The sequence below is a fragment of the Malania oleifera genome, chromosome 10 (genome assembly GCF_029873635.1).
Source record: "Malania oleifera isolate guangnan ecotype guangnan chromosome 10, ASM2987363v1, whole genome shotgun sequence".
In the NCBI taxonomy this organism is placed as follows: Eukaryota; Viridiplantae; Streptophyta; class Magnoliopsida; order Santalales; family Ximeniaceae; genus Malania; species Malania oleifera.
Window position 1 is genome coordinate 29,547,593 of NC_080426.1, and position 72,089 is coordinate 29,619,681.

The following is a 72,089-nucleotide window of genomic DNA, read 5'->3' on the forward strand; positions in this document are numbered from 1 at the left end:
AAAGCACTGTCAGCTGATCTTGTGATATTAGACATGCACGAGTTTGATATAATTCTGGGTATGGATTGGTTGGTAGTTAATCATGCTAGTATTGTTTGTCATTTGAAAGTAGTGATTTTCAGACCTGTAGGTGAGCAGGAATATAGATTTCTTGGTTCACGTGTACGTTCTTCACCACAGCTTGCGTTAGCTATTCAAGTGAAGAGACTGATTCAAGATGGCTGCCAGGGATTTGTTGCTTACATAAAAGAGTTGCCAAAAGAAGAACTGGAACAAGTCAATATTCTTGTAATTAGAGAATTTTCAGACGTATTTCCATAAGAATTACCTGGTTTGCCGCCAGACTATGAAGTTGAATTTACTATGGATCTTTCTTCTACCGGGGTTAGCACCAGTATCTAAAGCACCTTACCGAATGGCTCTAGCCAAATTAAAGGAACTAAAAGATCAACTGCATGAATTGTTGGATAAAAGGTTTATTAGGCTTAGTGTTTCGCCCTGGGGAGCACCAGTTCTATTTGCAAAGAAGAAGGATGGGACCTTGAGGTTGTATATAAATTACAGAGAGATAAATAAACTAACAGTTAAAAATAAATATCCTCTTCCCAGAATTAATGATTTGTTTGATCAGCTCTAGGGGACCCAGGTCTATTCTAAAATTGACCTTCGTTCAGGTTATCATCAGGTGAAAGTTAGGGTAGAAGATATTTCAAATACAGCATTTTGAACGAGATATGGGCATTACGAGTTCCTAATAATGCCATTTGGGTTGAATAACGCACCAGCAGTATTTATGGATTTAATGAATCGAGTGTTCCGTCAATACTTAGACCAGTTTCTAGTGGTATTCATTAATGTTATACTGGTCTACTCAAGGAGTTTTGAGGAACACGAGCATCATTAAGGCTGGTATTACAAACACTGAGAGAGAGAAAGCTATACACGAAGTTCAAGAAATGTGAATTATGGCTGAGACAAGTTTCTTTTCTCAGCAATGTGATCTCCGAGGCTGGTATATCAGTTGATCCGAGTAAGATAGAGGCAGTAGTGAATTGGGTAAGGCCAGGGAATGTCCAAGAAGTTAGAAGTTTTTTGGGTTTGGCAGGCTACTATCGATGTTTTGTTGATGGTTTCTTTAGTTTATCAGGTCCGCTGACGTGACTTATGAGGAAATATATAAGGTTTGAATGGACTGATGACTGTGAGCAGAGCTTTCGGGAGTTGAAACGGAGGTTGATACTGCCCCAGTATTGGTTATCCCATCAGGAGAAGATGGGTTTGTGATATACAGTGATGCATCTTTGAAGGGTATTGGATGTGTGTTAATGCAGCATGGAAGAGTTATTGTCTATGCATCTAGATAGCTTAAAGAATATGAAAAGAACTATCCTATGCATGATTTGGAATTAGCTGCAGTGGTTTATGCTTTAAAAATTTGGAGGCATTATCTATATGGTAGGAAGTGCGAAATCTTCACGGATCACAAAAGTTTAAAATATTTCTTCACCCAAAAAGAACTAAATACGAGGCAAAGAAGGTAGCTAGAACTGATTAAAGACTATGACTGCACTATCAATTACCACCGAGGAAAAGCGAATGTGGTAGCAGATGCTCTGAATAGGAAATTAGTGAGACCAGTACTGGCAGCTATAGAGATTCAGCACCCGATCCTGACGGATTTGGCGAGACTTGGCGTAGAGTTTGTAAAGGATAATCCACAAGCATTTATCGCTAGTTTGGTTGTGCAACCTACACTATATGAGAAGATTAAGGCCGCTCAGGGTGATGATGCAGAGTTAGTAGAGGTAATAGCCAGAGTACGGGATGGTCAGGGAGAAAAGTTTAGTATCTCTAATGACGAAGCTTTGAGGTTTCGCACCAGATTGTGTGTACCGACAGATGGTGATATTAGAAGAACGATTTTAGAAGAGGCTCATAGATCACTATACACAGTCCATCTTGGCAGTACTAAAATGTATAGGGATCTACGAGAGTATTTTTGGTGGAGTGAGATGAAAAGGGAAATTTCTGAATTTGTATAGCAGTGTTTGACGTGCCAGCAGGTTAAGCCTGAGCACCAGAGACTAGCAGGGCAGTTGCAGCCACTCTTTATTCCAAAGTGGATGTGGGATTACGTCTCTATGGATTTTATTACTAGGTTACCACCAGTACGATAGGGATTGAATGTTATTTGGGTGATCGTTGATCATCTAACGAAGACCGCTCATTTCATCCCCATTAAAGTCGACTATTCCATGGACATATTGGCAGAGATATATGTTTAGGAAATAATTCGTGTCCATGGTGTACCGGTATCCATAGTATCAGACTGAGATCCTCGGTTTACTTCATGATTTTGGAAAAGCTTTCAGGAGGCTATGGGTACACAATTAGCATTCAGAACTGCTTTTCACCCTCAAACAGATGGTCAGGCTGAGAGGACAATCCAAACATTAGAAGATATGCTTTGGGCGTGCGTGCTAGATTTTGGGGGTAGCTATACCCAGTTTATGCCGCTAGTTGAGTTTGCTTATAATAACAGCTATTAGGCTAGCATCGACATGACACCTTATGAGGCACTATATGGTAGAAGGTGTCGTTCTCCTTTTTTCTGGGATGAAGTAGGCGAGAGGCGAGTTTTGGGTCCAGAGATAGTACAGCAGGCATATGATAAGGTCTGACTAATTGAAAAAAGAATCAGTATCACGCAGAGTTGGCAGAAAAGTTACGCAGACACTCGCCGCCGAGAATTAGAATTTGATGTGGGGGATCGAGTATTCTTGAAGGTAGCTCCTCTGAGAGGAATTATGAGATTTGGAAAGAATGGCAAGTTGAGCCCTAGGTTTGTTGGTCCTTTTAATATACTAGAAAGAGTGGGGTCAGTTGCCTACAGGCTAGCTCTGCCACCTGCCTTGTCTAGGATACACGACGTATTCCATGTTGTTATGCTAAGGAAATACGTCCTAGACCCGTCCCACATAATCAGTTATGCATAAATAGGGCTTAAAGATTCATTATTCTATGAGGAAGCACCAGTACAGATCTTAGACTGAAAGACACAAGCATTGCACACCAAAGAAATTCATTTGGTGAAAGTTTTGTGGAGAAATCATACTATAGAGGAAGCTTATTGGGAGTTCAAGGAACAGATAAGACAGAAATACCCGCAATTGTTCCAAGAGATTTAGTTATAACCCAGTAAAATGTAAATAGTTAGGTAATGTTTCTTTTGCAGGTACATGTATTGATTTAGTTAGTAAGTAGTCATTTAGTTTTATATGTGTAATCTCCCAGAACATAGAATGTAACCACGGTATTCCTCTGCCATAAGTGAGGGTAAGTAATAAAATAAGTAGACAATTTTCTTTAGAGAATGGTGTATGGAACAAATAGTAAATTTTAAAGACAAAATTTTATAAGGAGGGGAGAATGTAGAGACCCAGATAATTTTCATAATTTAATAATAGGAGAAGGAGGGAAAAAGGAATTAAAAACTGGAAAAATTAAACAGAGTCTTGTCGACGAACAAAGGGGATTCGTCGATGAGCACACATGAGGTGATCGTCGACGGGGACGTGTCTGATCGACGAGAAGATACCGAAATGATATATTTCAACTTTGAATTTTGTCGACGAGAATAAGCATTCATCAACGAATATCCTTCTTGACCTCGTCGATGAAGTGACGTGGCTCGTCGACGAAGGCCAGTGTATAAATAGCCTAAACTTCATTTTTCAGCTGGAAAATCACACACAAAATCCTCTCTCTCTCTCTCTCTCTCTCATGTTCCTCTCTCTCACCTTCTCTTTAAGTTTTCGGACCGGATTCTTGTCAGTTTGACGATTCGAGACCACCACGATACTCCTGGGGAAGTTCTCTACAAGTCTACTGGAGTGGATCATTGGTGAGGCTGCCTTGGATTTCATCCCAAATTCAAGGTAAGACCTTTTATTCAATATTTGGCTTTACCATATTTTTAAGAAATGTAGTACATAGATAAATACTGAAGTTTTGTTTTGGGGGATGTTGTTTTCAGGGTGTTGAGCGGGGAACCTTGCTGGTGCAGAACTAGTTATACTAGAAGCTTTTCAGTAGTCAGGTAAAAGAAATATGCTATGCTAGGGATTTCATAATGTATGTCAGAAGATTATGTTTATGTATATATATCAATTTATTGATCAATTTTCCAGAACATTATTGTTATTAGTATTATAGTAGAATTACAAAAATTGAGCATGAGATTTTGATTACTCAAATGTGTGGCATGAGTTTACTATAGACTAGTATAGTGATTAAGCAACTTTACAGATAACTAGTTATACAGATATTAGCAGAAAGTATTATTTATAGTGGTTCTCAGAATGACATGATTTTTAAAACCATAACACTCAGACAGATATTTCAGATAGATATTATTGATATTTCAGTCAGATATTTCAAATATTTCAGTTCAAATTTATAGTGTTATGGTTATTTTGAAATCATGTTAAAACAACAAGATAAGTATATATATAATAGTATTACACAGTATCAGTTCCTTGAGGAAATTTCAGACAGATACAGACAGCAGAGCACGGTGCTGTTGCTAGTTCAGATAGAGTGCAACCACATAACTCAGATAGTATGTGGATTCCATCTAACCGCACTAGGAGAGATTACAGCCTCCCTAGCAAGCTGGGTTGAGGTGGCCGGTTAGACGAGATAGATTTGGAGATTGCCCGGAGAGATTGCAGTGGGCTAGATTGGCGGATGATAGAGATATAGATTGACTTTTCTGGTAGGTCAACCAAAGTAAGTCCAGCCTACGGGCCGCAAAACCCTGTCATAAGGGGTTAAATCATACCATACAGATCATAGGGTATTATCTCACCAGTTCCTATATACAAATATATCACACGGCAGCAGTTATATTATAATATTAGCAGTATGTATGAATAGAAAACTTAGATACATAGTTGTATTTTAAATTATATTACGAGAGTTTTGTACAGCATACCAGCATATTTATTTTACAGTATCAGTATTATATCTGTATATTAAATGTGTAACTCAGCCGTCACACACTAGTAATAACATATTTCCTTTTACTGAGCGTTGTCTCATTTTAATGACTTATTATTTTTCAGGAGATCCAGATAGGCGAGCGGATCAAGCTCGCGGGTAGAGGGCTGTTGATGCTGCCCTTACGGGAAGAGTAGGTGTTTCTATGGTGCCAGTGGTTTGGGGTAGATTCCAGGTTTTGATAATGTCACTGAGCATTTTGTGATATATATGTATGTTGGGATTTATAGTTTCCTGGTATTGTATATTGATGTATACAGTTTCTTGTGTACCGCTGCTTAGGAATGTATGATGTACAGAATTTCCACGGTGCCTTTCGGGCCTGAGATGTTTTCGGTAGTGTTACAGACAGATTTGCTATATGAAAAAAAATTATAATAATAAAATAAATAATGATATAAGTAGCAGGTTGTTACACGAACCCGTGAAATAAAAGAAAAAAAAATGAATAAAAGAAAAGAGAAATAAATGAAAAGGAAAAGAAAAGAAAAGAAAAGAAAAAGGAAAGAAGGAAATGGTTTGGAGGCAAGCCAAACCATCGACTGTTTCGGGAGGTTCAGAAAAACCATCAACGGTTTCAACTACCGAGAGCTTGAATAATAGAACCAGGGCCAAACCGTCGACGGTTTCACCCAACTCAGGAAAACCATCAATAGTTTTGTGCGGGGGCAGCTTGCCTATAAATAGAAGTTCACTTATTTTTTTTTAGAAAATTTATTTGCTCTCTCTTTCTAAAAGCTAGGGTTTTGGTTTCTCTCATCCCGCACGTGTCTCCCTCTCTCTCCTAAGGCCATCCGAAGTCCGCCCTCGCCCTCCGATTGTCTCCCCCTCCATCTTGGCTTGCCGACCTTCTCTCTACAGCAAGTTTATGGAAGCTAGGGTTTCGTTCTCTGATCGTTTTAGGCATATCTTTAGGAACAAGTAAGGTTAATATATTATGTCAGCTTGTTTTTTAAATTGAACGGATTAAATTGCCATATATCGATATATGAATATTATGATAGTTGTATTTGTGAAAATCAACCGATTGAAGTTGAGTATAAGTAAAGAAATGGGATTGTATTAGTTAATTTCGAAAGATGAACCGTTTAAACGGAACATGTGATTGCAGAAATACTACGTGTGATTTTCAGAATGAATTAGGAATATATAAAAATTAGAAATATGGTTTATTAACGCAAATTAAGAATGATCAAAGTGAGTAGGGGTTCATTATCTTGTTTTCTGGTAAAATGTGTATTTTAAGTTAACTTAAATTGTGGAGATGAATCTGCTCTTATTTTCAGGAATACTTATTTGAGTATACTATGTATGATAATCTTTCCCAAACAATTTATTGAAGTAAGATATGACATCCAAACTGTGTGGCATGAGATTAATTGCTGGTATTGAACTTATTGGGATTCTTATGATGTTGTACTGGAAGCGTATGGTGATATACTGATTTTACTGGAATGGTTGAAAGGATCCATGAATATTAAAATGATAAAGGATACGATGGCGTACGGGCCATGAAAATGATCAGTGATAAATGAAATAATTAATGATTACGGTGAAAGTTCGGTACCGAGGCTACTAGAAGAAGTATAGTGCAGCCACACTATAGGGTGAAAGTATGGTATGGGATAGTCGACTTGGCCAGAGAAGAGTAGTGTTCCCTCCCTATATATGGGTCAGAATGGGATTTTATCCTCTCGTATACAGGTCAGCATGAGGAATTACCCTCTCGTATGTGGGTCAGTATGGGATTATTCCTCTCGTATACGGATCAACATAGGGTTGGCAAGTCATACTTACAAACAAGACTTTGTTGATTTAACTTTGGGTTGATCACCCAGGCTAAGGCCAGCGTTCGGGCCGCACAACTCGATCATGCAAGGTGAATTCATGATATTGCATGATTGTCAGACAGAACAGTTCTCCTATGTATAATGATAGAACTGTGTTATGAATGGATTGAAAGTGTATGATAGAACTATGTTATGAATGAAATGAAATTATGTTTACCTATTTATATAGGCTTGAGTTATAGTTTCAAATGTAGTGTTTATTAAACTTAAAGTAAAGGTTATACTTTGTCTGCACGAAAACTCATGTTAAGCACACACTGATGATAATATATTCTTTCTTACTAAGAGGTGTCTCACCCCAATGAACATTTAAATTTCAGGACTTGTAGAGGACCGAGCTTAGAGAGCTTGGGGAAGGGTTTAGTTATTGTAATTACTGTAAGTGGTTGTAAGATAGGTAACCTTTATGTTTTATTTTGAGTCTTTGGTTTGTAATAACATTATTTTGAGATACTTATGTGGTAATGGTATAAAACTCTGGTAATGTATTTGAGGTATTTTAAATTATTTTCGTTGCATGTATGATACTTGTGGTATTAGAGATTATAGTATAGGAAAATAAACCCTGGACCCAATATGGCAGGTTCAGGGCATCACAATTGATATCGAACTTTAGGATAAAGATTCTATAGACTTTATGAATGATCATTACTAGAGCATAGGTAGGAATGATGATGAGGGTATGAACGGGTAGACTAGGCGTTGGTTGTTGTTTCGCTGCTTGGAACCAGAAATCTATCGACGGCTTCCGTGGTTTTTATGAATCAGTCAACAGTTTTTGAAAATTCACGGCATGTAATGACCCCGAAAAATGCATATATGAGTAAAGCATAATAATAATAATAATAATAATAATAATAAATAAATAAATAAATAAATAAATAAATAAAAATAATCATTAAGTTAATATCAATACGAATGTGTTTCTTTGTCAGGATCTTTAATTCTATATTTGATGCCTAAGAAAGACTTTGTCTCAGCGAATGCTCAAAGACCATTGCGACTCAGTCGCTCCTTGGAGGTTGACCTAATTAAAATGAATTTTATAAGATAAACAAGGTAGACACTGTTTGTATACATAAATAAATACATATACACAAAATAATGTTTTGACTGACATAATTTGTATAAAAAATAATAATAATAATAATAATAATAATAATAATAATAATAATATAGGTATCCTATGCGGGATCCACAAGACGGTGTGAGGCCCACATGAGTCTCGAAGTCGTGTGGGGTTCACATGAGTCCCAAAATTGTGCAGGGCTCATAAAATCGTGCGAGAACTATTAAAATTACGTCGGACCCACTTGAGTCTTAAAGTTGTGTGGGGCTCACATGAATTTTTGAAATTCGAATTTAATTCTTTTTTATAAAAAAAAATACTAAAATATAGCTTAAAAACAATAACAATGATAATAATAATGATTTCAAAAATATATATATAAATTAATTAATTGATTAATTAATTAAGTAAATTAATTAAAAATTTATTTGAATGGGAGTGTCGGCAAGCCATATGTACCCTCATCCCCATCCCATGCTCATTCCTTGCCAATTCCTTTATTTTAAAAAATTATAATTTCACCCCTCTCTCCACACTTATACAAATTTTATTTTCTTCTTCAAAATTTTCTTATAAATTGGAAGCGCTGAACCTTTATTTTTCACAAAAAATTTCCAATTGAAGAGAATAATTAGTGGTAGAGGGAGATTTTTTTTTAATTAAAATTCTCATTCACCCATTTTTTTCGATCTCATTTTTTAGAAATATTCGTTATAATCGTATCACAAGGTTAAGTAAGAGGTAAGTAAATTTTGATTATGTTAGATTTTTATTAAAATTTATATCCGAGTTTATCTGTAAGTAAATTTTGATTATTTTAAATTTTTATCTAAATTTTATACCCGAATTTATTTGTAAGTAAATTTTGAGTATGTTAGATTTTTATTAAAATTTATACCCGAATTTATTTGTAAGTAAATTTTGATTATGTTAGATTTTTATTTAAAATTTATACCCAAATTTATTTGTAAGTAAATTTTGATTATGTTAGTTATTTTCATAAAATTTTCCTGAGTTTATTTTTATGCATATTTAATTATACATGTTTTATCTTTAATATACTGGCGTTTATTTTTTAGTTAAAAAATGTTTTAAACCCCTTGGGTATTTTACAGCATTAATTTATATTCAAGAAAATATTTTTTTACATGAAAATTGTGTGACATGAGTTTATTTTTACGTTACATATTTTATAAAAATATAAGTAAAGATGACATGAGTTGATTTTTACGTTGCTTATTTCACGAAAATATGAGTAAAAATGAGATTTTCATGATATTATTTTAATTGTATAAATTATATAATAAGATGTTTTCAAAATTCCTTATGACTCAAACGATACAAAAAATTACGAATGCTCGATACCACAGCTTAAAGTTTAAACGGATCAGAGTACACCCACATTGTTTATATAGTGATTTTATATGACAGTGGATTTCTCCTGAGTGCACACCTGAGTCGGACCAGGGTCTAAGAAAAATTGAAGTATTATTGAAGACATGTTAATTAATTTAAATATGTTATTTATGTTTGTAGAAACACGTACCCATATTGATGATTCATAATTAAATGTTAAATCAGATGCATTAATAATTTAAAATTTTCATATTCATAATCAAATATATAAATATAATAATATCCAAGATTTATTTATTTTCGCTGTTATTATTTTCACTAAAAATTTAATAAGTAACACATTAGACCCTACTAGATTTGGAGGTGTTACACATATAAATAAATATGAACAAACGGTCTATTTTGAAATCTGAATTTACCTAAAATTCCTTTGCATGTGCAAGTTAGATATGAATATGTATCTTTACATTGCATATTTAGTTTTCATCAAAACATTCAAGCTTAATTTAGGAATATAGATTTTGACGAAATCTTTAATTTTAATTTTTTATTAGTTTATAATGAATTAAATACAATTTAAATTCAAAAAAATAAATTTCAAGTTCATCATTCAATTATTGTAGAATTCTTCTTCCAAGATAGTTAAGAAAATTAATTAGTCCTGACCAGGGAGAGTAGAGCTCCTTATACAAAAATGTACATAGGTGACTCAAAGTAACTTAATAATAAATAATAAATAAATAAATAAATAGCCTCATGGGTGGGAATCATCAGCGATAGCTCACTTACCCCCATGTCACCCCTCAAACACACAATCCCGGTTGTGACACGTGTCACCCTACGTATGGTAACACGTGTCCCACTAATTCCTACTATAAAAGCCATTTTATGTTTCCCCCCCTTTTCTCCATTTCTCTTTCTCTCTCTTCTTGTCTCTCTTCTCTCTGTTTTCTCTCCGCGCACTCTCTGCAAACCCTCTCTCTCTTTTTCTCTCCCCTCTCTTTCCTTCTTCCTCTCTTTTAATTTCCTCTCTTCCATTTCTTTTTTTTTTTCGCAAAATCTCTCTCTCTCTCTCCCACTCTCTCCCCCCCCCCCCCATTTCTCATCCTTTCTTTTCTTTATTTTTTTTTCCTTTTTTAAGTTCTTACCCTTTCTTTTTTTTTTCTTTTTTCTTTTTGCAGGTTTAAACCAAAGAAGGATCAGAGATATGAAGGGGAGTGTTCAATCCTCTGGCTGAAGATAAGTGTACCCCCTTGTCTTTTTTATTTTGGGTTTCTTTTCCTATGGATTTTCTTAGCACTTTCCACGGAGCCAAATAGACTCCTTGGCTTGCCATGGTTGGATTTAACCCTAGGTTAGGGTTAGGAGCACTGTGTAGGTTAGGGTTAAAGCTTGGGTTAGGTTAGGGCTGAGTCAAATTGTTGGGCTCGACCCATGATTGGGCCAAAAGCTAATTGGGTTTTGGGACTTGGGCTTTGGCTAGGCTGAATTAGGTTAGGGCTAAGTCAAATGGTTGGGCATGGTCCGTGATTAGGCCAAAATCGAGTTGGGTTTTGAGACTTTGGGCCTTGTGGACTGGGCATGTTAACTAGGGGTTTAGGCCTCAAGGCCTTTTTATTTGGATTTTAGGCTTTGGACTTTTTTAAATGGGATTTGGGTTTTAGACTTTGTGGACTGGGCTTGTTAACCGGGAGTTTAGGTTTTGGGGCTTTTTTAATTGGAGTTTGGGCTTTGGGCATATTTAAATAGGATTTGGGTTTTGATCGAAAATGAGATCAAGGGGTCATGGACCTAGGTCCAAATTGGACTAGGGTCTTGGGATTTTGGGCCTACGGGTTGAACCTAATTTAAGGGATTGGATTAATGGGTCGGACTCGATTTAGTGGGTCGGGTCAATGGTTTGATTTCAAAACAATTATTGCACTATTGAAATTATACCATAGAACATGAAAACAGAGCAACACATAAACATGAAACATAACCTAACCTTTGGTCTTCAACTCCTCTGGTCTTCTTGTCTAGTGTCAATCCTTTAGTTGCTCCTTGATTATGTTTGTTTCTTGGACCTCTGTTGCTAAGCCCTGAAACTCTTTCAAGTAGGTCGTTTGTGAGTTCTCCATTTTTCAACTCTTCAGCAATCCGAACTCTCGATTTGCTTTGGACTAACTCACTCTGTTCCTCTCTTAATCAAAGAGTTTTCTAGTTTCTCTTATGATTTACTATATCCTTTCAATTAGAGCTCTCTATTTCTTTCACAATTGCCTATACTCTCTAACGCGTGTCTATCCCTTGGATAGCCTTTGAATGTATGTATCTATCAAAAGACATTGAATGTTTGTCTTCGTGTGTGTCCTTGCTCCTCTGTGGAGGCCTCTATTTATAGGCTCGGCTAGCATTAAAAACCAAATCAACCAATTTAGGAAGTATATCAATCCCTCCTTATTGCCAATTTCCTAGTTGCTTGCTCTTCCATGTGTGTGCTTTCCTACTTACCAAAAAACTTCCAACATAGGCTCAGAAGCATTGAAACTTGATCTGTCTTGTTGACTTCCTTCCATGTGGGTCTCCAATAGATCAATCAAATTAGGGAGCAAATCATTCCACTTTATTGCAGATCAATCAATCTTGAGAAATAAATCAATTGGTATTTATTTCAAATCAATCAAAGTAAGAAATAAATCATTCAATCTTTATTGTGGTTAATCAAATTAAGAAACAAATCATTCTATCTTTATTGTTGATTTTCCCTAATCTTTTTTTATTTGTGTGTGTGTGTGCGCAGGTGCTAGAGACATTGGAGGATCCGAATATCCCTTTTTTTTTTTGTGTAATATCCTTTTTTTTTTGTATTTTTATGCCATATTCCTATTTTTTCCTTGTATTTTAATTTTTTAATATTTTATTCATTAAATTAAATGTACAATTGTTATATTTGGCCACTCTATAAAATGGAGTGTCTACACATATATTTATTAAATTTTACTATTTCACATATTTTTATTTCGAGCATGCATGTTGCACCATATCTTATAATTTAATAAGATTTTTCATTATATATATATGTATGTATATATATAGTTCTAGGAAAATATAAAATATAAATTTTATAAAAAAAATGTTTGGAGAGGATTTGGATTTGAATTTATATTGAATTAAATAAGACAATATTAATCTTCCCAAATCTAAATCTAAAATTGAAAATTTATTTTTTCAAATACTGAATTAAAAAATTCAAACGCTTTTCAAGATGTATAAAATTGGAAATTTATGAAGTAATTAACACAAACAGTAATAGGTCGTTGATCTCTTCAAGCAAAAAGCGGCACGTAACATGAGTGAAACACTGAAACAGCAAGAAGCACCAAAACAACTACTCAAATTAGCATGTTCGACGTGGGCCTAACTTGTGATCTCAATTATAACAATATACTATAAGTTAATTTATATAAAAATATTTAAACTTTATTATAAATTATAAAAATATTTTATGCTTTCATATAAATTCAAATTACATTTTTACTTGTAGGGTTAAAAAGACAAATTAAGTTGGTTTTAGGGTGTTGGATTATCGAATACAAATGTGTACAAATTTTCTTCTATAATTAATTTTTAAATGATCCAAATAATAACTTAAAAATAGAAGAGGTGATATATATACTGAACTTCCACAGTCAAGTTGATATGGGTTCTGCCCATCATCATTAAATACTACTATTATTAGTATTATATAATCAGCCGTCTAATTAATTAACATATTCGGTGCAAAGCCAGCAAGCTGGCTGTGCACCACAGTTTTACCGCCCCCAATTTTGCAAACGCGAATAAGCATCACATTTGAAAGAATTGAATCGGTGTGCGTGCAGTCTGCTACCTCTAACCCACTGTTAATTAATTTCCAGACCTCCATCCATCGACCCTGCTATTTAATTTAATTAATCGTTTCAATTGTCTTTCCTCATTCATGCCACAATTAACTTCTTCAATTCATCCTCGTCGATCAACATGCACCTATCGCATCAACTTTACCTCTTCTTCTTCATCTTCTTTAAGGCCGCCGAAGTGGTCCACCCGGATGCGGTCGGCCGTCCCGACGGCGTAGTTGACCTGATCGAACGCCCTGCGGTATCCCCACCCGTGCGAGACGACTTCAACCGTTGCCGGAGTTCACAATCCATCTCTGCCGTTTTGCCGGAAGGAGCTCAGGAAATTGACCTGCAAACGGCTGCACCGCCGTCGGAACCAAGTCCCGGAGCCTACCTCGAAGGCGAGAACCGGGTGAAGGATTTTATCGACACCCTCCTCCAGTACGGCGGGTACAGCGAAACGGTCGATATTCTGGTGAATTTGACGTCGTTGGGTGCCGAAATTGCAAAGCTTGTGTCGGAGGGCTGCGCGTTAACGGTTCTGGCGCCGAACGACGAAGCCATGGAGAAGCTGACAGCCGAACAGCTGAGGGACCCAGGCTCGCCGGAGCGGATAATAAACTACCATATACTGCCGGAGTACCAGACGGAGGAGAGCATGTACAACGCGGTGCGGCGATCCGGGAAGGTGTGGTACGACACAATGAATGTGCCGCACAAGGTGGCGGCGGCGGAGGCCGATGGGACGGTGAAGTTTGGGCACGGCAATGGCTCCAGTCATTTGATTGATGCCGATATATATGCGGATGGGCGAATTTCAGTTCAGGGGATTGATGGGGTGTTATTTCCGCCAGAGACGAAGACGGTGGCGCCAGCAAGGCGCATGGGAGGAAGTGTTTGATGTTTTGATCATGAGATTTGTTGAGATTTTTTTTACAAAAAAAATCACAAGAAAATTATACAATGCAGATTTGTTTGAATTAATTAATTTTTTTGTTCTTAATTGATAAATTCCAGTAAATTATGAAATTGTATATTCTGATAGATTGAATAAAGTTTATTTATTTATTTATATAGTAAGCAAAAATAGTAATTATAGTACTTATCCTACTTTCATTTTAAATTTATTTATTTATTTATTTGAGAGTTAGTAAAAACATTTCTACTGTTTGGGACCATGGGTAGGCAAAATCTAAATATTAGAAACAAAAATAAAAAATCAAGCATTAACTTAAAACTAAAAACTAACATGCTTGGTTAATATTTATAAAAATAATATAAATTAAATTTTAATTAAAAATATGCATTTTTATTTCTAAATCAAAATATTTATAAAAATATAATTAAAATAATAAAATTACAAATAATACACATTAAAAATTATTATAATAAAAATAAAATTTATTATAGTTATTTTACTTAATTTTTATACTTTTAAAATTTATTTTACAATAAAAATTTTATTGGACATGATAACTGAAAAATAGTAAAAATATTTCGTAATTGACTTTATTACTATTTTTTGAAATTTAAGTATATTTTTTAATTATATTTAAATTCACATAATTATCTAATTTTGATTTTAATTTAAAATTGTATAAAATAAATAATTTAATTCAAAAAAACTATTTCTGGATATTAAAATTTCTGACAACAGGTTGTTAAAATAGCTAAAAATCATAAAATATATCTAGTTTTCAGCTTTTTGACAAATAGCTAAAAATAAACAATAGAAATAGAAAATTGATAATAGAAATAAACACGCTTTAAATTTACTAAAATTTAAATTCAAAGTTTGAAATTACGTTATTAGACCTAATATATTTGTTTTGCATTTTATCTAACTTTATGCATGTCTAAATTAAGATGTTAAACTATAAATTTAAAAATTTACTTAAATCCACATACTATATTCAAGTTGAAATCGCAAATTGCAGAAGGCCCATACAAAAAGTAGGATACAATAATGATTTAGAAGAAATTTTGATAATCTATGTAAATGATATGATTATTATAAGAAATGATTCTGAAGAAATTTGAAACTCTAAAAGTAGTTGGCAACTGATTTTGAGATGAAAAATTTGGAAGGACTAAAATATTTTCTGAGAATTGAAGTGGCTACATCAAAGTAAGGTATAGTTCTCTCCCAGATAAAATATATACTTGATCTACTATATGAGGTAAGATTACTAGAGTGTAAACATGCAGAGACATCAATAGTCCAGAACCATAGACTTGGAGAATATCAAAATCAAGAGCCGACAAACAAAGAAAGGTACCGAAGGTTAGTTGGAAAACTTATTTATTTCTCACATACTCGCCCAGATATTACTTATGCTGTAAGTATAGTAAGTCTATTCATGCATTGTCCTAGTGAGGATCACATGGATGGAGTGATCAAGATTCTTCAATACTTAAAGTCATCTCCTGAAAAATGATTTATGTTTTCAAAGAATAATCATCTAAGGGTTGAAGGATATACTGATGCAAATTGGGCAGGGGATATCTTGGACAAAAAGTCCACTGCAAATTACTTTATGTTTGTTGGAGGGAATTTGGTTACATGGAAAAGTAAGAAACAAAAGGTAGTAATATTATCAAGTGCAAAAGCCGAATTTTGTGGAATGGCTAAGGGTCTCTATGAGCTCCTCTGGTTAAGGAGACTATTGACAGAAATAAGCTTTGCTCCTAATTCCGAGATGGATATGTTTTGTGACAATAAGACGACTATTAATATTTGTCACTACCCCACCCAGCATGATCACACAAAACATGTGGTTTCATCAAACAAAACCTTGAAGTCAAGATAATACGCTTTCCATTCGTGAAGTCTGAAGACCATTTAGCAAACATACTTACAAAGGCAGTATGCAACAAGAACTTCTACAACTCACTTGACAAGTTGGGCATAAAAGATCTGTATGCACCAACTTGAGTGAGAGTGTTGGTATGAGCTGTCATTAAATTTAGAGAGATCATAGGGATGTGCCTTGAATGTAAGTCTCTTGTTTCAAGGGTCACCTCTTATTCTAACCATAATTTTTGTATATCCAAATATAGGTATCAATACTCTTCTATATATATGTGTATCTCCATCTCTATAAACCGAGTGAAGGAAAAAAAATACAATTTTTATTTTCCAAGGTTTGACAAGATTTACATACACTTGAATGGAATGAAACACATTTATACATAAATTAGAATGAAACACATTTATACATAAATTATCTTTATGTTTGAGAGAGATCTTAAATTTGAAGAAAAAAAATATAATATAAATTTATATTAAATTTTAACAAAATCCACTCTAATTCAAATTCATTAAAATTCAAATTCAAGATTTTAACTTAATCTATGCATCTTACCTAACTTTATGCATGCCTAGATTAAGATTTTAAACTATAAATTATAAATTTACTTAAACCCACATACATCCATATTTAAGTTGAAATCGCAAATTGTAGAAGGCCCATATTCAAACCCTCTTGGACTCGTTTCCGCCTCTGAACTTCAGAATTTGCCCTTCCTTTGGAGTTATGGGATCAACTTTAAGGGGCGCAGGATTAGTTACGTAGACCGTAAAACGGACACGTGGATACCCAGTGCGTAATCCAAAAAAAAAAAAAATAATGGACACGCACCAAAAACAATGCGCAGGGCTGCAGCCCTCGGATTGCTCAGTGAATAACAAACAAAGGGCCGAATAAATGATCTGACACACTCACAGATGGCCGACTCCAACACCAGGACACCATTCAGTTCCTTCCTTTCTCCAATTCCGCCGACCTTTCTTTATTTTCTTTTAGGTAAAATCGAGCCACATCTCTTGATTTTTCAAAATATAATATTTTATTATCTGAATTTTTAAAAATTATCACAAAATCCCATAAAATTTTATTTTATTGACAAAATAAAATTTTCATTAGTTGATCATTTTAGTTAATCATTAAATTTAATGAAAAGTTAAATTTTACTCTTAATAAAATGACAATTTTACCCTTTTAATTTACTTTTGGTAAGACAAATTAAGAAAACTATATCAATTTAATAAATTAAGTTAAAAAATTGGTCAATTGATTGTAATATATTTTACATACTTAAGAGCGAACATCTAATTTTGTATTTTAATTTATAAAGAATTAATTTTTAAATTTTAATTTATCTTTTTTTAACAATATGTCTAAGTTACTTGAATTTAAAAATTTTGAAGTATGTTTTGTTTGTTTTATTATGTGTTTAATTATTAACTTTTTTTTTTTTTTATGAAAATTGCATTTAAGAAATATTTTGAAACATTATAATTATTAGGTATTTTTATGATTTATTCGTAATTTTTATTTTTCATATATTTTCTAAAAATTTGAAATAATGGTATAATTTTTTTATTATGTTGATATCAATATGTTTATCTAAAGCGATTAGACAAGATAGATCAGTTAATTTGATAACTAATTAGGTCTTTGAGTCCCTTAGTTAGGGGTTGTTTGGTATCACTATAAAAAATTAGAAAAAACGAAAACCAAAAAAATGAAAGCCAAAAATAAAAAAACATAAATTAAAAATAGAAACTTGCAAACTATTTAGTTAACATTTATAAAACGAAGACAAATTAAAAAAAAATACTCATTTCCATCTTTAAATAAAATAATACTAAAAAATTTATTATAATTATTTTACTTGATTATTCTACTTTCAAAATTTACTTTACAATAAAAAAAATTATTAGACATTATAATTAAAAAATAGTAAAAGAATTTTGTAATTTTCTTTATTACTATTATTTAAAATTTATGTACATTTTTATTTCAATTATATTTAAATTCATATGATTATTTAATTTTGATCTTAATTTCAAAGTGTGTGAAATGAATAATTTAATCTAAAAAAATTATTTTTGAATATTAAAATTTTTGGTAATAGGTTGTCAAAATAATTAAAAATCATAAAATTTGGATTTCAATTTTTTGACAATCAGTAGAAAATCGGCAACAGAGCAAAAAAATTGACAACATAAATAAAAACATTTTTATAACATGTTTTTTTATTATAGAAAAACAGGAACAGAAAATAAAAATAACAATAATACCAAATAAAACTTTTGTTTTTAAAATATTATATTTATTATTATTTTTTTAATTTAAACTATTAAATATATATCATTTTAAAATATTATTTTATTATGATTAAATTCTTTTCTTTTTTTTTACAAACTTAATGGTTGACTGATAGGGAAAGGACCACTCGGAAAAGTGAAAACTCATAAGGTTTGGTTAAATTTTATCCTCTTCAGTAGAATCTGTACGCTACTATAATAGTAAAAGTACCAATTAACAAAAGACCTCCCAAACCCAAAGCCCAAAGTGCTTTGAGCTTTCCACTTTTACTCCACACACACCCACAAAAACACACACACACGCACACTTACATTTGCCCCCCAGCCGACACCATTTTCACCAAAACCAACCTCGCTCCCCTCCCTCCCTCAAACAGGACGGAGGGGGAAAGACAAAATTATACTTAGCCAGTTATATTCAACTCTTGCTTTCTTCAACCTCTTTCTCTTCTTCGACAGAACCAATTTTCATCATTCTCTCTGCAACTGCAACACCCTCATGGCTTCCCAATTGAACCTTCTTCTTCTTCTCCTCAATTTGCTTTTCCTCTCCGCTGCAACTTCTACCCCTGTATTGCCCCATAAACAGACTCCCAGCTCCCCCCAAATCAACTCCAACTCCGTCCTCGTCGCTCTCCTCGACTCTCATTATACTGAACTCGCCGAACTCCTCGAGAAAGCCCTCCTCCTGCAAACCCTCGAAGCCGCCGTCGCCCACCGCAACCTCACCATCTTCGCCCCCACCAACGAAGCCCTCGACCGCCACCTCCATCCCGACTTCAAGCAATTCCTCCTCCAGCCCCGCAACCTCCCTTCCTTGCAGACCCTCATCCTCTTCCACATCGTCCCCGAACGGATCAGCTCCCGCGACTGGCCCCGCTACTCGTCCGAGTCGACTCAGCACAGCACGCTCACCACCGACAACGTTGAGCTCATTAGGAGCAGAGATCCCGGCGGATACATTCTCGTCAACACCGCCGAAGTGGTCCACTCTGACGACGTCGTCCGTCGCGACGGCGTGATCCACGGGATCGACCGGCTATTGGTCCCTCGGTTCGTGCAAGAGGACTTCAACCGTCGCCGGAGTTTGCAATCCATCTCCGCCGTCTTGCCGGAAGGTGCGCCGGAGGTCGACCCGCGAACGAACCGGCTGAAAAGGCCGGCTCCGAAGGGGAAACCGGGGGCGCCGCCGATTCTGCCGGTATACTACGCGATGGCTCCGGGCCCAATGATTGCGCCGGCTCCGGCACCGGGGCCGGGGAGTCCCCACCATCACTTCGACGGGGAGAGTCAGGTAAAGGACTTCATACATACCCTCTTGCATTACGGCGGGTACAACGAAATGGCCGACATTCTGGTTAATTTGACGTCGTTGGCCACCGAAATGGCCAAACTCGTTTCGGAGGGGTACGTGCTCACCGTTTTGGCGCCGAACGACGAAGCCATGGCGAAGCTGACGACGGACCAGCTGAGCGAGCCCGGTGCGCCGGAGCAGATCATCTACTACCACATCGTGCCGGAGTATCAGACGGAGGAGAGCATGTATAATGCGGTTCGGCGGTTCGGGAAGGTCCGATACGATACGTTGCACGTGCCGCATAAGGTGGTGGCGGAGGAGGCCGATGGGTCAGTAAAATTCGGGCACGGCGACGGCTCAGCCTACCTGTTCGACCCCGATATTTATACGGATGGCAGAATTTCGGTTCAGGGGATAGATGGCGTTCTGTTCCCCGACGAGCCAAGATCCGAGACGAAATTGGTGGCGCCGCCTCCCAAGTTCGTGGCAAAGCCTAGGAGAGGTACGTTTTGTCGCTCCGGAAAATATTTCAAACATGTTATGAAATTACTATTCTTAGTTTTAGAACCAAAATTAATTTATTTCTGGTTTTGGAATCTAATTACTGTGCCAAAAATGATATAATTCTTCTTTTCTTGAATGCTGAACTGCTAACTCCGAAATTTGGAGTGTATCGGAACAGGAATATAGCCGGTCCGCAATGCGCTCGACCGGAATTAGTGATTTTCTCGCCGGCACAATTGTAGCAATGTCGGTGGTGGGTGGGGTGTCGTAGCGGGGAAGTGTTGGTAGATTTTTTGTCGGTGGGTTAGGAATGATTAGGGGTATAGTGGTCCTATTACATTCTTAAGGATTAGAATTGTGTGTGTGCGCGCGCGCGCGTGTGGTCGTGATTATAATAGGGAAGAAGATATGGGGATGGAACAAAATTTTGGTTTAATCCTAATAAACTAAAAAATTAGATGCTTTGTCTTTTTTTATTTACCTATTATTCCCTTGTTATAAATTATTTATACATTCTATTTCTATATATATATATATATATATATATTCTTATGATATTTTTGATCTTTCATATTTTCATTTATTATTAATTAAATACTGATGTTATAATTAAGTATAAATATTCATATATTAAATATATATTTACATTACTTATATTAATGCTTAAGATACTAAGTCTTATTTGGATCAAGATTAATTGAATCAAAATTTAACATATGGTTAACTTGTTATGCTTAATAATATTTTCCGTCAGTAACAAAAGAGGTGTTAGTAATAATTGAGTCAAGAGTACAGAGTCATGTTGATTGACTTAAGGTAAGTTTTAATGAAAAAACTATAATGTACACAGAGTATTAACTACTAAATTTTGTATCATAAAATTTTTATGTTAAATTGTTTAATATAATCAAGTTATATTTTAGATAATTAATAATATTTTTGTATTTAAATGGCATTAAATTAAGAATTATTAATTTAATTCTATTTTTTTTAATAAGTCATTCAAAGTTTAACATATAATTATTGGTAATTTAAAATGGAACATGATCGAATCAAATAATTCCTCCACTTATGATAACTATATGATATAATTATGAGTAATCTTAATTAAAATTTAAATCTAAACCAATTATTGACTGATACATTATTTTGTTGTCTATATTTTCAATAAATTAAATATTTATAATTATTTTTAATTTCACATATTATATGCGTGGCTAATAATAATAATAATAATAATATTGTGACATGCAGCAGATTGAATTGTATGAATGGCAAAGACATTAACCTTTCCTTAGTAAAAAGGCAATGACCTCTCATGAGATTTTAAAAATTTTTAAAAATCTCTCATAAATTTTAAAAATTTCAGAAATCTCTCCTAAGTTTCTTAAAAGGACATAAACATTCTCTTCTATTTTATAAAAAAATAAATTTTTTAAGAAGCGTTTCTGTCTTTTTAACAAAGCGATATTTATGTTATATTTAAAACCCCAAGGTCTCTGTTTTTTTTTTTTATCAAATTTTAGGAAAATTAGGTGTCTTTTGCTCCTTAGAAATTAATGAATATTAGTAATTAATTGGTGGCCTGACATTTGCATATATACTATTTCCAATATTAATTATGATTATTATGGGCACGTGCCATTAATTGTTCAATTTGTTTAATGGGGGCATGCAGGAAAGTTGGCTGAAGTAGCGTGCAGGATGGTGAAGGCATTGGGGCAGGATTCCCATTTTACCGCATGCGTCTGAAAGGGTCACTCTCCCCCACACCCCACCACTCGCCTCATCCCCTCTACAAAAGCTCCAACCAAGGTAAAAGTTATTCCTACCCCGTGGCTCACCTGCCTACAATAAGCCAATTGGGTGATGGCATAATTAGGAAAAGGAAAAGCTCAATTAGCTACACAGACCATATAAAATTAATAAACCATAGTCAAGTTATGATTTAATTTTTTTCTGCTTATATCAATTCGGGTGCAGGCATGCATGCATGATGGAAAGTTAAATAATAATTAGAAGGAATTGGAGGGGTTATTAATTGCGTGGACTGTTGGTGTGTTGGTAATTTTGTGTTTGGTGGCGAAAATCCCATGATCAATGAATGGGAATGCAAGAAAAGGTGACTACCAACTGTCGTCGCTAAAAGTTGCGCACATGCTGATTGATAGATGCTGCTGCGATGGATCAGCTACGAGCATAAGATTGATTTTTTTGGGTGTGGGATTTGTGTGTAGGGGGAGTGGTAGCTGTAAGGGGGCTTGGTTTTTTTTTTTTGGGTGTGGGATTTGTGTGTAGGGGAGTGGTAGCTGTAAGGGGGCTGAGGGGTTAATGTACCATGAATGTACTTAATTAATTCCCCCAGACAATGACAATAACCCACATCCCACACGAAGAGTACTTCAAGATTTCAATGCAATTGTGAGAATAAATAATAAAACAAGAATTCTTTTGTGTTCATGCCATGCATGGAGACTTACTAATTTTTTTTTTTTTTGGAGCAAAATTGCAAGTATATATTACATGTTTTCAATCCATATTAATGATTATTTTTCTAGAGGAATTGTAGTAACTCAAAAATGGTTATATGAGATTAGTGGGGTGATTTCAAAAAATAAAAATAAAATAATAATTTAAAAAAAGAAAAAATATTAAATTAAATTTAAAAAATAATTACATTTTGATTTTAATTTTAATTATATTAATTAAATAATAATTATTATTAATTAAATATATTATTATTATTATTATTATTATCATCATCACCTTCTGCTTAAGGAGGATTTAAGAAAAAACATGCAAAGAGGAAGCTGCGCAGAGCCCCCCTAGAGTCTCTCTCGTTTCCCTATCATCTCTCTCTCTCTTTCCCACTCTCTTCAATTTCTCGACAAATTTTTACCCGATCGAAAATAAGAAAATATGGTTGGATTTCATTTTTCGCTGCCGTCATTTCTACCGGAGTAGATTGATCACAGGAGCGGCGTAGGTATATTTCTTGGAGTAAGCTAAATTTTCACTTTTACCTCAATTTCTTGTAAATCTTAAGCTCAATTGATAATCGGACACTACCACGAGAATCTATGGATAATTTTTTACAAGTCTAGTGAAATGAATTTCTCGTGGGATCGTCGTAGGCATAATCTTAAAATTGGGATAAGGGGGTTATTAAGGGGCTAATTATTATTTAATTAATGTAAATTTAGAAATGTTAGAATGTTGGGCATTTTGAGATTGAATTTGGGTTATTGAATTCAGAACTCAGGTAAGCGTCGCGAGTGTAATTTCGGGATCTTGCAGACATAATTTAAGAAACAAAGTAAGGGTGTTAAATATTAGTTTAAATGTTAATTTGGAGTATATGGAGCTTAAGGAAGGTTATATGAGTATTATTTTGGAAAATGAGTTAATTAATCTGGAAAAAATGTGAATTGCAGGATTTGAGTTTTTGGGGCTAGGGGCATAGGATCTTGGTTTTAACGAGTCTCTCAGTAAGTCAGGTAAGAGGAATAAATTGTAACAGTATTTTTATATTATTGATTGAATGAAAATGTGGAAAATAAAGTTATGATATTTTTCCTTGTGAAATTAATATATTATGAATATTAGATGAAAACTATGTGACATATGATGCATACTGAAAAATGTGAAATATAATGATGAGTAATTTCTAAGAAAATAATGAAATGAGAATTATTGATATGTTAGTGGAAAATAATGAAATATGATATTTATATGTGACTAGAAATAATTTCTATGAAAATGAGATTGTGTAAATTACTGATATGGGTATTTTGAGAAATATTAAAATATGTGAAACACGATAGATACTATTATGAGATGATGAAATGTGCGCAGAAAATGATGAGAACATTCTTATTGAAATGAATTGGGATGTACTAATATGAGATTAATGGTGTATATTGATATGAAAATATTGAAACGTGAAAATGAGAACGTGAATTCTGAAACGTATATACTGAAATGTGAAAATGGGAAATATGAATACTACAATATGGAATTGAAATGTGATGATTATATGGAGTATACTGACTGTGAATACTGGGAAAATGTGAACATTGTAAAGTGCGACTGCTGCAATGGGATCATTGAAATATGATTGATGAAATGTCAATATCACATAATGATTGCGGATATATGGTAATGATAACCCTGATGGATGGTTATAGAAACTCTAATGATGAGTTGTGATATTGAGCACGGTATGTAGTGACCCAAAGAATAATAGTATTTTAAAATGATAAGAGGGAGGAAAATTGGGAACAGGAATAGAAAGAGCCAGTAGACTTCGTTGACGAACATTTTGCATTCGTCGACGACATCGCATTTTGGAGATAATAATAATAATAATAATAATAATAATAATAATAATAATAATAATAATAATTTCAAGGAATTGCTAGTACTCGTTGACGAATACAGGGATTTGTCGATGAGCGCATAAGGAAACTCGTCGACGAATACAGGGGTTCGTCGACAAGTGCATAAGGAAATTCGACGACGAAGCTATGTCTCGTCGATGAGAAAATACCGAGCGAAAGTTTTGGGCTGCTCTGAATTTCATCGACGAATACATGGGTTCGTTTACGAATTTACTGAAGGATTCGTCGACGAATCTGGCCCTATAAGTAATGAAAAATCAAAATTTTATTCACCTTTAGCTCTCCTCTCTCTCTCCTACGGCCCCTCTCACTTCTCTCTTCGATTTCAGCCTCGCTAGTCGCTGGATCGACTATCCGAAGCCACCACGACGCTCCTGACGAAGTTCTCTGCAAGTCTGCCGGAGCGAATCGTTGGTGTAACGAAGTTGGATTTCATCCGAAATTCAGGGTAAGACCTTTTAGTCCATTTTTGGTCTTATGACAGTTATAAGAAATGATGTAGGCGAAAAAATATTGATATTTTGTTCTGGCAAACGTTATTTTCAAGGTGTTGTGTAGGAGATCCTGCAGGTGTTAGGCCAGTATACCATAGAGGCTTTTTAGTAGTCAGGTAAGAAAAATATGCTATGTTAAGTAATTTTAAAATATTATACAATTTATTAAATTATGAAAATTATGTATTAAAGTATAGTGTGGCTTGAGAATATGAATATAGTACGGAGATATGATTTTACTAATTTCAGTACCATGATTTTACGAATTTTAGTACCATAATTATACAAATTCTAGTACCATGATTATATGAATCTCAGTACCATGATTATACGAATTTCAGTATTATGATTATGCAGTTTCAGTGTTATGATTATACAGTTCTTTGTATTATGACATATGAATTATAGTACAGTTTATGCAGTATCATGGTTATTACGGTTATTTCAGAATCATGGTAAATTAGATAGTTGTATATAGAGATATATTATATAGTATCGAACCTTGTTGGACTTTGCAATTACAGAGCATGGTACCTTTGCTACAGATATTATGTTATGTTATGAGTGCAACCACCTATTTAGATAATACGTGGTAGTAGGTCGATCACCTAAGCCCTTGACGTGGATAGGCTCCCCATCAGATATGGGTTGAGGTGGGCAGATCAGACCGATGGAGTATAGTGATTTACCCTGGTCAACCAGTCAGTGTAGATCCCACTTACGGGCCGCACAACACTGTCATGAGAGGTTAAATCATGACACACAGTTATCCATAGGAAAAGTTTTCAGTTACTATTACGTATGTGCAGATTTACAGAAACATGGAACATACTTATGTACACTAGAAATATTTTGAATAGTAACCTACAATACTGTTATGTAAAGCAACATGGAAAGGGTGGTGTATTTTATTACTTGTACTGTACTTACGTATCCAATTATACATGATTATATGAAAACATATTTTCATAATATTGTAACTCATTTGCCACACACTAGTAATAGCATATTTCGTCTTATTGAGCATTGGCTCATCCTAGTGTTGAATCATTTTTCAAGTGATCTAGGTGGGCGAGCAGACAAGGCTCGCAGATAGAGGGGCTTCAGTAGTGCTTTGTCAGTTAAGTGAGTATTGTGGAGGATTTTTGTATATCCTAGCATAGTTGAGGGTATTTTGGAGAACAAATATATGTGTATATTTTGGGAATCGTGTTAGTACTCTGGTATTGTATGATATTGTATATATGGTTATGTTTATTTGATTACTGCTTCTTGCTGCTTAGGTTTATGGTTGAGTTTACCCCAGTATGGTATCAGAGCATGTAGAATGTCATAGTATATATATATATATAAAACATAGAAATTAAGTAGGTCGTTACACTGTACCGTTACTAGTGGTGTAGTGCAACCACACAGACTTTTGGAGTGTGTGGCGTGACAATCGATTGAGTTGTTTAGTAGAGTTGTTGCGCCCCCTGAGTCTGAATTAGGGCTATAGGCCGACCAGTCATACTATAGACGCGAGATATGTGATAAGATATTTTGATCTAACCGAGTCGGCCAATCGTGGTTAGATCTAACCTTCGGGCAACACAACCTTGACCATAGGAGGAAGCATGGCGTGGAAAGAAAGATCCTTAGGGTAGCCATGAGTTACAGACACGATGTTGGTACTAGATACCAAGGATATTAAAATGGAAATGGAAAGTGAAAGAATGATAGAAATGGGCTAAAATGAGAAATGAATGAAATAAAGGAAAATGAGAAATAGAAAACGATAAAATTGAGAAATGGTTTTAAAGCTTATAAAAGCTTGTGTTGTATATTTATATGATTATGAGAATGTATATATCAGTGTATTTTCTCAGATGAAATGATGATTTGAAAAGTAAAGTGTGTTATAACTGAACTTATATTACCACACATTGTAAATAATTTATTCCTTCTTACTGAGATGTGTCTCACCCAAATTATCTAAAATTTTCAAGGAACAAAGATAGGCGAGGTGATAAAGCTCCGAGATCGTAGGGAGCTGAGACCCTGATACATAGGGTGAGTTCTTGGACTAGGGAGGTGTAATTCTCCTAGGATTTTGTTGTTTTTGGATATGTGATGGTAATGTATATATATGTATGTTGATACTCTGGGTATTGTATTCTAATTGTTATGTATATACTGTCTTCCGATGTTAGGTTCTATAAATGAAATGACTATTTGCTAGATACCCAATGCAGGTTGGGTCATATAGGTGGTAACCAGGTTGTTGGCGTGGCCGATTTGTGAATATTGTTGATGATGTGTGAATATTTATTATTGTAAAAATTGGTATGAAAATAAATACCATTAGGGAGAAGAGCAGAAGCGTTGGCAACGTGTACATGCAAAGCAATTTAAGCAAGCTACTTGATACTCATAAGCAAACTAATTATATTTTGGTCGACCAATCATTGTTCGACCACTCAATCTTTGATCCCCTACTGAGCTGAGTCATGCCTAAAATAGTTCATGAACTTTTTGCCATTTGGGATCCACATAACTCAAAGGCAATGTCGAATCCTTGGACATGAAGCTTTCAAATGCACGCAACGGGGGGATGTCTCTATAGCCAGCTAGTCTCCATAAGAGTCTTGAGCAACATTTTCTTTTGGACTGTTAGTGACGAATCTAAATTGGTCGCTAAATCTGCGGTGACTAATACTTTTTAGTGATGAATTTCGAAAAGCGTCACTAATAATGAGTATTAGTGATCGTTTCATTCCGTCACTAAAAACCTACGATTGTTAATATAAATTATACATTTCCACGGCTCAGAACTGTCAGTACTACTAAAGCCCAAGTATTAGTAGCGGTTCTCAAGCCATCATTAATAGTGACAGTTTGAGAACTGTCACTAATGTTGAAGGGACTTGCTATTAGTAACGGTTTGAAAACCGTCACTAAAAATGGACTATTAGTGACAGCTTGAGAACTGTTACTAATACTTGGGCTTTAGTGATGATTCTGAGCTGAGGAAATGTAGAATTTATAGTCACGGTCTTAAGTTTTTAGTGCCGAAATGAAATCGTCACTAATAGTGTTACAATTAGTTACGATTTTGAAATCGTCACTAATACTTTGTTGTGATGTTATTAGTGATGATTTTCAAACAGTCAATAATACTTTAAAATAAATAATTTTTTATTTCTTTCATTAATTCTTGTAAAAACCTATAATTACATTTTAGCATACATAATATTAAACAAGAATTACTAAAACTTTCATAAATTATTCAAAATTCAAATACAAATTCAAATTAAAATATAAAAATTAATTCTGTTCTGATAACAGAAAATACAGGAAAAGTCAAAAGTTACATCTGACTGTAGTGTCTGACATTGTCTTGATGTTGTAATACCCGCAAATCCTACAAAGTAATAATTATACAAAAAATTAGTATATGATTTTTGAACATATATTTATACTATAATTAAAAATGATTTGATAGAAAAATGATCGGACATTTGGACATAATTAAAAAAATGATACAAATTTAATTAACTAAGTTTGATTAGTCGGAATTGACTCCACTCGGTTTGGACTTTGTATGCCTGGCTTAGACATGTGAGTGCTAAAATTCACTAAGTTAATTTGTTAAGTTTGTTTGCATTCTAACTTTACTTCTAAGTGGGCAAAAAGCTCCCCGGTAGTCTCCATATAACTCAAAGGCAGTGTTGAATCCTTGAACATGAAGCTTTCGAATGCACGCAGTGGTGGGATGTCTTTATAGCTAGCTAGTCTCCATAAGAGTCTTGTGCAAACTTTTTTTTTTTTGCACTATTAGTGACGGATCTAGATTAGTCGCTAAATCTGCAGTGACTAATACTTTTTAATGACGAATTTCGAAAACCGTCACTAATAATGAGTATTAGTGATGGTTTCATTCCGTCACTAAAAACCTATGACTGTCAATATAAATTATACATTTCTACGGTTCAGAACCGTCACTAAAGCCCAAGTATAAGTAATAGTTCTCAGGCCGTCATTAATAGTCCACTAACAATGACAGCTTGAGAACCGTTACTAATAATGTTGACGGGGCTTACTATTAGTAACGGTTTGAAAACTGTCACTAATAATGGACTATTAGTGATGGCTTGAGAACCGTTACTAATACTTGAGCTTTAGTGACAATTCTGAGCTGAGGAAATGTAGAATTTATAGTCACGGTCTTAAGTTTTTTGTGACGGAATGAAACCGTCACTAATACTCATTATTAGTGACGATTTTCGAACCGTCACTAATAGTGTTACAATTAGTTACAGTTTTGAAACCGTCATTAATACTTTGTCATGATGTTATTAGTGACGATTTTCAAACCGTCAATAATACTTTAAAATAAATAAATTTTTTTATTTCTTTCATTAATTCTTGTAAAAACTTGTAATTACATTTTAGCATACATAAAATTAAACAAGAATTACTAAAACATTCATAAATTATTCAAAATTCAAATACAAATTCAAATTAAAATATAAAAATTAATTCTATTCAGATAACAAAAAATACAGGAAAAGTCAAAAACTGCATCTAACTATAGTGCTTGACATCGTCTTGATGTCGTGACAGTCGCAAACCCTACAAAGTAATAATTATACAAAAAATTAGTACACGGTTCTTGAACATATATGTATACTATAATTAAAAATGATTTGATAGTAAAATGATCGGACATTCGGACATAATTAAAAAAAATGATACAGATTTAATTAACTGAGTTTGATTAGTCGGAATTGACCTCATTTAGTTTGGACCTCGTATGCTTGACTTGGACACGTGAGTGCTAAAATCCACTAAGTTTGTTAAGTTTATTTGCATTCTAACTTTACTTTTAAGTGGGCAAAAAGCTCCTCGATAGGAGTTTTGGGGCACTGTCAGCTCCAGCACATCCAAGTCAATGTGACGGACGTACTGACCCCATTCAGTTTAGACCTCGTATGCTCGAATTGGACACTTGGGTGCTTAAAATAAATAAAATTTACGAAGTTCTCCTCTATGCATATGATTTTCAATTGGGGAGGAATTTTTAGGCACCGTCAGCTTTGTCACGTCAAGCTCAATGTCACAGACGTGTTGGGACCGATTTGGACATCGTATGCCTGAATTGGACACCTGAATGCTAAAATCCACTAAGTTTGCTAAGTTTGTTTTTATTCTTACTTTACTTGTACGTGTGCAAAAAGCTCTTGGGGAGGAGTTTTTGGGCACTGTCAGCTCCGGTATGTCTAATTCAATGTGACAAATGTGTAGAAATTGAACCTATTTAGTTTGGACCTCGCATGCCTGAATTGAACACTTAAGTGCTTAAAATTAACTAAGTTTACTAAATTCGCCTCTAAGCACATAGTTTTTAATTGGGGAGGAGTTTTTGGGCACTGCAAGCTCTGGAATGTCTAGGTCAATGTGATGGATGTTCAAAACTGACCCTATTCAATTTGGATCTCGTATGCTCGAATTGGACACTTGGATGCTTAAAATCAACTAAGTTTACTAAGTTTGCCTCAAAGCACATAATTTTCAATTGAGGAGGACTTTTTGGGCACCGTTAGCTCTGACATGTCGATCTTAATGTCACGGATGTGTCAGGACTAACCCCACTTGGTTTGGACCTTATATGCTAGAATTGGACACCTGAGTGCTAGAATTTACCAAGTTTGCAAAGTTTGTTTGTATTCATACTTTACTTCTAAGTGCGCAAAAAGCTCCCGGGGAGGAATTTTTGGGCACGTCAGCTCCGGTACTTCCAACTCAATGTGACGGATGTGTTGGAACTGACCCCATTCAGTTTGTATCTCGTATGCCCAAATTGGACACCTGGGTGCTTAACATCAACTAAGTTTACTAAGTTCACCTTTGCCTCTAAATGCATAATTTTCAATTAGGGAGGAGTTCAATTAAATACTACAATTTAATTAGTTAAAATTTTAAAACAACCCACATAATTTGCACTTCTCACCTTAGCCTCGGAATGATGCCTAGAAAGTCCAGTTAAAAAATTTACTTCGTTAGACTTGTAGAGAAATGCTCCTAGAACATCATGGTGGTTTCTGATCGTAAGTTTGACTAAAGATTGAGGATAAATTGAAGAGAGAGAGTGGGTTTACCTTATCCCAAGAGTGGTGACTACGACGCTCCTACAACAAATCCACTTCGATTAAAATATCGGTGGTGGAGAATGGAGCCCAAGGATATTTTCCGTTTTTCGATCGGCACCCTTTTGACTGAGCAAATCAAGGAGAGGGAGAGACAGAGAGGGAAGGCGGAGGAGAGAGAGAGAGGCGTAGAGAACGAAGAGAGAGAGAGAGAGCATGGGAAGCCTCTCTGATTCCTTTAACCCAAAGGAAAGAATTCCTTCAGGTTACTTTAACTATATATATATATATATATATATATATAACATTATAATATAATATTATGTTATATTAATATATTATTATATTGTATTATAGTATATCATTTATTATTATTAATTTATTAATTTAATTTAATTTAAATTAATAGTTTTTTTGAGCCGGGTTACTACAACCTGTACCTTCCTTTCGATAGGTTTCTTTTGCTGTTTCTTTTGAGGTGCTGTATCTACAATAGTCTTATCCTTCTTCCTCTTCTTTCCTTTTTTTTTTGAAGGTCAAGGCTAGGTGAGCACTCTTTGCCTTATCTTGCTTAAGTCTTTCCTCTTCTTGTACACAGTGTGAGATGAGCTCATTCAGAGACCATATCTCTTTCGAATAGTTATAGCTCACCTTAAACTGGCTAAATTGTGCCGAAAGGGATAATAATACCAAATGCACTAACTAGTCCTCAGAGAGTTCAAGCTTAAGTGCTTTCAACTTAGAAGCAAGATGAGACAATTCTAAAATGCACTCCCTAATATTACCCTTACCTTTATACCTCATTGAAATTAGGCTTGTCAAGAGTGTACTAATTTCAGAATTTTCATTCTTGACAAACCTTTTTTCAATGTCGGTAAGGAAATCCTTAGCTGTAGTTATTTTATCAGACATAGTGCCCCTAATGTAGAGACCTAAACCTGTAATATGAGAAAAGGGTAAAAGGGATTTTTTGCAGGTTTTGTTGACGATGTCCAAGTTCTTGTCGATGAAGGCCCTCTTGTGCTTTGTCATTGAAATTCAGAGCCTCTCAACGAAGAGATCTTGACTGACAAGAAAAATATTAGACTAGGATTCGTCGACAAAGGAAGAGGTTCGTCAACGAAGAGCCCTCTGTGCCTCGTCGACGAATTTGACCGGGTCAAGGGGTCTATAAATATCATTTCTCTCTCTCTCTCTCTAGAACCAGCGAACTCTCTCTCTCTCTCTCTCTTCGATCCTTTGTTGTTCGTTGCCCATTTCGACGATCGGAGGTTACCACAAGGATCAGGGAGCTAAGATCTTTAATACTAGTGGAGTAGATTCTTGAGTTCGTGAAAAAGGTCAAGGGTCGGTTTTTGAATGTTCGTCTATTTTCAAGAAATAGGTAAAGGAATTTGTTTACATCATTATTTTTAGAAATCTAAATCGCTAGAAAGTTAGCTTATGTTTGTATGCACACTATGACTACTTGTTTGCAAAGTTTCACTAGGTAAAAATGTCAGTTTTATGATTTTTATGATTTTGATAAAAATTAGGGTTTTGACATATGATTTCCAAACTTTCTAACACTTCTTTATTTGCATTAAACTTAACGTAGGGGACGCTTGGAACCCTTCTTTTTTTTTTTTTTCCGTTTAAATGATATTTTTTAGTCTTATACTATATATAGCATATGTTGATCAAATGAGTGTGACATATGATATGAAATGGAGTGTGATGAACTAACTAGTGCGTATGTGAATTATGGGAATTGAAGTTCCAAACTGTTATTAGAAAATGTGGAAAATAGGTGCTGGTTAGATACCGAGCTCTATATGTGAAAAGGGTTAAACCGAGAGTGTGTGTCGGTTTATACCACAATATGAATGAATGAGTTGTGAAAAATACTGGATTTGCATAGGTGATTTATGAATTGAAAACAAGTTAATTGGTCTTATTGTAAATTGTATATATGATATTGGGACCGTTGCTATATTCAGGTATAGTGTAACCACACACATGTTTTTTAGCGTGAGTATCAAGATAGTGGACTAGCATGTAGGGACACTGGTGAATTAATGGACCAGGTGGAGAAGGATCAGTCAGACTATAATATGTATAATGCTTGATAGTGCCTGCGCAAGGTAGGGCTTGTTTAGTGCTTTATCATCGCACAACCCACGCCACGGGGTAATGTTGGCATAGTTATGATGTTTCCAAGCTGGACGGTGTTCTAAATATGCATATACATGATTTAAAAACTAAAATGGATAAAGTCACAAGTTTGAGTACCGGGTGGAGGGATTGTACAGTGTATGGGCTTGTTGCAACGCCGCGAACCCACCACGTGGGGGTTCGTAGTGTTGTGAGACCAACATATGTCTTTGATACCATTCATGCAGCGGAAATAATTAAATAACCTAAAAAAAATACCAGAGTTGTAAGAACCCGATCTAAGATAGGTGTATTAAATAAATAAGAAAAAAGAAGGAAAATTTAAAAGGTAAAAAAATCAGCAGGGCTCATCAACGAGGCTTCTTTTCTTGTCGATGAGGTTTCTTATGTCATGCCCTGAACCCAGCAATGGGTCCCAGGGTGTGATTTAGTAACCTAACCTATCCCTATATCATACAAAACACACATAATACTATAATGAATGAGGGTCCAACCCCGTGGGGTTCCCGTACACCCTATACACATTCACATATACGACATATACGCAGCCAAAAAGTTCATTCCATACATACATAGTACCATACCAGAGTCTATACAAATTGAGTCTAAACTCCATATTACAAAACATAACCCGGGGTGCCAACAATACCCAAAACAACAACCCTATTACAGTCCAAGTACTTACACAAGTACTTTACGCAATAAACCGAGCACCACGCTCCTAGCACTAGGATGCTAGTTCTGGTTATTCGAAGGACCTGAAAACATGTACGTACGATAGGAGTGAGGCACATCTCAGTAAGGTAGAATCGGGTTATATCGGTGTGTGACATATAAGTATTATCATGACCTAAAACATACACAGTTCAGTTTTAGTATTTCCATAAAACAGTTCCAGTATAGTTCTCAACACACACATGATTAAGCAATTTGGTGTCGTCACACCCTTTGGCACGAAGCCGGCCCATATTACACGGTGTCCTCGACACATAGCGTAGCCCCAAGCTCCCATGGAATCATACCGGTACATTTGGTGGATTCACACCCTTCGGTGATTAGCCGGTAAGAGGCGATATTTCATGCCCTCGGATATAGAGCCGGAACTCTTGCCACTGGCAGGTGGTATTTCACACCATTGGATATAGAGCCGGACATTCTTTCACATCCTAAAACAATTCAGAACACATGTTCTTATATCTCATTTCAGCAAATCACAACTCAATGCATGTTCATATAACAGTTCATTCCACACTCATTTGGTAATAAAAAAATCACGATTTTCAAAATATAGTTTAAAACAAGTCAAGACACGACCATCTCCATAATACAATATATACAACAATATATCCATGGTTTTCCAACGAAACTAGAGATGCAACCTAACGCCCCTTTTTTCGAAAAACTGTCACATGAAAACCCTGTAATTTTTTTACCCGTTAGATTTCCCTAAATAAGTAGCCAAAACATACATAGGATCATCAACCACAGTTCTACCAAATCCAATTTAAAAAATAACCGATATAAATAGAATCCCCTTACCTTTCCCTAAAAATTCAACATGAACTCTACGGCTCCTAAACAAAGAACCAAGTTCCCAAAACCTATAAATCATAGTACAAAAATCACTTACAATCTTACTTTCTAGAAATCTACCGAAACGGAATTGAAAATCGAGCCTTACCTCGATCTTTGGGTCAAATCTCGAAGACCTCAAAACGAAGATCTGTTCCATAGAACACGTAGAGATTCCTTCCCTGATCCTCGCAGTAACATCGGATTGTCGATTCTAATGACAAACGGCAAAGAAATCTAGAGAGAGAGAGTGGGGCTTTGAGTTCTAGTTCTAGTTCTAGTTCTAGAGAGAGAGAGAGAGAGAGAGAGAGAACATTTTGATATCTTAGCCAAGAAGCTAAGAAAAAAAGATATTTATAGAGCCTTTGACTCAGCCAACCTCGTTGACGAGGCGGTGTCTTCATCGACGAGTGAACAAAGGGAGTTTGTCGACGTCATGGTGGCCTTGTCGACGAGTATGAGATTTTTGAATTTCCCAAAATCTTTCGGCTTCTCCTCGTCAACGAACCTCTGCATTTCATCGCCGAACAATAGAAGGGCCTTCGTCGACGAAAATATTGGCTTCGTCGACGAAGCCTGCTTAAATTACTATTTTACCCTTTTTCTTATTTATTTCATATCTCATGGGTCGGGTTCTTACAACCTCTCCTCTTTACAAAAATTTCATCCTCAAAATTTGTAATCTCTCATTTATGATCTCATCCACATAACCAAATACACATACCCGACTCTAGGAAGAGCCGGCGGCCACTTACAACGTAGTCCCGTCACAATACATACATACCCTCGCTTATGGCAGAGGAATACCGTGGTTACCTACATATACCGTCTCGAGAGTTCACAGTAACACACACTCCCAGAGACTAACCACCTATCATAATACAATAACAACATTATTCACACATACTCAACTGACTCTACCATCCAAACTACTGCTTAGAACAACTGTGAATACTTCTGGCGTATCTCTGCTTCCCATTCCCAAGAAGCTTCCTTAACCTCGTGATTCCGCCACAATACCTTCACTAACGATATATCCTTGGTACGTAACTTTTAAACTTTACGGTCCAGAACCTGAACGGGCACCTCCTCATATGCTAAAGCATCCCCAATTTCCAAATTCTCATAGCTAATAACATGCGATGGATCCAACACGTACCTCCTCAACATGGATACGTGGAACACGTCATGGATCCTCGAGAGCGCTGGGGGTAGTGCAATCCTGTAGGCTACCAGACCTACTCGCTCAAGAACCTCGAATGGTCCGATATACCTCGGGCTCAGCTTGCCATTTTTCTCGAATCTCATCACCCTTTTCATCGGAATGATTCTCAGGAATATCTTAGCCCCACCTCGAATTCCAACTTATGGCTGCGAACAACCGTGTAACTCTTCTGCCGAATCTGAGCTGATTTAATCCTATCCCGAAATCAAACCCACCTTCTCAGACGTCTGCTACACGAGTTCAGGTCTTAAAACCTGACATTCACCTACCTCATCCCAATACAGAGGAGACCGACACTTCCGACCATACAGAGCCTCAAATGGTGTCATCTCGATACTAGCCTGGAAGCTATTGTTATAGGCAAACTCTACTAGAGGCAGAAACTGCATCCAAACACCACCGAAGTCTAATACGCAAGCCTGTAACAATATATACAACAATATATCCATGGTTTTCCAAAGAAACTAGAGATGCAACCCAACGCCCCTTTTTCGAAAAACTGTAACGTGAAAACCTTATAATTTTTTTACCTGTTAGATTTCCCCAAATAAGTAGCCAAAACATACACAGGATCGTGAACCACAGTTCTATTTAATCCAATTTAAAAAATAACTGATATAAACAGAATCCCCTTACCTTTTCCTGAAAATTCAATACAAACTCTACGGCTCCTAAACAACGAACCGAGTTCCCAAAACCTATAAATCACAGTACAAAAATCACTTACAATCTTACTCTCTACAGATCTACCGAAACGGAATTGAAAATTGAGCCTTACCTCGATTTTTGGGTTAAAACCCGAAGACCTTAAAACGAAGATCCGTTCCACATAACACATAGAGATTCCTTCCCTGATCCCCGTAGTAATGTCAGATCGTCGATTCTAATGACGAATGGTGAAGAAATCTAGAGAGAGAGAGAGTGGAGCTTCGAGTTGTAGAGAAAGAGAGAGAGAGCATTTTGATATCTTAGTTAAGAAGCAAATAAAAAAGATACTTATAGAGCCTTTGACTCGGCCAACCTTGTCGACGAGACGGTGTTTTCATCGACAAGTCAAAGAAGGGAGTTCGTTGATGTCGTGGTGGCCTTATCAGTGAGTCTGAGATTTATAGATTTCCAAAAATCTCTCGGCTTCTCCTAGTCGAAGAACCTCTACATTTCGTCGCTAAACAATAGAAAGGCCTTCGTCGACAAAAATACTGGCTTTGTCGATGAAGCCTACTCAAATTGCTGTTTTACCTTTTTTTTCTTATTTATTTATTTCATATCTCACGGGTTAGGTTCTTACATCTTGTACAACTCGGCGACGAGTTTCAGTGGTTCGTCGACGAGTAGATACCGAGGGATTTTGAGAAATCCTGAAATCTCAGGCTCGTCCATGAGTCCACCTTAGCATCGACGAACTTCCTTTTGCAGCCCGTCGACTAGGATGCCGTCTCGTCGATGAGTCTGGCCGCGTCAAAGGTCTATAAGTTGAATTTTCCATTGCTTTATGGTTAAGAAAGCAAAAACCTCTCTCTCTCTCTCTCTCTCTCTCTCTCTCTCTCTCTCTCTCTCTCTCTCTCTCCCTTTCTTTAGGATTTCGGGTCGTCTGTTGTTGGAATCAACAATCTGACGTTGCTACTTGGATTAGGAGGAGAATCTTTTTGAGTATAGCAAATCGGAATTTCATTTTGAGGATTTTCGGATTTTGACCCAAAATCGAGGTAAGGATCCGATTTTGTTTTCGTTTCAGTAGATCTATAGAGAATAGTATTGTAAAGAAGTATTGTTCTTAGTTATTTAGGTTTTGGTACCTCAGTTGGTAGTTTTGAAGCCGTTGAGCTCGTGTTTTGGTTTTTGGGTTAAGGTAAGGGAATTCTATTTATATCAATTATTTTTGAAATTGGAATTGATAAACATGTAGTTTATGATTGCATGTATGATTTGACTACTTATTTGGAAAAATCTATTAGGTGAAAATACGGGATTATCGGGTTACTGTTTTGGGAAAATTTGAGGGTTTTGGGTATCATCTCTATTTTTGTTGGAAAATCGTATGTTGTATAAAACTGTGCTATTGAGATGACCATATGTATATTTGTATTAAATTGTATTCTCGAAATGAAAATGGTATGATTTTTTGTGTACCAAATAAGTGTGGAATGAACCGTTGTATGTAAAATGTTCCAGGTTTGTAAAATCGCTGTGACGGCTAATTACCGAAAGCTAAGGGGTACATGAACATGAGTTCCAAATTTGTTTTAGGTTTTGTGAAATTTTCCACGTATCGGCTAATTATTGTGGGCAAATTCCATGTCTTCGCTAAATACCATGGGTAAGAGTGTCCAACTCTATATCCGAGGGTGTGAAATATCGTTTGTTTGCTCCGGTTGGTTACTGATGGGTGCGAGTGGACACCATATTAGCAACGATATCACTGTGGGGCTTCATTTATTGCAGGGTATCGGGTGCTCCGTGTAATGTGGTTGGTTTCGGTCGAAGAGTGTGATGACATTGACCGTATGTTTGGTATCGTATGTACTGGAACTGGATTGTGAAAATACTGGAACTACATCGTGTTATGTTTTATGTTGAAATAACACTTGTATGTCACACACTAATATGACTTGTTTTCTTCCTTACTAAGAGGTATCTCACCCTAATTATACAAATATTTTTCAGATCCTTCAAGTAGCCATTACTAGCGTTTGGGGTGTACACGATTCGATTCGGTTTGGTTTTTGCCAAAACCGCCAACCGAACCAAACTCCTCGATTTTCAAAATGACTGAACCGAAACCAAACCATATATCGTCAATTTATGAACAAACCAAACCGTGAACTTTGCGGTTGAGTTAGTTATTTTCGGTTTTACTAAATTTTGAACTATCAAACAACAATAACATGACTTGAACCCAAGTTGGGTTGCATCAACAGGCCACAACCCATTATATAACTCCTGGGCCAAGGCTTTAATTGCAAAGCCAAAAACATGAGACATGTTGATTTGCTGAAAGTAGGATCCAAATAAAATATATAAGGTGGGGATACTGGTTTTCTTCCCATTTCCAACCGATGTGGGACGCAGGGATGACTAGCATCTTGTGGTTCCTGCTCCTGCATCTTAAATTCTTCTCTTTGATTTTCTGCATGAGAAGGTCGCTGCCCATCTGGAAAGGCTGCAGGCTAGATTGTTCGGCGGGGATATCTCACCGGAGTTCATGGAGTTGGAGTCGTCGAACATGTTGGCGACAGATTTGAAGGCCCAAATGGCGTCAAGCTTGGAAAGAAAAATCTGGTGTTGAATGTTGATTACCCAGATCCAAGGATGCAAACAGTTTCGGTACTGGTTAGAGTCCATTCCAGATCGAAGATGGAGATTGATGAATAAACCTTGAAGGACTACCATAAGCACTTGAAGATGAAGACGAAGAGACCACACTTTAACTATTCCGACTTTGGTAGCCATGGTCGATTCGGAGGTGGTTTCTCGCCGGCAACTAGAGATCCAACAGGCAGCTTCTATAATGATCAGTATTATATAAAATTATACAATTATTATTTATTAATTCGGTTTTCAGTTTTTTTGGTTCGGTTTTGGTCCAAAACCAAAACCGAAACCAAAATTTTTTATATTTCAAAACCGAAACCGAAACAGTAAATCGAAAAATCGAACTGAAATGTGTTTCGGTTTGGTTTCGGTCTGATTTTCGGTAATTTTTGTACACCCCTAACTAGCATCCTAGCGTAATAGGAGCGTGATTGTCGGTTAGCTACGTATAGTATTTGTGTAAGTACGAATTTTGTAACCGGGTTGTCATTGTGGGGTTTTGTAGATGCCTAGGGTATGTACTGTATTTTTGGAGCGTAGACTCTAGTTATGTATAAACTCTGGTATGGTACATTGTATTTATTAGAAAGAACATTTCTGCTGCTTATCTAATGTGTAGGTATATGTATATGAATGTGTATAGAGTGTACATGTACCCCACAGGATAGAACCCTCATTCGGTGTAGTATCATGTATGTTTTAATTGATACAGAGACAGATTTGGTTACTAAATTCACACCTAGGGCCCATCTGCGGGTTCGGGACGTGACAAGAGTTCTATATTTACATATGCAGATCCATATAATTACAATCTCATTCTTCATATTACAAAACCAAAATTAAAATATATTAAACATAAAACTAAATACATATCCGTCTGATATATTCAACTCACAAAAACTATCCTGCCTTGGAGTTATCTAAGCTTGATCACCTAGAATACCTGAAAAGATTGATAAATCAACGGGGTGAGACACCTCTTAGTAAGGAAGAAATAATTTACAACAGTGTATGACTGAAGTGTTTAATATATAATTAAAATATCCATATAATCACATTTCACCACCAATAACAGTCAAGATAACGCGTTCATATCACGCCATGGTCAACTTCTCCGTCACCCAATCACATGCCCACATACATAATTATTTTTACTGGTAATTCCTGAGAATAGGGAAGTCTACCTGCCAATACAAGTAGATTCCCTCTGCTCTAGTGCTAACACCAGAGCACTCACCTTTCTCAATAAGCCCTAGGGTTATGTATCCAAGTAAAGTTTTCGAGAATAGAGAAGGTCACCCGCCTATACAAGTGGCTTCCCTTTACCTTGATATCCACAAATAATTACCAGAGTACTTGCCTTCCTCAGTAAGCCCTTGGGTGGAGTAATCCACTTTACTATAAATACTTAATTAATTAAAGTCACACGCTACCAATAATAATCGTTTCACAGAGCTCTACACATATATGCATACTACAATCAATCCACACAGTCTTCAATCATACCCACACTATAATAACCCCAAAAAGGGATATACAAGATTAGTGGAGTGATTCCAAAAAAAAAAAAAAAAAAAAAAAATTAATTATTAATCTGATTTAAAAAAAAGAAAAGAAAAAAATAAAAAAAAATTATTTTTATTTTTATTAATAAAATATATTCTTATTAATATTAATTAAATATTATTATTATTATTATTATTATTATTATTATTATTATTATTATTATTATTATATATAAGTAAGCATCTGAATTGGCGCAGGTTCCAGAGCCCCCCCAACTGAAATTCTCTCTCTCCTCTCGTTCTCTCTCACTCTCTCCTTAGTTATGTGGCGAATTTTCGCTCGATCGAGAATCAGAAGATACTGTTGAGCTCCATTATCTGGTGCCATCATTTCTACCGGAGCGGATCGGTGGTAGGAGCGGCATAGACGTATCTCCTGGGGTAAGCCAAATTTTCTTTTTTCTTTAATTTCTTGCAAATTATAAGTCTGATTGACAAACGGACACTACCACGAGAATCTAGGGATGATTCTTTACAAGTTTAGTGGGACGGAATTCTTGTGGGGTCATCGTGGGCAAAATCCCAAATTTGGGATACGAGGATTATTAAGGGACTTATTTTTAATTAATTAGGATTAATTTAAAAATACTAAAATGTTGAACATCTGGAGTTGAAGTAGGATTTCATGAATTTAGGGCTCGGGTGAGAGCCGCGGGTGTAATTTTGAGACCCGCAGGCAAAATTCAGAAAATTAAGTGGGGGTGTTAAATATTAGTTTAAATGTTAATTTGAGGTATATGGAGCATAGGGAAGGTTAGATGAGTATTATTTTGGGGAAATAGGTTAATTAATTTGGAAAAAATGCAAATTGCAGGATTTGAATTTCGGGCACCAAGGGCATAGGATTTGGGTCTTAACGAGACTCTCAGTAAGTCAAGTAAGGGGAATAAATTATAACAGTATTTTTAGAATTACTGTTTAAATTAATATGTGAAAATGAGCATATGATATTTTCTCTGGAAATGATTATGATATAAATATTTGATAAATTGTGTGGCATGTGAGTAATATTAAATTGTGAATATTAAATGAAAATTGGGTGGTATGTGACTTATATTGAAAAATGTAAAATATAATGATGTGTATTTTATGATAAAATATTGAAATAAGAATGATTGATATGATATTTATACGTGAGTAGAAATTATTTGCATGAAAAATGAGTTTGTACAAATTACTGATGTGAGTATTTTGGGAAATGTGGAAATATGTGAAATATGATATATATTATTATGAGATGATGAAATGTGCACAGAAAATAATGAGAATATTTATATTAAATTGAATTGAGATATACAAAAATATGATTGATGATATGCCAACACCGCACAATAATTGCGGGTGGGTGGTATTCCTTTCCTACTGATGCCGTTGGGGAGGTATGCTCAGTATGGAGACTGTGTGTGTGTGTGTGTGTGAAGCTTCTACTGATGCTGTTGGGGAGGTATGTTCAATATGAAGATTGTGTGTGTGTGAAGTTCCTACTGATGCCGTTGGGGAGGTATGCTCAGTATGGAGACTGTGTGTGTGTGTGAAGTTCCTACTGATACCGTTGGGGAGGTATGCTCAGTATGAAGATTGTGTGTGTGTGAAGTTCCTACTAATGCCATTGGGGAGGTATGCTCAGTATGGAGACTGTGTATGTGTGTGTGTGTGAAGTTCCTACTGATGCCGTTGGGGAGGTATGCTCAGTATGGAGACTCTGTGTGTGTGTGAAGTTCCTACTAATGCCATTGGGGAGGTATGCTCAGTATGAAAATTGTGTTGTAAAGTTCCTACTGATGTCGTTGGGGAGGTATGCTCAGTATGAAAATTGTGTTGTGAAGTTCCTACTGATGTCGTTGGGAAGGTATGCTCAGTATGGAAATTGTGTTGTGAGATTCTTATTGAGGCTGTTGGGGAGGTATGCTCAGTATGGAAATCGTGCATGTGTTAAGAATTGGAATTATGTGATTTAATGTATTATGTAAAGTACATAAATGTGAATTTATGTATATTTAGATATGTAATGAGTTAAAATGGGAAATGATTATGAGAAATGAAAAAGTGTATGTTTTATAAAATAAATAATTGAGGCGAAGTGAAACTCTCCGCCTGGGGGCTTACTGAGTAAGGTGAGTGCCCTAATAGGTATCAGATGTGGCCATTCTTGGCTGCATAACGTGTTAGGGCAGAGGAAAGCTACTTGTATGGGCAGGTAATTTTCCCTATTCTCATAAACTTTGTGGGTAGTTATGTGCGTTGGAAATGAATAAACTTGAGTAATGATTTTACAGCTTATAAACGCTTGTGTTGTTCATCTATATGATTATATGAATGTGAATATCAGTGTATTTTCTCAAATGAAATGTTATTTTGAAAAATAAAGTATGTTATAGCTGAACTCATATGACCACACATTGTAAATAATTTATTCTTTCTTACTGAAATGTGTTTCACCCAAATTATCTAATTTTCTCAGGGAATAGGGATAGGCCAGGTGATAGAGCTCCGTGATTATAGGGAGTTGGGACCCTGATATACAGAGTGAGTTTGGACTAGGGAGGTGTGATTCCCTAGGGTTGTATCGTTTTTGAGTATGAGATAGTATTGTGTAAATATGTATGTTAGTACTCTAGATATTTGTATTATGGATAATATAATTATACTATCTTCCGCTGTTAGGTTGTAATAATGAAATGACTTTTTACCCGGTACCCAATGCAGGTCGGGTCGTATGAATGGTAGTAGGGTTGTTGACGTAGCCGATTTGTGGATGTTGTGGATGACAAATGATTATTTATTTATTATTGAGAAAAAAAATTTGTACGAAAAATCGGGGCTTCACACACACAGGGTCCATAACCATGCATAATACAACGTCCACATAGGACTCTCATAGAAAATACATGTCCACACAGGATTAGTCCACACAAGATTGTCATACATACAACCTAGATGTCCACACAAGACTGATCCACACAAGACTATCAACCACACATGTTTCACGGTCCACATAGGACAAACCAACGCACAGATTACAGCACAAACCACCATTTTCATGGTAAATAGGTAAACAAACTCTTCATACCACTGTCAATGTTTACCCCTAATATAAACGCCCATATAACAATCTCCTCGTACCACTGCCAACGTTGTATTGCAATTTACATGAACCACAACACAAATCAATAGCAAATCCAATTACTCAACATATCCACAGATTTACCACAATATACACAACAATCAATATCCATAACCAGTCAGTATATCCAACCAAGCAGAAATTGCAGCCAAAACAGTATTCACAATCATAATAAATTATCATTCCACAGTACTCACAACCATAAAATTTTCAAAGCTATTTACATGCCACACAAATTTTCCCAATATATTATATATTAAAAAAAATAGTATTTTCAATACTAACATTATTCAGAAAATTATACCTAAATATGTAGAATTTATACCCAAAATTAGTTGGATTAAAATTAATAAAAACGCAGTTATAAAATATTTCCTCTTACCTGATCCTTAGGATTTGACCTAAAATTAACAAAACGAGACCCTGTATTCTAAAAATTTCAACTTATTCAAATCTTAGAAAAATGTCCATTTAATACTTACTAGGTTCCAAATAACAATATTCGTTAAGAAAATTCCAAAATAACTCATTTACCTTGGTTTTGGGATGTTTCCCAAACCTCTCAAATCAAAATTCTGCTCCGCCTATGTTGCAGAGAATCTTCTCAGGAGTCTCGTGGTAGCTTCCGATCATTGAATTGGACTAAATTCGACCCAAAATCGTAGAGAGAAGGTAGTAGGGCCAAAATTCTAGAGAGAGAAAGGATACATGCAGAAAAATTTGCGCTGAAATGAAAGAATTCGCTATTTATAGGCAGGGATTCGTCAACGAGACTTATGGACTCGTCAAAGAGTCCAAGTAGACCGTTCGACATCGAAATCGGAAACTCATCGACGAATTTTAGTAATATGAAAACCCCTCTCCGTAACTCCTCATTGATGAGACATGTGCCCTTGTCGATAAGCCAAGATAGAACGCTCATCGACGAGACTAGTTGGTTCGTCGACGATTCTTTGCTGACACCCTTTAAAACATGTCTCTTTCTTCCCTTTTCTCTTCTTTTATTATTTTTATTAAATTAAATTTTTTGGGTCATTACACCTGTTCCCTACCTTAACCTTGGGAACTCTTGCTTGTTATGATACTAAACTATCTATTTTAGGAATTATATCTATATATATATCTCCTATATTACAGGATTGAAAATGCTTCAAGTATGTAACTGCTTTCTACTAGTTTAAACTCATGTTGTCACACATTGATGTAATATTTTCCACCTTACTGAAAAATGTCTCATCCCAACATACAACCTTTGTTTTAGGTCCTATAGGGCACAGGTTTTAGTTGCTAGAGGGACTTGGAGTGTAGTATTGTGTGTAGTTTACATAAGTGTTTTGCATAAGTAATAGATTTAGTTCAGAATGTCTTTTTGGGGGATTGTAAGAACAAATTATATTTTAAGTACGTATGAATGTATGTAAGGATACAGTTAAAACTCTAGTATGTCTATTAGATTTTGTATGAATGGTTATGTTTTCCGCTGTGCATGAGAATACAAATCAGTATGAAACACCTGTATGCACCTTTCAGGGTGGGTTGTATATGTGTGTTTATTAGAGACAGGTGTGTTATACAGGTGTAGTAGCACTCTGGGGCCGTATAAAGGCCCGGGGCGTTACACCTAGATGCTTCTGGAATGGCTCTTTTCATGAACATTATACACATGCTTCTCCCACCATTCAAAGTCTCTTTTCTCATTAGAGGTAGTTTTGTCCGTAATAGGTGGGGGAGAATCAACCCTTAACGTAAGGTCGAGGACCATGACTCTAAGAACAATTAAAAGGTTCTCCTTCCATGACTTAAAGTTCGAGCCATTTAGCATAGGAATAGAATTGATGTTGGATGTGATATTAGCAGGTGTCATAGTTGAACAGAGAATAACAAACAACCATAAAAATTAAAGCAAGCTCACATAAATCTTGAACCAAAATTAAATTCAAAAACAGGTAATTCCCATCTCAAGATATCGTGTACTCCATTAATATTTTATGTTTGGACAAATATATTAACTTGTAAGTGATATCTTAGTGCAGTAATCAAATGCTGATAATAAGAATATGTCGAATAATAAATCTTCTTTTGGGCCGAATTATTATTCACATGTTAAATAGACCTAAAAATTATCACGCATTTATTACCACAGGTGCGCGTGCAATTTCTGTCAAAAATTTATCTTCCTTTGGGCCGATCAATTTTACATACATTACACGCACACAAACCGTTTATATTTTAAAACAAAATTGATTGCCACATGAGTGGTCATTTTGGCGACTTGCTATATATATATGTCCTTAAAAATACCCACATTTGAATTTATTTTATAACTTTATTCCTTTTAAAAAAAAAACTAGTCAAAGTTGGTCAAATCTGGTCAAAACGGTCAACATTGGTCAACTTGGTCAACCATGTTGAGTTGACCAGGTCCGAGTTTGCTAGGTCGGGTTGATCGGGCCCGAGTTGGTTGGATCGAGTTGGCCAAGTTGGGTTTGCCCAACTTAGATCCTAATTCAACCCATGAACCCCCACCTTAAAACCTTATGGACCATCATCCCTTAAAAATTGGGCTCACACCCAATTTTAATTTGTTGGAATATACTAAAAGATAAAATAAAAATTCAAACCAAATCTTTATCTCAAAATAAAATAATTAAATTTAAATTTAAACTGCAATTTAGTTATTTCAATACTTAAAACAAAAAATTGTTGGGCCATAATTTAATTTTGGTTCGAATTTACTAAAAGATAAAACAAAAATTCAAACCAAATATTTATCTCAAAATAAAATAACTAAATTTAAATTTAAAATTTAAATCGCAACAAAAATATTTTTCCAGAATGTAGGTAAACAAGATCTGACAATTTCTTAGTTGAACTGAAGAGCTATTATTATTATTATTTTTAAAAAATAACTCTATCAACATGAAGATAATGGAGACCAAACATTAACATCTGTACGAACTGGATCCATATTCCAGAACATGGGCAAACAAGATTTGGCAATTTCTTAATTGAATTGAAGGACTTTTTTTTTTTTTATAAAATAACTCTATCAACATAAAGATAATGAAGGCCCAAACAAGAACACCCTTTTTAATTTGATTCAAATCAAGCCAAACTTGAGAAACTATTTCCCAATGATTTAACATGAAGCCGCTCTGATACCACTTGTTAAATCTTAAAAAAAAATTTCCTTTTGATTGATGAAAGCCATCATCAAACCAGAAACAGTCATGTCAAATAATCAAGAACATTAAACTAAATGCGGAAGCGTATTTGAATCCATAGCGTTCCAAGATGTGTCGAGCCGTGTGGATGACCTTCCAGATCAACACGTAATGTCAAGAGAATTCCTTTGACATTTTCTGTATTCTCTCTGGCGATGGGATGGCAAAAGAGAAATTTTTCAGAACCATTCCTGTGATTTGGGGACCATAACCACTATTTATATAACTGTTGGCCATATATATGTATTTCTATTTTCGTCCATCATAATAAACGGAAATTACCACTAAAGCATCTACACATTAAGGTCTACAACCTATCAGATACATTAAAACCCATTATTATCCAAAATAACCGATCACTTTTAAATAGGGTCTATCCTTATTAGACAGTCCACAACACATAATTATTTCACTTATAAGCCCATAATTGAATTTTGATCCAACTAAACGTTCCACAGTAGCAATGGTGTTTAATCAATGTTATATAAATTTATACTAGTGGATTAGGTCAAATGCCATTTTGCCATTTTTATATTAGAAAGAGTTTTCATGTATCTTTTCTGATATGGGAGGGTGATTCTATTCACTTCTTCTCTCTTTTGTATTCGGTCTCTTTTAAGAATCCAAGCTCCTTGCTTGCTTTCTTTTTTCTTAATAAATTTACCTTCTTTTAAAAAACATAATATGATTGATCCCGGTATCTACCAATCAACATGGTACACCAAGCCTACTTAATACTTGATCAATTTTAGAATGACAAAAATGATTGACGACATGTATATATATATAATTTTCATTAAAATTTTTACTATAAAAAAAATGAAATCTCTTAAATAAAACCTGGCCTATGGATAAAAAAAAAAAATCTATGTCAAAAACCCTCCAACCCAATAGATGATGAGCAATATTATAACTCGATTAGAGAACCCAATCTAACTAGTATCACATGACACTAAAATTTTTAAAATAATAAATTAAATGCAAGAATAAACTACTAATTCCCAAAAAAGAAAACCCAATGCATAGTCAAATTTTAGAAGCTATCATAAATTGATTTTTCAAATATCCATTCACTATCTCATTCTCTTGCATCGGCACGCACACGTGATAAAAATATTCTTTTAGTAATTTATTTAGCAACTAATTGGTCAAATTAAATTAACAATTAACTCTTAAGAACTTAATATTGAACAAAAGAAAGATGGCAATTATAAAACTTTACACTTCATCGCTACCAACGGCTAAACCCCCCAAACCAAATTCAAATTAAGATAAACCAAACGCCCTGCAACAACTCATCGCTACCGCCTCCTCTTGCTCTTGCTTCCCACTAAAAAGAGAAGTAGAGCAGAATCCTGAAGAAGAATCCCCACAAGCAATTCCACTTGCTCAAATCCGTGATCCCCTGCTGCTGCAATATGTCGGACCCAACGCAAGAAGTACATCCTGGGGCAGAATTAACCGAAACCAAAGTCTCCAAATGACCAAACAGGACATGCATATGCACCCCGTACGCATCCTTTGGTAAAACAAATTCCTCCACCACATTCACTACTACTCCCTTCTCTCCCCCTCCATCCTTCACCATCACCCGCCCCGTCCTGCCCTTCCCTTCCTTCAACATCACTACCTCCCCACCCAACGTAAGCCCCATCGGCACCGCCCCCGCCAGGTCACCCTCCGCCGTAAACCCCAACACCTTTCTCCACGCCGCCGCCGCCGTCCTCTCCCCCATCACCCACACCTCCCAACCGCCCACCGCCGTCGCAATCAACACGCAAACGCTCCCTTCCCACACCCCAATTTTCGGCAGATACAGGCAATCCTCCGTAAACTCTACGAACCGAAACGACTCCGCTGCCACATCAAACGACACGACCGCGCACCCAAATGGCATCAGCAACCCAACCCAGTTCATGGTTTGGTTAACCGCCGCCACCTCGCGGTCGCACGAGCGGATCAACTTCGTCTTCGAGTTGAAGGCGACGTCTTTCCAATCATCCCCCCTCAGACTGTACACCTCCCCTTTGATCTCCTGTTCTCCGCTTTCCCCGCTTTTAAAGCGGAGGACTCTCACCACCTTGTAATCTTCGGTGCCGTCGCTCAGCCGGTGGGATCCAAGCCCCCCCCAGACGTACCGCAGCCGGTGGGACGGGCGATGGTGGACGGCGGGGAGAGCGCGGGTTTCACCGGTGGACGGGTTCCAGAGGTGGGCCTGTGTGTGGGTCCACAGACAGACCAACCCGTGGTGGGAGCTCACGTGGACCGGGCATTCTGGGTCGGACTCGAAGTGGACGGAAGGAGGGAAATCGGTGAGGAGAGGGGTCGGGTCGCCTCCGCGGCGGAGGATGTAGATGGCCTGGCGGTGGCGGGGGTTTCTGAAAGGAAGGCTGCAGAGAATCTGCTGGTTTTTCTTGTTGGAGGTGGAGCAGTTAAGGTGGGTGGTGATGAAGTAAGGGGAGGAAACGAGGGCGGCCCATGCTTTGCAGACACAGCGGAGTCTCCCGATGGCTTTAGGAGGGAGACGCAGTAAGATCTCGGCGACAATATCCGTGGGGACGTAGGGAATGGCTTCGGTAAACTCCGACGAGCGCTTCATTAGGGCTTTCTGTTAGCTTCAGAAGAAAACTGATGAAATATATAAAGGAGCACACGACAAATTCAGAAAGTCTCTGTAACAAGTAGAGTGGATAAGCAGTGGACCCCATCCTACGTCACTCACTCTGATCTTGCCACGTGGACCATGATGCCGGGGATAATAGAAAGTCAGCCAAGCTGGCGTGCCTCACTCACATTTCATCCAATCTGATACAGCCACGTGGACTCTAACAAATTTTCAATGATAGAATTAATCATTCAAATTAGAGGATAAGAAAAACAACTACTAATGTACTTCAACTACTAATCATCCCATCTTTTTTGGAAAATAAAAAAAATTGATCATGCTATAAAGTGATAAATTGTATTATTAATATTATTTTGTTCTAAACTCACATTTAATTTCTTGATTTGAGGCTTCATGTGCAAAATTACGGTCCTAGATTTTTTTTGAAAATTTCTAACAAATTGATAGTTCATAATAAAGTGTGTGTGTAAATAAAGGTCTCAATCTATATATTGAAAAAATTAATGACATAATTAATTAAATCGTATAAATTTATCTTATCTACCACGGGTTAAGTCATGATATTTGCTTATAGTTTCAAATTATACAACTCAAATTATGATCTTCAATGAAAAGAAACAAAATGAATGAGTTCTTGATTTTGTTTTTTCTATGAAAAAAAATTGAAATATTGAAAGTTTTGATTAAATAGTATCCCGTGAAAGCATTGCGTACATAATTCTATAAATAGATCAACATAAAAAAATATTTTAATTATTATCACAATGTATTAATACTACCATTTTAACACATAAACCACCTTTTTGATAATTATATTGAGTAAATTTTGCCTTAAAATTTTAGGCAATGTGGCAGCAATGATAAATATCAAGACCTAAAAAGCTTTATAATTTGTAGTAATATCTTTCCTCAATTTGTAGCCCAAATATGTGTAATTATTTTTATAAATTTTTAAAACTTATAAAAATTAAATTTAACCTTTTGGAGCATTCTGAAGCCTCCTCACTTAAAAATACTTTCCTATAGCATATATATATATTCACGATTGATTCACTCACCTCTTGACTTTGAGTTTTAAATTTTACTTTTATGCTAAAATTTACTTTTATATTAAAAAATTATTTTAACTATGATTAAATTTTTTTAATGATTATTCCAAAAGAAAATGCTGTAAAAATGAAATAAAATTGAAAGCATTAATGAAATTAAATTTATCATTTTTTATTTGGTCTTATTTTTATTTTTCTCTCACCCTATTCCATTCAGTATATATATAGCTGCACATATGCAAATATATAGTAACTCGGATAATTATGGGAATTAAATAATAAAGAAAAGAGAGGAAAAAAGAATTTTAAAAGGGGACGCAGCAGGGCACAATCTTCGTGGGCTCGTCGATGTGAACGCGTGTCTTGTCGACGAGAGTTTACCGAGAGACCGTTTTCAGGGCCTGAAATTCATCGATGAGGGTTAGGTGCTCGTCGACGAACTCCCTTTTTGAACTCGTCGACGAGGCCACGTGGAAAAAGGTCTATAAATAGCAGAAAATCGGATTTCAGCGAGAAAAATTCACTTTCTCTCTTTTCTTTCTCTCTTTAACTTGGTTCTCTTTCATTCTCTTTAAATTTCTCGCTCCGTTACTCCTCGGTTCGACGATCAGAAGTCGCCACGTTGATCCTGGGGAGTTTCTCTATAAGTCTGCTGGAATAGATTGTTGATTGGGGCAACTTGGGCACCATCCCAAAATCAGGGTAAGTAGATTATTTTGGTATTTTCAGTTTTATTAGGCTTATTTGAGTTTAGATTTTGAGTAACATGGAAATATACTAGAGTTTTGTGAAATAAATTAGGGTATTATATTTTTAGGACTAGGGTGTTTTTGGGACCCTGTAGATATGGGTTGGGGACCCCAGTGAACATTTCTAGTAGCCGAGGTAAATTATAATTCAAAAAATTACGAGTATGTAAGTTCGGAGAAATATAGTTGATTTATTGGAAATTTGTATATATGTATTATTTCAGGATTTTGGGGATAGTACGCCATGAGTGTGATGATAGAATTGGAGGCGAGCCTCCCAGTTAGTTAGGTAAGGGAAATATGCTATGCTAGTAAATTCAGAAATATTATCTGTAAATTATAGTATTTGTTTATTAAGGTACATGGTATAAATTATACAGTTTTACAGATTTCAGAACATTAGTTTTATTAATTGTGTGGCATGAGTAGATATTTGTTAAGTACAGAATTTATATAATTTTTCAGAATATCATGATTTACAGTGTATATATAGACAAATATATTTTACAGACAGATATTTATCAGACAAATTTTTTACAAATATTATACAGACAAGTATATTACAGTATTTACATAATACTATACTTTCCAAAATCATAACACTCAGATATTACAGATTATTTAGTCAAATACGACAGTTATTGCAGTCAGATATTACAGTTATTTTAGTAAGATGTTATAGTATTTTCAGATTAAATTTATAGTGTTATGATTATTTTGAAAACATGATGAAAACAGTAGGATATCTACAGAAATAGTATATACAGTATCAGACCCTGATGAATCAAGTTATGTTCAATTAGTAGAGCATGGTGCCGTTGCTAGTATATATTAGAGTGCAACCACACTTCTTAGATAGTGTGTGGATGGTTTCCGTCAACCACGCCTGGAGGGATTGCAGACTCCCTAGAAGACTGGGTTGAGGTGGCCGGTTTGATGAGGTAGTTACTAGTTCTGTGCTTAGGAGAGGTTGCAGTTTGGCCGGGCTGAGGATTGGTAGAGTTATAGTTAGCTTACCTGGTAGGCCAACCAGGATTAAGTCTCGCCTATGGGCCACACAACCTTGTCATGAGGGGTTAAATAATGACGTATAGTTTTTCAGGGTAAACTCCTCAGCTATGTATATGTAAACAGATTTATAGAATATTAGCAGATATAGTATGATACTAGAAGTGTGAAAAAGTGGAAAACTCATATATTACAATTATACTTTAAACTATGATATATGCAAATTATACAGTATATTAATTTACCAGCTTTTACAGTTTCAGATATTGTCAATATAGTATTTACGGAACTTTGTCGCCACACACTAGTAATAGCATATTTCCTCTTACTGAACGTTGTCTCATCCCAGTGATTTAACATTTTTTAGGTGATCCAGTTAGGCGAGCAGATCAGACTCGTAGATAAAGAGATCTTGTGTACTACCCTGTTTAAAGGGTAAGTGTATTCAAAGGATTGTATTTTTGAGTAGATGATGCTGGGGTGATGTGTAAATATGTATGTATGGTTTGGAAACACTGAATTATGGTATTGTGAAAATGAGTGTAAGACTTTATGTTTTTCGTTGCATAGGTGTGTTAATTTGTGTACAGGGATACCTCAGTGCTCATCTGGGGCCTGAGATGTTATAACAGGTATTACAGGGGTATCAGAGTAATTTATATATATATATATATATATATATATATTTATAGTTTAATTTTTGGGTCGTTACAACTTGGTATCAAAGCTTAAGTTGCTAGGTTTTGTAGACTCTAAAGTGTAGCGGAAAACAATACTAGAATATAGGAATAGAGTTTGGAGAAAGATGGAATAGAGTATCAGTGAATTAATGTTGGGGAATTAGGATGAGAATTTAGGGTTCTGTTCTACGATCTGGAGGCAGAATTTCAAGGTAGTTTTTGTGATTTTTCTGGGGTGACGATTTCAGAAAAACCATAGCAAACTATCGTCGAATTATGGTAGGGTCAGACCTTAAATTAGTGATACGAGGTAAGGTGTAACGACTCGAAAAATAATGGTATTTAAATAATAAAGAGAGAGGGAAATGGAAATAAGAACAGAAGGAGGCAATAGGCTTTGTCGACGAATTAGAGGAGGCTCATAGATCCCTATACACCATACATCCAGGTAGCACTAAAATGTATCGGGATCTGCAGGAGTACTTCTGGTGGAGTGGAATGAAGAGATAGATAGCTGAATTTGTACAGCAATGCTTGACATTCTAGCAGTTTAAAGTTGAACACCAGAAACCGGCAGGACAGTTGCAGCCATTGTTTATTCCAGAGTGGAAATGGGACCACGTTTCGATGGACTTCGTTACGGGGTTACCACCAATGCGATAAAGGTTGAATGTAATTTGGGTGGTTATGGATCGTTTGACGAAGACCGCCCATTTCATCCCTATTAAAATTGGCTATTCCATTGATAGACTGGCAGAGATATATGTTTAGGAGATAGTTCGTGTTCATGGAGTACCAATATCCACAGTCTCGGACCGAGATCTTTAGTTTACTTCACGATTTTGGATGAGCTTTCAGGAGGCTATGGGTACACAGTTAGCATTCAGTACTGCTTTCCATCCCCAGACGGATGGACAAACTGAGAGAATGATTCAGACATTAGAAGATATGCTTCGTGCTTGCGTGCTGGATTTTGGGGGTAGTTGGACTCAGTTTCTACCGCTAGTTGAATTTTCTTATAATAACAGCTACCAGACTAGTATTGTCATGGCTCCATACGAGGCATTGTATGGTAGGAGATGTCGTTCTCCTCTTTTCTGGGACAAGGTAGGTGAAAGGCGAGTTTTGGGTCTAGAGATAGTACAACAGGCTTGTGACAAGGTCCGACTAATTAAAAAAAGAATAAGTACAACACAGAGTCGGCAGAAAAGCTATGCAGATACTCACCGCCGAGAGCTAGAGTTTGATGTGGGAGATCGAGTATTTTTGAAGATAGCTCCTTTGAAAGGAGTTATGAGATTTGGAAAGAAGGGCAAGTTGAGCCTTAGGTATACTGGCCCTTTTGAGATAATAGAGAGAATATGGTCAATTGCCTACAGGCTAGTTTTGCTAGCAGCTTTGGCTCAAATTCATGACGTGTTTCATGTTGTTATGTTAAGGAAATACGTCCCAGACCCATCTCATGTAATCAGTTATGCAGAGATAGAGCTTAAGGATTCACTAGCTTATGAAGAAACACCAGTACATATTTTAGACAGAAAGACACAAGTACTGCGCACTAAATAAATTCAATTAGTAAAAGTTTTGTGGAAGAATCACGCTATAGAAGAAGTTTCTTGGGAAGTGGAGGAGCAGATCAGACAGAGATACCTGCAGTTGTTCTAAGAGATATAGAGGTAATCAAGTAAAGTATAATAGTTAGATAAATTTCTTTTGCAGGTACATGTATTGATTTTAGTTAGTAGATAGTTTTTAGTTTTATATGTGTAATCTCCTAGAACATAAATGTAACCACGGTATTCCTTTACCACAAGTGAGGACAGGTAATAAAATAAGTAGACCCTTTTCCTTTACGGGATGATGGAGTGTATAGATGGAGATATAGATAGTAAATTTCGAGGACGAAATTTTTTAAGGAGGAGAGAATGTAACGTCCCGAAAAATAATGGTATTTAAATAAAAAAAAGAAAGGGAAATGGAAACAGGAACAAAAGGAGGTAGTAGGCTTCGTCGACGACATTACACTTTGAAGATAATAACCCAAAAATTTTTTCCACAGGGTCTCGTCGATGAGCGCATAAGGGGACCTTGGCGACAAAGCCACGCCTCGTCAACGAGAAGATACCAAGAAGGGTTTTTGGGACAGTCTGAAATTTGTCAACGAGGGAGGAAGTTCGTTGACGAAATTATTAAAGGACTCATCGATGAGGTGAGGTGTCTCGTCGACGAATCCGGGTCTATAAATAGTGAAAACCCGAATTTTAGACAAATTTTTAGCGCAGAAAGGTCTTTCTCTCTCTAAAAACGTCACTCCTTCCTTCTCTCTTCGATTCCAGACCCATTTCTCGCTGGATCGAAGATCAGAGGCTACCACGACGCTCCTGGCGAAATTCTGTACAAGTCTGTCGAAATTGATCGTTGGAGAAGTTGGTTTTGGATTTCGTCACATTTTCAGGGTAAGACATTTTATTCAGTATTTGTCTTTCCCTCAATTATAAGAAATATAATACTCAAAAAAATACTGATGTTTTGTTCTAGGGGATTTGATTTCCAGGGTGTTGAGTGGAGAAATCTGCAAGTATAGGGCTAAAATTTAGCAGAGGTTTTTCAGAACTAAGGTAAGGTAAATATGCTATGCTAGGAATTTTTATAATGTTAACAGAGATTTTACACATATGTATATACTAGCTTATTACCCAATTTTACAGAATATGTTTTAAATGCTTGTGTGGCCTGAGTAGATAGTTATGTGATGAAGAACTTATATAGTTTTTACAGTATATCATACTATACTGAATACACAGATATAGACAGTATATACAGTTTATATAGTTTTTTTTCCCCAGTATATGGAGTTATACAGAATATACAAATATAGCCATATATTCATAGAGATTATACATAAATATATACATACATATACTATAATGACCCGAATAATAATGGAATTTAAATAATAAAGAGGAAGGGAAATGGAGACAGTAACAGAAGGAGGAAGTCGACTTCGTCGATGAACGCTTCGCATTCGTCAACTACATTACACTTTGGAAGGAATAACATAGGGAAATCATCAGGGTTTCGTCGATGAATACAGGGGATTCGTTGACGAAGGTATAATAGAATTCGTCGACGAGGAAATATCGAGGGAGATTTTGAGCCGACTGAATTTCGTTGACGAAATTATTAAAGGATTCGTCGACGAATGACGTGGCTTGTCGATGAATTCCCTGCTCTATAAATATCAAAATTCGGAATTTTAACTTCCTAATTAAGCTACCTCTCTTCTCTCTCTCTCCCCTTCGGTTTTCTCTCTCTCTCTCTCTCTCTCTCTCTCTCTCTCTCTCTTTGATTTTGGGCCGATTTATGCCGGATCGACAATCCAAAGCCACCACGACGCTTCTGGGGAAGTTCTCTCCAATTATGCTGGAGCGGATCGCTGGTGAAAGCAAGTTGGAAATCATCCCTGAGTTGAGGTAAGACTTTTTAAACCAAATTTGGCCTTGCGATAGTTATAGGAAATGATATACACATGGAAATACTGAAATTTAATACTGAGAGTTTTCATTTTCAGGGTACTGGTCAGGAAATCCTACGTGTGTTAGACTATAATATTTTGGGAGCTTTCTCAATAGTCAGGTAAGGGAATAAATTAAGCTAGTTCTTTTTGAGAAAATGTATATATATATATATAGCAGTGATTTCAGGAAAGTAAATATGTTCATATATATGAATTATATTTGGAAAAATACTGTTGAAAATGATGGTATGTTGAATATGCAAAAAACTTGTTTAGTGTGGCATGAGTAGAAATTTACATGAAATACTGTTTTCGGAAATGTTATTATGTTACGGATTTTTATAATGGAAAACCGGCGTACGGGCCGTGCTATATGTATGATTTGCCAGCGTACCGGGTTGAGTTATGGATATATTTTGCCGGCGTACGGATCGTGCTATGGATGTGATTTGCCAGTGTACGGGCTGTGCTTGGATTTGCTGGTGTACGAGCCGAGCTATGATAAAATGTGTAATACCGGCGTACGAGCCTATGATTTTCATGATATACGTATATATGCAAAATGATATGATTGATATGATAATTAATGATATGAGATATCAATGTATCACAATTTCAATATATGTTATATGATATCAGAAGCTGGTTGGCTTGGTCTAGGCTAGCACTTGCACGGTACCGTTGCTATGTGTCTATGGTCTTCGTGATCATGATATTTGTGTTAACGCCGCTGTACGGAGTGGTGTGAGATTAGATAGTCGATGTGATTTATAAGAAGTGTGTGAGCGCCCCTGGTGTACGGACTAGGTTAAGCAAACCCATCAGACTTATAGACTGTACTTTTGACTTGGCAGCGGTCGGCCAACCATTGTCAGGTCCCGCCTTCGGGCCACATAACTCAGTCATGTGGGGGTAACACATGACAATAGCCAACTAACCTACCAGGAATGTTTTTGTATTATACTTTATGAGATGAAATATGATTTTGAAAATGTAGTATGTTCTGCCATGTTTTGATATATATGTTTTCCCAGATTTGGCAAAACAGTTACAGAATATGTTATGTATGGTATATATAAAACACAGAATACTCATGTTGTCACACACTGATATTAGTTTATTTCCCTTACTGAGAGGTGTCCCACCCTAAAATTTTATAAATATTTTAGGAGTCCCAAATAGGAGAGTGGGAAAAGCCTTGCTGATCTAGAGCTGTTGTCTACCTTTTTTGAAGGGTAAATTTTAGTAGGGACAGTTGGATTTTTATGGAAAATGTCTCTAGGTTTTGTTTTGGGATGTGTATACTGAAATACAGTGGATATAGTGACTCTGATATTTATAGTAATGTGATTGAAGTTTTGTATTTATGATATTGTGATTGTATGTTTCCTACTACTTAGGCTTCCATTATGTGTTAAGATGTATTCCTAGTACCCACAGGTCCAGGTGGACTATGATCTGCTGATTTGAGATTTGTGTTATTGATTTATTTAAAAAAAAAAAAAATATGTGGAAAATAAGTAGGTCGTCACACAATGCCTCTTTGTCATCCTTAGATTGGGAAGAGTTTTCATATATTTTTTCGAATATGGGAGAGTGACTTGCTCACTTCTCCTTTTTTTCTTTATATGACTTTCTTTAAGAATTTAAGCTCCTTACTCGTTTTCTTTTTTTCAAATCAAATTCCCCTTTAAAAAAAAAATCAATCAGTACGTCTATTATTCACAAAGCTGTGGTTTAGTTAAATGTGGTGGATTAGAATAAGTATATTTAGAGTATATTTTTAATGTGCAATTTGATTGTTTTAACAATTGAAATTTTAGTACCAAGTGCCGGACAACCATATTAAGTAACATAGAATATACTTTTTTTGGTAAAAGCAGAAAATGCAAAACATTGTGATTGAACAATGTGTTTTTCTTAAAAAACCTTCACATGTGCATAGGTAAAACTTAATTGGAAGGGCGTATTCACTAAATTTAAACAAAAAAATTATGGAGAAAAGAAAATTTCAAACTTGATAGATTTGTGAGGACAATTAATGCATTAACTACTCATCCTCAATTCTCACATGTATATCTCAATTGTTAATTATCATTAGATAGAAACTTTTATTTAAAAAGAAACCTCCAAATCAAAACTTGCTTCCCAAATATTCCCAAATAGTAAAAAAAAAAAAAAAAAAAGACAAAGATTTAACCCTAAAAGATGCGTGCTGGATCAAATCAATTATGGGGGATTTAATGAACCGAAACCAAACTCTCCACATGAGAACAAAAGGCACACAGATACATGTTCACCACGTCTGCATCCATTGGCAGCAGAAATTCCTCATCCACCATCTTCACTCCCACTCCCGTCTCCCCCCACTCCTTCCTCGCTACCATCCCCATCCTATTCTTCCCCTTCGCCGCCAACAATACCTCCCCGCCCATCGTAAACCCTACCGGCCTCGCCCGTTCCATGCACTCCTCCCCCGGCCTATACACAAACGCTCTTTCCCACGACGTCTCTCTCATCACCCACACCTCCCACTCTCCCGTCTCCGTCTCCGCCAACACTCCCACCCTCCCCCTCCACACCCCTATCCTCGGCATAAACAGCCGCCCCCTCTCTGAAAATTCTATGCACCGGAACGCCTCTGCCTCCACGTCGAACGACGCCACCGCGAACCCAAACGGCTTCTGCATCCCGATCCAGTTCACCGACTGATTAGCCACCGCCACCTCGCCGTTGCACAAGCAGATCAACGGCGACTTCGAGTTGACGGTCACGTCTTTCCAACTCCCCCTCCTCAGGCTGTACACCTCCGCCTTAATCTCCAGTACTTCTTTGTTTTTGAACCGGGAGACCCTCACCACCTTGTAATCCTTGGTGCCGTCGCTCAACTGGAGGGAACCGAGGCCCGCCCAGACGTACCTCACGCTGCGGGACGAGCGGTAGCGGCTGGGCGGGAGCGTGCGGGATTCCCCGGTTAATGGGTTCCAGAGGTAAATGGGGGACGTGGGGTGGTGAGTCCAGAGGCAGACCAACCCGCGGTGGGAACTGACCCGGAGCTGACTTTCGGCGTGGTTGTCGAAGCGAATGGAAGGCGGGAAGTTGAGGATGAGAGGAGCGGCGCCGGCGCCGCGGCGGAGGAGGTAGATTGAGTGAAAGTGGCTAGGGTCCCAGAAAGGTAGGGTGCAGAGGATCTGGTGGTTGCTGTTCTTGGAGGAGTGGTGGTCGAGGTGGGCATTGATGAAGGAAGGAGAGGAAGTAAGGGCGGCCCACGATTTGCAGACGCACCGGAGTCTCCCGATGGACTTCGGCGGGAGACGCACCAAGATCTCGTCGATGGTATCTGTCGGCAGGTCAGGGAGTCGGCCGGAAAACTCCGGCGACCGCTTCACTAATTTGGAAGACATGAGGGCTCGGTCTCTCTCCGGTTAATATAGAAGTGATCAGAAATTGGCGATTGGGGATGTATATATAGGCAGCGGCGGCAATGAATTAGTGATCTGCATGGACGAGGAGACTTCATTAATTACTAATTAGGAATGTTTCCTTCAACAGATTTGAATTCCTAAAAACAAAAGTTCAAAAAAATATGTATCTACGTATACTTAACTCGCCTTAATTAATGTTTTCAGTGATATTATATTTTAAATTTGAAACATAAACCTGCACATTCCCGATGGACAAGTTTCCATCTAATTATTTTTTTTATTAATCTCATTAATATTTTAATTTGAAGTATTATAGATTTATCACGTTTCACTTAAATTTCAAATTTTAAATAACTTAAATTTTGATATATTTTACTCTCCTCTGCATCTCTTCTATTTCTATATTTCATTCCATAGTCCTTAAAAATAGGGATTAGAGCGCATAGAATGAAATAACTTGTCAGTTTGAAAAAAATTTTAATATTAAAACTAATAAAAAATTATGCAACTCAAATTATGATTCATCTTTAATGGAAAGAAATAGAATGAAATAATTAATATTAAAACTAATAAAAAATTCTTATACAAAAACTTACTCTAAAATATTTGACAATAAAAGATACAAAAAGATTTTAAACAAAGTTAATAGATTATAGTTTTAGAAAAATACTCATAAGATAATTTTTTTTTCATTTTGAAACAACAAAAATAAATAGCTTAGAATTTTCAATATCTCAATCACAAATTTAGTTTTAAAATTTTCATTATTTTCAAAATTTTTCTTTTATTTGAATTTTAAAATTTTAAAATTATATTTTTCACTAAAATTTAATTAATTTATGTGTTCTACTATTCTAAATAAAAATTGCTAATTATTTGTTACCTTTTAGTTTTTTTGAAATGATAGTATGGGGTCGTTTAGAAGTTATCTTATCACAATGTAGAGTATATCTTGAATCATTTAATATTTTTTTATGCAAATAATTGCATTATTTTAATCTCTAAAATTAAATTTCTACTTATTTATTTTGTATGTTTACTTGTAACAAAGGGACGGTCCCTTCACCTAAGTTTTGAAATTCATACATCAATCACATACTATTATATTAATAGTTAAACCCATTAATGTGACCCACACTAACTTATATTACTCACTTGTGTGAGTTTAAATATAAATATGGCATCTGCAATTGGTGATTTCAACCCTTCCGCCGTACTTTGCAAGTCTTTCTCATGCGCGTGTGTGTGTGTTATTGCATTAATTTCTTTTAATTTTATATTGGCATAAATGCTAAAAGACCCAAATTGGTAAATATATTCAAAAAATTTTGAGTCTACCACTTAAATTGTTAGTTTTAGATTGGCTTAAAGAGAAAAAGTTGGGACTTGATTCGAATTTGAAAATCAAGATAAATTTCCTTTTTATAGGGAATGTTACATTTAAAATTAATGAAGAGTGTTAGAAAGGTTAAACTAAAATGGTTACATAATAAATTGAATATAACTCTCTTGCAATAGGTTTAATTAAATTATTTGAAATTATATTTAATTAGTTCTTTGAATACGAACTTAAACATACTTATTACTTTTTTTATGTATAGGTTAAACATCTTTGAGTGAATATAATACAGTCTTGCATACACAAAATAAAATAACAATTATTTATTATTTTGTATATGCATTAGGTTTAAGAATACTTAAAAACCAAACTTACAATTGGTTAATTATTTTCATAAAATTAAAGCAAAAACTTAAAACTTAACTAGATTACATGTGAATAAAAAGATAGACAAATTAATATTAGTTGAGTGAGTTGGTAACATATTTGTGGTTGCTTAGTCTAACTCAACATGGTACATCGATTATGCCTAATTAGACTTCTTATCCTAATTCTTCCAACCTAAAGTATGAAAATAATAATAATAATAATAATAATAACCTTTTATTATCTCATTTTCCATGAATAAGAACATCATTTTTTTGTGCAAGAAAGAAGGGTAAAGTGAAGAAAAGTGAGAGAAAGATTGAGTGGTGAAAGGAAAATTTTATTATACTTGAAATTCTTATTCGTCCATTTTTTCCAACCTCATTTTACATACTAAAAGGAGAAGTAATTAAAGAGAATTGAAGATATTATATTTTCTTTCTCTTCATTTTTAATTATTTATTTCTTCCTTTATCTTGATGGTTCCCTTCTTACTTTTCTTTTTGTCATTTATTTTTTAATATTATTATCATTTTGATGTGAAAATGTGCATGAAATAAAAATGTTCAAGATATGAAGTGAAGTGTTTAAAAAACATTTTTATTAAATAAACTAGTTTGTTACATAAAAATAGTATTTTGGATCGATCACTTTATAGTCTTGCATTGGGTTCATATGCTTGAATTTTGGAGCTCCAGATGGGTAAGGGCATTATAGCTTTATTTTTAAGGGTACATTTTGTGCACTTGGACTTACTTTGTAAGGGAAATTATTCCCACCTAACAAAAAATGCATGACCACCTCTCCTGGTACGTTCGACCAAATTTTGACCATATCTCATTTTTTCACCCCTTGGAGTTATTTTACAAAAAATATATCATTTTATAGTTCCAAGAATCTACATTTTTATGGGTTTTATCGTGCATGATTTGGGCCCTTAAGAGTAAAGTTATGGTCATTTTTATCCAAACTGGCAGCATGGACAACACCTCTCTTGGACAGTTTTTGAGACTTAATTTTGGAGTCATATTGTGAACTCATATAATTGAATCATGTGACTTACCACCTATTATTTTGAAATCCCATCAGTCTATCTTCAAGTGATGCTACTTTTACCTAAATTGAAAATTTGTCGAGGAAGTTACTGACTATTGTGCATAAATTATTCAAGTGGAGTTTATATCATTTTTTAGTAAGTTCATGTCTTGACCTTAACCTTTAACTTTAGAATGATGGATTTGTTTTGTTTTAAACCATTTAAAACCATATTTGGTATCTAAACAAGGTTCAAGGGAGCAATCTCCTTTCTTGAATGGAAGACTTGTTTAAACTCTCGCCTTTTTCTAATATGGATCTTGATTAAAATAAAAATTAATCACTTAAAACTTTTGACACCCCAAATTTCTAAAGACAAATGTTTAGAAAGGGGGTCAAAACCTTTTACATGGTTTCAATAAAAAAAAAAATGTATTTACCAAAATGGAGAGGACCCTAAACTTAAGGTTTTGCTTAATCCATATGCATAAACCATGGGATGAAGGTAGGGGCCTAAAGCAAATTCAATCTCCAAATCATTTTGTTTTATTTCCAAAAGGTCATTTGAACGTCATATCCTTATCTTTTTATGTTTTCAATCTAAACGAAAGGGATATTTTCTTTTTAAATCAAAGCATTCTACACCACCCATTTAATTTCTATTGACTTGAGGAAGTGTCACTTTATTAGATGGTGTGATTTGTGTATATCCATGTATTGGTAAGTATATTGCACGAGTTTCATTATTGCTATTTTTTTTGTATGTTATTATTATTAGTAAGGCAAAAGACATTTACTTTCCTGAGATTTTAACAAAAACACAATGACCTCCCCAAAAATTTCAAAATTTTCAGGAACCTCTCTCAAGATTTCAAAAATCTCAAGGACCTCCCCTGAGGTTAGTCAAAAAGACAAAAACCTCTCCTTATATTTTTCAAAAAGAAAATTTTTTTTAGGGGAAGTCTATGTCATTTTTGAAACCTCGTGGGAGATGTGTGTCATTTTGACAAATCTCAAGAGAGGTCCTTAGGATTTTTGAAACCTTAGATCGAAGAGGTCTCTGTATTTTTGTTAAAATTCAGGGGAGGTGAGTCTCTTTGCCCTTATCAGTATTGTTGTTGATCTTTAGTTATTATCTTTATTGTTATAACTTTCTTAAAAACTCAAAAAATGGAATATTAAAAAAATTCAAAAAAGAAAAAGTCATTTTTGTATGGCTCTAAGTTATTTTATTAATATCCTACACCTCTAATTATGTGACTTTGGTTCTCAAAATCTAATATTTGTATATGATGAGATAAGGTGAAGATTTTACTGTGTATAGTGTCTTCTTCCCCTTATCCCTAGCATGGTGGAGATTTTTAACTCCCGAAGACCGTATGGTCGAGGGGGATTATAGTCTCAATCAAAGGGTTAAATTAAATGAATCCAAGAACACCTAATTAGATGATTGTTACTTAGGCTTAATGGTTAGGAGTCTCTGCCCAAAAAAATGTTTTCAAAAAACTAAAAATTGCTCCCAAAAGTCTTCTTCATTTTAAGAAAACAAGCCAATGAGGAAGCCCTAAATTTTCAAAAACCACGTATTTTGTCAATACTTTTTTCAAAACTCACACTTTTCATTTTTCTTCTTCAAAGGTTGGTAATACAAATCCGATATTTTTCAAATCAAATATTTTTCACCATTGTCATCATCTTGGTTTTTTTTTTTTTTCAAAATTAGGGTTCTGAGGTCAAACCCCATTTAAAAGTTATACTTCGAATTCTAAAATTTATGTTGGAGTGCTCATAGACTGTAGTCGTTCTTACTAGATGACCAAAAATAGATATCTTTTCTATAATTTTCACAATCTTAAAAATTAGGAGAAACACACACACACACACACACACATAATTGCGATTACCATTCTATGAACAGGTTCTGCTAAGGATGCTAATTAGTTAACCATCACCAAGACGGTTAAGCTTTCACCTTCCCAATACACAAATCCCGAATTCAATCTCTGATTTTTGTACACTTAAGAGTTCTCTTTATTTCCCTTGTCTTTCAAAAAATAAGGTGGCACCTTCGTGTCTCATTCGTGGTTGTTCGTCTCTTCTTTCCCTCTTTTTTTAGTTTGAGGATCATCATTCGCATTTCCCTGTGTCAAAGCTCCAAACAGATTCATCGACAAAAAGTAAATGTAAAAATATTTGTAATCAATTATTAACCATTAAGCCATTATTAACTACACTTGCAGACTGCTTAGTCATGTTATAGTCTAGGCCAAAGTAGGGAAATTGTGCAACGCATCTATCCCACTATGTATTAAAGGACTAGGCACATCACAATCTATAGGAGCAAATACCCTATACAATTCTCACTTCAGTCAATGCTTTAGTCACGTGGACCGTAAAACGGACACGTGGAAATCTAGTGCATAATCCAAAAAAAGAAAAGAAAAAGAGATGGACTTTAGTCATGGATAGCTATATATATTGTGCATGCACACATGTATTCGCACGCACACACACACTAGCAGGAGATCTACAAACAAGCGAAACTTTACTTAAATGAACGAGCTCATGAGTCTTTATCAAGCCAGTCATCAAGATAAAAGGAAGATTCATTGGTGCTCTTGGGAGAAAATTTGTAAACCCATCTCGGAAGGGGGTTTGGGCCTGAGAGATCTTAAGGAAGTTCAGAAATCTCTTTTCATGAAATTTGTCTTCAGATTGCACTTCTAACAATCTGTGGGTAGGTTTTTTCAGAGCTAAATATTACAGAAATGATCATTTATTAATAAGGAAGGGGAGACCAAATGACTCTCGGTTTTTTAAATCAATTATGGCCACCATTCCAAAAGTTATGGATAATGCTAAAATTTTGGTGAGAAGTGGAAACTCTTCTTTTTGGTTTGACAGGTGGCTGTCATCAGGCCCGTTATCTTTGAGCACTGAGGATATTTTGAATAAGAAACTTTATATTAAGGATTGCTGACTAAATAATAATTAGAACTCTGATTTAGTATGGGAATTGGTTAGTGCTAATAAAACGAAAGAAATTTTGCATCAGGTGCCGGTGGGTAAAAGTGGGCAGGATATTTTTGTCTGGAAGTCTGCCTCGATTGGTAATTTTTCTACAAAAAACGGCTTGGGAGGTAGTGAGGAGCAGAAGTGATAATTTTTTGTGGAATGACTGGTTTTGGCATTCTTTATTGCCCAGAAGAATCTCAATGTGTTTATGGAGAGTCTGGTTTAGATGCTTGGCTATAGATGATAGAATTCAGACCAAAGGAATATCGATGGCTTCGGCTTGTAATTGCTGCATTAAGAAAAGCCAGGAAAACATTGATCATATTCTTTCTTTAGGTGAAGTGGCTTCAAAGGTTTGACGTTAGGCTAGTGTGGCATTGAGGATTCTTTTCTAACGATCTCTTCCTTGGAAAAATAAAATGGCAAATTGGTTCCACTATGCACAAAAATAGTCTATTAGAGGTATTTTAATCGGGCTGATTCCATATTTGATTACGTGGTGCCTCTAGAATCGAAGATGTAAAGCGAGAATGGAATGAGTTTATCAAAGTGCATATCAGATGTGGAGAAGTGTTCGATTCTGGGCTAGTTTTATTGCCGAGAACACCAATTCTTTTCAAAAATTGAAGAAGTCAGACGTTAAGATTTTGAATGAGTTTCAAATTAAGCATCAGGGAGTTTGCGACAGGCTTGGAAAAATTATTTCGTGGGTTAAACCTCTAATAGGGTGGATAAAACTTAATTGTGATGGGAGTTGTAGGGGCAATCCGGGTACTTCAGGAGGTGGAAGAATTATTCGAGATTGCCATGGTATGGTAAAAGTGGCTTTTTCAAGTTATTTTGGCAATGGTACGAATAATAGTGCGGAATTAAAAGCAATCAGGGAAGGAATTAGTTTGTGTAAACGTTTACATTATGTTAATGTGATTATTGAAAGTGACTCGCGAATTATAGTTGATTGGTTTCGAAAAGGTAGATGTATTTTGTGATATCTTTGAGAATTTTGGGAGGAGCTCGTGGCAGAGTTAGAAGTAGTGAATGTCATGGTGATGCATCAATATAGGGAAGGTAATAGCGCGGTTGATTTTCTTGCTAAAGAAGGAGAAATGAGAAATAATGTAATTTACGAAGAACAACGCATTCTACCACGTTATCTGAAAGGTTTCCTTCAGATGGATAGGTGGGGTCTCGTTTCCGTTCGTCGTTAGTTCAATTCTAGAGTTTCATTTGGTATATTTCGTTTTGATTTTGGTTGATTTTGATTTTGGTTGTTTTTATGTTTTTATCTCCTTTGTTAGTTATGTTTAATTTTGTTTGTTCTAGTTTTGATTGGTTTGTTTTAACTTGTAACCACGGTATTCCTCCGCCAAAAGTGAGGGTATATTAACAAATAAATGGAGGTGCCACCCTCTTTTAGTAAAAAAAAAAAAAAAAAGCCAGTCATTAAGATGCTCACTAATAGTTCTTCTCATTTTGAGAGACGAGAGCCTTTATTAGACAAAAAGATGAAAATATACTGTTACTATAACTATTTCAGATTTTTTTTGCCTCATCAAACTAGTTTATTGGGCTTGAGCGTTAAGGAGATTGAGCTAAATAATCCTATGCACTACTTTTAAGCCCATTATAATCTATAAAGCCTAATTGGACCTTACTAAATTAACCCAAAGATGATTCTATTTCAAGCCTATTTAAATGAGTTTAAATCGAGTTGTGAGGCAAAATGAGACAATCCATTCATGTTTAGGTTCCACTCGTTTATTAAACGAACCGCAAAATTGGGTTTGGAAGTCATTCATTTATGTAATAAACAAATTTAAACGAGCTCTAATTGAGTCAAGCTTCCGCTCATGAGTGGCTTGAATTACTTGCAACCCTAACTAGTATGCATAGATATTGTTTTATGAATGAGTTTCCAATTAAATCATCAAACAATAAAATTGAATTCTATTAAAAAAAATCCCAACCCTAAATTATCTACATCATAAAATTCAAATCACATTAGATAAAAGTTGTCAAAAGAAAAAAAAATATTGCCCTTCAAGGTGTGGGTTAATTAGTAGTAAGGACAAACAAGCGAGTGATAGACATCCTTGAACCACTAGGTCATCTCTCTATTACCCGGTGCTATGACAAGTATGGCCAATTCAACTCGAGTTTGGAAAGGAGGTAAGTGTGTGAAGGCCCTAACTACCCTAGGTTTCCAATCATAAAAAAATAAAAAAATCAAAATATACAATTTAAGCCTCTAATATATATATTATAAATAATAATGATAAACATTTCTAGTGTTTTCTAAAATCATAAAAAAGTACTTAATATGATTAGATAGATGATAATCGCAAGTGTGGAAGTACCTTCTAGATAATAAAGGGCAATTTTATTTAAAATTATAAGAAATTAAAGGATTATTTGATATCACTTTCAAAATTTATGAAAATCAAAATCAAAAATGAAAATAAAAATCAAAATCTAAAATTAAACACTGAAACTAGCAACCTGTTGTATGGTCAATATTACTAAAACCAGCCCCCAGGGCGCAGCTCAGGTGGTTGAGCGGATTTCGGGTGTGCGCTTCATGGCGTCAGGGTTTCCTCCCCACCCGGGTTCGATTCAGCGCCTGAGCTCTTGATTTTACCTCCCTGTGGTGTGTGGGGCCATTCTACAGGGCGTGGGAATAGTCACTGGCCGGTGCGACGGACCGTAAAATGGACGTCGTTGACGGTAGGTGGACACCCGGACGTAATCCAAAAAAAAAAAGATTACTAAAACCAAAATTTTTAAGCAAGTTTTTATAGTGCAAAAATATAATAAAATCTTATTATTTTTAGTTAATAAATTGAGTAGAATAGGATACTTAGTGATTCTTTAATATTGGTTTGAAATTTTCTAGCATGGGTGGAATTGCAAAAGAAAAAAAAAAGTTACTAATTTTTATGATTTTAACCCGTTATTTTCTTGCAAAAGTATTTGACAAATCCAAGCCAAAATACATGTATCTATGGCTAAAAAAAAGTTAGTGGGTAGAATTTACTTTAGCCCCATTTTTTATTTGATATTTATTTGATATATATTAATAGCTCATATTTTTGTAATTAAATTTTAAAAGTAAAATTTTATATCTTGTAGACAAAAATAAGATTGTGCTCACCAACATAAAAATAACTTGAATAAAATTTGTATCAAGTGATTATGTAGGAGCATTTAGGCTAGTTAAACTAAGTTATTATGCAGGAAAATTTTATGCTAGTTGAACTTTTAAAATATGTAAGAACTAAATTTAAATTTTTATATCCATAATATGGAATTTCGTTTGTGCATAAAATTTGAAACAAAATTTATAAAATGTTAAAACGAAATTTTAATTTACATGCCGAAATAATACAACAAAACTATGAGTAAAATTTTATAGTTTTGATGTACAATTTAAATAAATTGTAATCGTTAGTTAAATTGTAGTTTCTATTTTATATTTACTTGATGGCCAATTAACAATTTTCTTTTAATTTCAAATAAATTTGACCTGTAAAGGTAATTCTCAATCTAAGATGTTATTTATGATGTTCATCCTTCAGAAAATAAATTTCTTTTTAATTTGAATGATATTAATGATGTTTTCTAAAAAAAACAAACAGTCCTCTTGGAGAGGAACCAAATCAAGACCATCCAAAAAAGTAGAAATAGAAATTTAAATAATTTGTTATACTTATAGTTATTCTTCATTACTTTTTTAAAAGTAATATTACAAAGAAATAATAGTACTAGATTGATGAAAATTAGAGCTTTACCGGGAGCTTTGATTTTAAGAGTTCGATTCAAATTTGTGATAATTGAACAAAATGCAATACAAAACTATACTAAGTTTCATCCAAATCCAAATTCGAAGTCGTTATCTATGCTCCCAAACATTACCTGCTCCAAGAATCTACAAACTATGTTTGGGAGAACATATTTCCTACCTTAACTTTGAATTTGGATAAATTTGAACAAATTTGAAAATAATTTTATATTATATTTTATTCAAATTCAATAGATCCAAATTCAAGATCTCTCCAAACTTTCATTTGGACACAGCTTTCCTGTAGCCCTCCAAATTTTTTCTATTTGTCTTCCAAGTTTTAGTAGGAAAGCCGGCTTGTTTTACATACTGCTGCAATTGAACAAAATGCAGCTTCATTTCTGGCAACTGCTGCACTCCTGAGAATTCTCCAAAAGGGAACCATATTTTTCTTACAGAAACCAAAATATATTCAAAAGAAAAGAAAACAAAACAACACCCGTCCCACTGACCCAAACCATTTAAAACACAAATTGGCATAGAGAGGAGGTAGATGGATGTTCCAAAATATTTATGAATCACATATCATCTAAGATAACCAACTGTTTTCAGATCAGAACTCTTCCAACTTGCCATTAGCCATCCTGAAACAAAATTGGGAGAACAATATAAAACATACATACATGTTCATATACACATTATTTGCAAAACACAGAACTAAACCAAGATAAAATGTTCCGAAAAAACAATCAGCAGTAGGCAAAAGCTGAAGAATATCGATTGTGAGCAAACATGTTTAAACAAAGTCTCTCTCTCTCTCTACACACACAGCATGCCTTCCTCTAAGCCTTCAAAAGCATGTGTAGGGAGGGCAACCCACCCCAAGCAGTGGGGGCTGGTGGGTGGGGGTGGTGGTTACAGAACTTGCAGTTTTGAGTTGCTTCATCATTCACAGTACAGCAAATCAAGTTAAAAGATATTATTTGCCATTCTAGAAATTAACTCTCACTATGCTGCAGTTCCCTATCCTTGCAACTTAATCACGTTACTATTTTATATCAATGATTATAACTCAATACTAATTTGCATACAACTCTAGAAATTAGACGTAAATAATTATCCAAGTAAACACGGAAATAATGCATGTGTTTTCCTGCTGCAATTTGGGGTACTCAATCTTATGCATCCATGTAGAGAACCAAAAGAATACATATTGGCACAACCTAGCACCCTCTAATGCTAAATAGTCAACACCGCACGTAGCAATTTTCTATTCTGCAAGCATATGCTTGATGTGTCCGCATTCCTACATCAGAAAGCCTGGAAACAAAAGATTGTGCCAACGCGTGGCATAGTTGTTAGAATATTACAATTCATGATTCTATTCATAAGATTTGTATCAATTCCACACCATCTTACTAACGAATCTTAAAGCACTGAATCATTGCTGAATCTATTAATTCACCTCATGAATCTATATAATCAACCCAAATCTACCAATTCATGTGATTCTGGACCCATCATATCATGACAAACCCGACTAGTTTAAAACCCCAAAGACAAAACATTATTTTCTTTTTTATTGCTCTTATATTTACATGATTTTCTTCAATTCCTTGTTTACGGTGGTTTTGTGCTTCAAAAGAGGAGAAAATAGAACTTTAGGTCATATGTTTGCCTTCACAAAGCACTCATACTTACTACTACTAACATATATTTACATAAAAACCCCTACAAAACAAGGAATTATAAAATAACTCCAAACTACTTAAATACACAAAGTAAACCTAGCTTAACCATACTTCTAAAACAAGAAGAGTTTTCCCAAACAAAAATATACAAACCTAGATACAATGCAAACATCTAAAATGCTCCATTGGTGATTCTCCATCAAACTCCCCTAGTTAGAGAAAACAACACCACAAGTTCTGAAATGGCATAGTAGCTTTAACTCTATGAGTGGAAACAAAGTCAAACATGTAGGCAAATCAAGGGGAGGCATGATCTGCATTGCTTCATCAATCACCATTCGTGAATAATTTAGAAGATCCTCTAACAGCAAGTAGCATAGTAGGCAGCAATGTCCTCTAATAAAATAACAGGTTCTTCAAACAAGAAATCAATCTAATATCCAAATCTATTGACAGCTCAAGCAAACATGCACTTGGTCCATATTGTAAGATGATGGACA

At 35.4% G+C, this 72,089-nt stretch overlaps 5 protein-coding genes across 9 annotated transcripts in view; 2 read left to right on the forward strand and 3 right to left on the reverse strand.

Moving 5' to 3' along the window:
• The first annotated feature begins 13,312 nt into the window (after positions 1-13,312).
• On the forward strand, positions 13,313-14,100 carry LOC131166580 (fasciclin-like arabinogalactan protein 16). Its single transcript, XM_058125169.1, has one exon. The coding sequence runs from the start codon at positions 13,339-13,341 to the stop codon at positions 14,098-14,100; it is 762 nt and encodes a 253-aa protein (XP_057981152.1). The 5' UTR covers positions 13,313-13,338.
• Positions 14,101-18,591: 4,491 nt separating this feature from the next.
• On the forward strand, positions 18,592-22,573 carry LOC131166308 (fasciclin-like arabinogalactan protein 15). Of its 3 annotated transcripts, none has more exons than XR_009139785.1 (3): positions 18,592-20,111; positions 21,792-21,928; positions 22,097-22,573. XR_009139785.1 is itself a non-coding variant. In XM_058124743.1 (2 exons), the coding sequence occupies exons 1-2, from the start codon at positions 18,812-18,814 to the stop codon at positions 21,863-21,865; spliced, it is 1,374 nt and encodes a 457-aa protein (XP_057980726.1). In that variant the 5' UTR covers positions 18,592-18,811; the 3' UTR covers positions 21,866-22,573. The 3 variants fall into 3 exon arrangements, 1 of the variants encoding a protein (XP_057980726.1); XR_009139786.1 differs by having other exon boundaries at positions 22,101-22,573; XM_058124743.1 differs by having other exon boundaries at positions 21,792-22,573.
• Positions 22,574-48,641: 26,068 nt separating this feature from the next.
• Positions 48,642-49,910, reverse strand: LOC131166581 (F-box/kelch-repeat protein At3g06240-like). The gene has a single exon (XM_058125170.1). The coding sequence runs from the start codon at positions 49,908-49,910 to the stop codon at positions 48,642-48,644; it is 1,269 nt and encodes a 422-aa protein (XP_057981153.1).
• Positions 49,911-59,180: 9,270 nt separating this feature from the next.
• Positions 59,181-60,344, reverse strand: LOC131166582 (putative F-box/LRR-repeat/kelch-repeat protein At1g11620). Its single transcript, XM_058125171.1, has one exon. It carries the CDS (start codon positions 60,342-60,344, stop codon positions 59,181-59,183), a length of 1,164 nt encoding a protein of 387 aa, XP_057981154.1.
• Positions 60,345-70,111: 9,767 nt separating this feature from the next.
• The window catches only part of LOC131166309 (NF-X1-type zinc finger protein NFXL1), a 12,361-nt gene continuing 10,383 nt past the window's right edge, over positions 70,112-72,089 (reverse strand). For 2 of the 3 annotated variants that reach the window (XR_009139787.1, XM_058124745.1), the window contains one exon: positions 70,112-70,542. The gene's annotated coding sequence lies outside the window, so the exon portion shown is untranslated. Of the gene's footprint in view, positions 71,219-72,089 lie in introns of all 3 variants that reach the window. The other variant, XR_009139788.1, reaches the window with a different exon arrangement.

Coding starts and splice junctions, on each gene's coding strand:
- LOC131166580 (XM_058125169.1), top strand. CDS start 13,339: ATGCACCTATCGCATCAACTTTACCTCTTCTTCTTCATCTTCTTTAAG.
- LOC131166308 (XM_058124743.1), top strand. CDS start 18,812: ATGGCTTCCCAATTGAACCTTCTTCTTCTTCTCCTCAATTTGCTTTTC. Junction 20,112..21,791: donor CGTGGCAAAGCCTAGGAGAG/GTACGTTTTGTC, acceptor GGGGGCATGCAG/GAAAGTTGGCTGAAGTAGCG.
- LOC131166581 (XM_058125170.1), bottom strand. CDS start 49,910: ATGAAGCGCTCGTCGGAGTTTACCGAAGCCATTCCCTACGTCCCCACG.
- LOC131166582 (XM_058125171.1), bottom strand. CDS start 60,344: ATGTCTTCCAAATTAGTGAAGCGGTCGCCGGAGTTTTCCGGCCGACTC.